The 72089-nt window shown below is 42.8% G+C and overlaps 1 protein-coding gene and 1 pseudogene across 2 annotated transcripts; one reads left to right on the top strand and one right to left on the bottom strand.

The window, feature by feature from the left end:
* Nucleotides 1-20546: 20546 nt before the first annotated feature.
* Nucleotides 20547-40240, bottom strand: LOC310780647 (U3 small nucleolar ribonucleoprotein MPP10-like; annotated as a pseudogene). The gene is made up of 11 exons: nt 40199-40240; nt 36285-36355; nt 28974-29652; nt 27488-27654; nt 26068-26251; nt 25762-25903; nt 25555-25668; nt 24997-25068; nt 24370-24519; nt 22807-22964; nt 20547-20661 (listed from the first exon to the last, which is right to left on the bottom strand). The product of its transcript is annotated as a U3 small nucleolar ribonucleoprotein MPP10-like (transcript).
* A 2780-nt stretch (nt 40241-43020) lies between these two features.
* On the top strand, nt 43021-66735 carry sowahb (sosondowah ankyrin repeat domain family member B). The gene is made up of 10 exons (XM_083642165.1): nt 43021-43290; nt 46620-46733; nt 53406-54311; nt 54614-54817; nt 55404-56357; nt 56513-56648; nt 57580-57747; nt 62018-62382; nt 64238-64425; nt 65568-66735. The coding sequence occupies exons 1-10, from the start codon at nt 43051-43053 to the stop codon at nt 65983-65985; spliced, it is 3693 nt and encodes a 1230-aa protein (XP_083498291.1). The 5' UTR covers nt 43021-43050; the 3' UTR covers nt 65986-66735.
* The last annotated feature ends 5354 nt before the right edge of the window (nt 66736-72089 follow it).

The following is a 72089-nucleotide window of genomic DNA, read 5'->3' as shown; positions in this document are numbered from 1 at the left end:
TTACTCTGTCTACTGACTGTCAATGCAATGCTGGCGGCTGCATACCAGTTTAGTGGTCTTACGCTCTTACCTTCTCTTCTGTTATGTATATTTCCATCAGTCTTTTGTGTTGCTGCCTTCGCCTCCGGTGAAATAAAATTGGGGGAGCTCAGGGAGCTCTGTAGCTGAGTGCAGGCTGCAGCGCTCCGCTAGGCCGCAGCGGGTGTTTGGTGAAGCTGCAGTCTTGCCTGGTGAGAGGCCGCGGGGTAGAGGCTTCACTCTGTTGCGCCTCTCCCGTCCCCGCACAGCGCAGCGCATGCCTGTGAGTTTGACTAACTACAAAGTGATATCCATTCTCTTGGCCGATTGTCACATTTGCCCATGTACACTGTAGGTCATTTAGAGGCACCAGTATTTCATAAACAGTTTAAAAGTTATGTGGATGGATTTAATTGTAACGTTATGTTATAGCCTACTTCGGCTATAAGCGAAGGACAGATATGCGGTCGCTATGACGACCAGCTGTGGGCGGCGGTGGGTGGGGGCAGATGATCCGTGGTGGAAGCAATTCAAGTGAGACCTCAAACAACCTCAAACAACATTGTCAGGCCTCAAGAAAGCACAAGCAACACTCTCAGGCATGAAGCAACCACAAACAACACTGTCAGACCTCAAGAAACCACAAGCAACCCTCTCAGGAAAACCCAGTCAGTGGACCACCTGACAGAAGAACAGAATGAGAAGGAGATCGACTGGAGCAATGATGAGATAATTGGACAATGGTGTGTCTTTGTTGGGATATGGTTTGCACTTTATACATTGGACCAAAATAAACAAAGGCGTGAGGAATGTGATGTAATTTCAGTATTTTGAATAAAACAATTGGCGGTAACGCTTTAGAATACAGCCCGCAAATAAGCATGTAGTTAGAGTATAACAACGGGGTTTAGGGCTGTAGTTATAGTCTAACTACGGGGTTTAAGGAGTGAATTATAAGATCTGTACTTATAGTCTAACTACGGGGTTTAAGGAGTGTAGTTATAGTATAACAACTGGGTTTAAGGAGTGTAGTTATGGTATAACAACAGGGTTTAAGGAGTCTAGTTAGAGTATAACAACGGGGTTTAAGGAGTGAAAAAATACTTTAACTAGAGGGTAACAAGATCTGTACTTATAGTCTAACTACGGGGTCGCGGGCTGTATTATGAAGCAGGGGACAAATGTTTGTACTTATAGGCTAATTACGGGGTACCACACTATACTTACAGGGTAACTACGGGGTTTAAGGAGTGTAGTTAGAGTATAACAACGGGGTTTAAGGAGTGTAGTTAGAGTATAACAACAGGGTTTAAGGAGTGTAGTTAGAGTATAACAACAGGGTTTAAGGAGTGTAGTTAGAGTATAACAACGGGGTTTAAGGAGTGTAGTTAGAGTATAACAACGGGGTTTAAGGAGTCTAGTTAGAGTATAACAATGGGGTTTAAGGAGTGTAGTTAGAGTATAACAACGGGGTTTAAGGAGTGAAAAAATACTTTAACTAGAGGGTAACAAGATCTGTACTTATAGTCTAACTACGGGGTCGCGGGCTGTATTATGAAGCAGGGGACAAATGTTTGTACTTATAGGCTAATTACGGGGTACCACACTATACTTACAGGGTAACTTCGGGGTTGGAGTGTAGTTAGAGTATAACAACAGGGTTTAAGGAGTGTAGTTAGAGTAGGCTATAACAACGGGTTTAAGGAGTGGAGTTAGAGTATAACAACGGGGTTTAAGGAGTGTAGTTAGAGTATAACAACAGGGTTTAAGGAGTCTAGTTAGAGTATAACAACGGGGTTTAAGGAGTCTAGTTAGAGTATAACAATGGGGTTTAAGGAGTCTAGTTAGAGTATAACAATGGGGTTTAAGGAGTGTAGTTAGAGTATAACAACGGGGTTTAGGGCTGTAGTTATAGTCTAACTACACTCCTTAAACCCCGTTGTTATACTCTAACAACACTCCTTAAACCCTGTTGTTATACTCTAACTAGACTCCTTAAACCCCGTTGTTATACTCTAACTACACTCCTTAAACCCCGTTGTTATACTCTAACTACACTCCTTAAACCCTGTTGTTATACTCTAACTACACTCCTTAAACCCCGTTGTTATACTCTAACTACACTCCTTAAACCCTGTTGTTATACCATAACTACACTCCTTAAACCCCGTTGTTATACTCTAACTACACTCCTTAAACCCTGTTGTTATACTCTAACTACACTCCTTAAACCCCGTTGTTATACTCTAACTACACTCCTTAAACCCCATTGTTATACTCTAACTACACTCCTTAAACCCTGTTGTTATACTCTAACTACACTCCTTAAACCCCGTTGTTATACTCTAACTACACTCCTTAAACCCTGTTGTTATACTCTAACTACACTCCTTAAACCCTGTTGTTATACTCTAACTAGACTCCTTAAACCCCGTTGTTAGACTATAACTACACTCCTTAAACCCCGTTGTTATACTCTAACTACACTCCTTAAACCCCGTTGTTATACTCTCCGTTGTTATACTCTAACTAGACTCCTTAAACCCCATTGTTATACTCTAACTAGACTCCTTAAACCCCGTTGTTATACTCTAACTACACTCCTTAAACCCCGTTGTTATACTCTAACTACACTCCTTAAACCCCGTTGTTATACTCTAACTAGACTCCTTAAACCCCGTTGTTATACTCTAACTAGACTCCTTAAACCCCGTTGTTATACTCTAACTACACTCCTTAAACCCCGTTGTTATACTCTAACTACACTCCTTAAACCCTGTTGTTATACTCTAACTACACTCCTTAAACCCCGTAGTTACCCTGTAAGTACAGTGTGGTACCCCGTAATTAGCCTATAAGTACAAACATTTGTCCCCTGCTTCATAATACAGCCCGCGACCCCGTAGTTAGACTATAAGTACAGATCTTGTTACCCTCTAGGTAAAGTATTTTTTCACTCCTTAAACCCCGTTGTTATACTCTAACTACACTCCTTAAACCCCGTTGTTATACTCTAACTAGACTCCTTAAACCCCGTTGTTATACCATAACTACACTCCTTAAACCCAGTTGTTATACTATAACTACACTCCTTAAACCCCGTAGTTAGACTATAAGTACAGATCTTATAATTCACTCCTTAAACCCCGTAGTTAGACTATAACTACAGCCCTAAACCCCGTTGTTATACTCTAACTACATGCTTATTTGCGGGCTGTATTCTAAAGCGTTACCCAATTGGCTTACATTTACATCCACAGTATCATAATTTTTCATCATCTTCTATGCTAAAAGCTCTCAATAAATCTGTCTCCAAAATATTCTGATTAGTAATGTTCAATTAAAGGTTTATGAATGTCACATAACTCCGTTACAACTCCATAAATAACCCTATTACATCCATAACTATAACAGGCAGTATAACCAATATGCTAACTGTTGTCAACCCTGTTACTGAGGTGTCAGCCCTGTTACTTGTATAATATTCTAATATAATTCAAAAAATGAAAAGACACATGCAAAATAAACACATTTTATGCGTTAAGTAAAAAGTATCAGTAATCCACTCAAATTTTTTTGGGTATTATGTTGTTTACATAACTTTTTCTTAAACAGAAGATGCTGTGAAAGTGCTAAATGTAAATGGGCATATTCATCCATGGGAAAAAAGTAAACTCCTCAATATTCTCACTTTACAAACACACTTAGTGTAACAAGGGAGACTTTATCTTTCATAATATATCAGATTTGTTCTAAATATGGATTTAAAACCTTTTCAAACAGTAATTGTTATGTCGGTAACAGGGTTGACAAAACACAGATATGCATGTTGTTTATATGTGAAGAAATAAAAAAATAAGATAGCCTGAGATTTCCTGAAAAAAACACCCAGTGGGTCGTCCCCTTACATTTTTATGAATATTGGTAGAGTAGAGATATTGGGTCATCGTTTTATGCAGATGTTGGGGCTATGGTAAATAACTCAACTATCAGTATATATATATATATATATATATATATATATATATATATATACGATACGATATACTTTATTGTCAGTTCACACTGAAATTTGTCTTGCAAGACAGCAGCAGTCCCATGCACAAACACATGACAAAGAGAACAAAACCAAAAATACAAAGATACATGACACACATACAGCACACAGAGAGCACTGGTCACTGCTCCACTGACCCTCGGCCATGTTCTTGATTAAGCCTCAGGATCGACTGATGTATAAAGGACTTTCTTAGTCTGACCTTCTTGAAAGTTGGAATTAAGTATCTCCTGCCAGAGGGCAGGAGTTCATATTCTTCATGTAACACATGATTAGTGGTTGAGGCAATATTTCTAGCTAACCTCAATACACTGTTGACATATGTAGACTCATATAGACTATGGAGTGGTTTACCTACAATTTTTGAACAAATATTCATCTGTCTAAGTAGTTGTGATTTTAAGGTAACAGACAGGCATCCATACCAGGAATGTCATCATTGAGTGATGCTCCACAACAATAACAACACAAAGCCACAAACCTTTGGTACAACTGTTGCTCAAAGATGGTTTAATAATCAAACTGCATCCATATTTAAGTCAGTAAGGCCACACCTTATAGTATAACACTGTGTTTATCTCTATGGGATATAGATGGTATAGGGGACCACATGCATGCACTGTTTTTATATTTGAATGTTTTTTCAATATAGATAAAAGAGCCAGAGTATCACATTTTTAATTATTATTTTTGCTGAACTGAAAACTGATCTGATCTGTGACTCAATAGCGTGATACAATCTGAACTGTGAGTTTTGTGATCTGTTGCAGCCCTAATTCAAAGTGACTTTACTTATTTTACTAATATATATATATATATATATATATATATATATATATATATATATATATATATATGTGTGTGTATATATATTTCAACTACGAGAGACAAGAGACGAGTTGGTAAGATTTAACAAGTGGCTTTATTAAACAAATTCAACAAATGGCATTACATGGCAGTTACTTTGGCGTATGACTCCATTGTAAAATGATGCCCCTCTTGAGGTGGGAGGGGGCATCTGATTAGCTAGGATAGAGAGAATCCTTCCCCCCCCCCCGTGGGGAATTCTTCAGGAGTCAAGACTTGTTGGTGGTGGAATGGGGAGGTGGGTGGGGAGAAACAAGAGCTCAGTGTGGACAAACAGCCAAGATGCAAGCTGCTGCTATGATTCGGCCAAGGGAGGAAGGTGAGCTAAATGTAGCTACTAGAATGAAACTGGCGACGACTGACGTCATAACGGACGTCATACATCTTGACTGACGTCATGGGCTGAAACGTCATAGATCTTAACTGACTAACATGACTGACGACACGGGCTGATCAGATATGATTATGGAGGTTGGTCTACGTGGGTTAAAATTCAGTCTGCGACTACACGTGTATATATATACTGTATGTATATATATATATATATATATACACACACACACAAACACAGCATATATATATACAGTATATACAGTATATATATACAGTATATATATATATATATATATATATATATATATATATATTGAATAAGAAACCAAAAAAACACTAGACTAAAAGTCCAGCGGACCACACAAACTCCTCAGACTTAGACCGACTTTTCAACGTGGCATTTATTTGCAACAACAGATCACAGGTACAACGCGTTTCGCAGATGCTTCATCAGGTTCATTCATGAAAATGAGTGATCACACACACCTTTGTAGTGGGCCGTGTGATAGAACGGCCCGCCTCTGAACGCATAACTCAATCAGTCAATCAGTTCTAAAAGGAACAGGACAGAGTCTTGAACGGTGCACAATCTCTACCAGCATTAAAGGCATTTAGATTACAAATACATCATATTTTATACATACACATTTCTGTAAAAAACAGATTAAGACACACTAATAATAAAGGTTGAAGACTAATGCTTCGAAAATGTCTTAGATATAGGCTATAAATTCACACAATGATAAGAGACAAGAGGTCTAAAGTGAAGAGAACACATCCAGACCAGGGAGTAATCTCCTAGATTAGAGGGCAGTCAAAATACAATACAATATGTGTTATGCCATAAAGTAGGCTATAGGCTAATAGAAAAGTAAAAAGAATTTCGGTATATATGTGTGGACCAATAAATCTATACATATATATTTAAAGAGATATATATGTGGACCATCAAATATATATATGCATATAGAAAAATAGATAAATACACCACCCACGTTATAAGAAGGAATTTAGTTCTAAGCTCTCATTCAAACCATGAGGCTCCATTGAGTTCAACGTGAAAATCCAATAGGACTCTCTCTGTAACAAGAGTTTTTTAATGTCTCCCCCTCTAGGTGGGAGGGAGACTTTCTCAATGCCAACAAATTTAAGGGTGGCTGCTGAGCCATGGTCTCGATCGCTATAGTGCCTTGCTATGGCATAATCCATATTGCCATTCCTGGTATTTGTAATCTAAATGCCTTTAATGCTGGTAGAGATTGTGCACCGTTCAAGACTCTGTCCTGTTCCTTTTAGAACTGATTGACTGATTGAGTTATGCGTTCAGAGGCGGGCCGTTCTATCACACGGCCCACTACAAAGGTGTGTGTGATCACTCATTTTCATGAATGAACCTGATGAAGCATCTGCGAAACGCGTTGTACCTGTGATCTGTTGTTGCAAATAAATGCCACGTTGAAAAGTCGGTCTAAGTCTGAGGAGTTTGTGCGGTCCGCTGGACTTTTAGTCTAGTGTTTTTTTTGTTTCTTATTCAGTGTAATCGTTCTTGCTGTGACCAGCACCTCCCGCTTTGGATGTGCACAAGTGCTCTACTATCGATATATATATATATATATATATATATACTGTATACATACATACACCAGTCCCTCCCGGAGTTTTTTTCTGATTATTGCGATCATAAATGCTTGATTTTGGGGCGCTTTTCTCACAATTTGCAACATTTTATGTGATTTTTTTGCGGTAAAATTGCAGGAACTGGCAAAAATTGCGGAGTTGCCGAAAAAAGTTGTGATTTTATTTTTTTATTAAAATTTTTATTTTCCTCCCTTCATTGTTTCTCTTCTCCTTTCTTCCTCATCCTCAATAATGCTATTATCACTTTGCCTTTTCTCATACTTTTTGCTTAGTGCTTCATATTTTTCCTCTTATCCTTATTTCCTCTTCATGCCTTCCCTGTCCTCCTCATCCCTTGTTAAATATTAAAACTACTAGACCCTAAGCTAAATATGCCATCTGTGTGTGTGTGGGTCTCAAATGCTTTGCGCTAGAAAAAACTGGCTGTCCAGTGACGATTTCCGTTTGTGTTCCTCCACGACGTTTGCCCTCCTCATCTCAATGCGATGACGTGTTACGTTACGTCCCATAGGCTACTCTCGTCACTTCCTATTGTTGTCCCTCGTTCCCGCGTGATTTCTAACCCCACATAGGATAAGCAATAACCACGCCCTGTGGCGCCGGGATTGGCCAGGAGCATTGAAGCTTGGGACTAAAGCACCTGGGGGTTTTCATCTTTTAAAATAAAGATGTTTAAAAAACTATTGCTTGTTACATTTTCAGTGCTGTACCTTTTCTCTGGGTAAGAATTGAGCTTGAAATTAACGATACATTATATGAGCTATGAACGTGAACACAACACAGTTTATATTATTGCATGTTTTTGTAGATTGTGTACATTGTGTAGATTACAATTATTATGCTTATTATTATTATTACTATGCTAAGGAAGGTAGGTGACCATAATTCATTTCAATGTCCGCTCTCAATATCGCTGTCTTCCTGGTTCCACACTGTTTCTGTCTATGGGATTTTTGAATGGGTTTTTGGCGATATGCTTCAAATAATGTCTGTGGGCAACGCAAGTTTAATCAAACGCGAACCAAGGTTCAGCGGGATAATCTTCACACATGAGGACCACTTTCATGAGTTTTGTAGCGTAAATGCGAGCCCTAGAAGTAAAATGCTCGAGCTAAGCTAATCCTGAACTACACACTGTCGCATAGGCTTCACGTCACGTCAGCAGTCAACCTGGACTGTTGTTGGATGTGTGCACTGATTACCTCGGGCTGAACGGGGCTGAACCAGGTGAGGGAAAGAGAATTTCCGTGTTCGCCCTTTGAAGTGGTGACGTTATTGACGTATATATCCACATCGACTCAGCAGTGTAGTCTCATTTAGCCGTTTGCTAGCTAGCCGCCCGTTTAACGGCATGTAAAAGCTTCAAAACTCATAAAAGTGGTCTTCATGTGTGAAGATGATGTTACTAAACACTGGTTCGCGTTTGATTAAGCCAGCGTTGCCCAGAGAGATTATTAGAAGCATCGCGCCAAAAACCCATTCAAAACTCCCATAGGCGAAAACTGGATGGAACCAGGGGCGTTAGCATCGATGATTTCCGGACTCGTTACTGCGGCTCTCTATTCAGTTGGTTCATGAAATCGCTGGGCTGCGTGCCCTCCAGTGTTGCTCCTGGCCAATCCCGGCGCCACAGGGCGTGGTTATTGCTTATCCTATGTGGGGTTAGAAATCACGCCTCGTTCCCACAGCAACCAGGCAAGATGACAGCGCACACATATCTCAAACACAGGTAAAGATGAGGCATTTTACTAACTTTTTGCGGCGAAATCGCGGGAATTTTGAAAAATTGCAAGCCCCCGCAAATATCGCGGAGTTTGGTTGAATTTGCATTAATTATTGCGATCGCAAAATCGCAATTTCCTGGAGGGACTGATACACGCACACACATTTTTTCTGTTGTCTTATGAATCAAAATACATCTGAGATTAAAATAATATCATTACGAAGTGGAATGTGATTGTGTCCAGGCTCACTCCAGTGGGTTTATCCCTGAAGATCCAGAAGAAAGAAAGGGGGAGGTTATGGTTACTACGATAGTTCACAATACTGAGACATCAACCCTGATCAATACCAGATTGTATTTCATACTCACAGGTGATTGGACCAACGGTGAGGGGCTTGATGGTTGCAGATGTGGAAACAGATCGTCTTCTTCTTCTTCCTTCTCGAGCAAACCTGCGAGGTGGGTGGAAAGATAAAAAAAAGATCAAGAGAGACCAAAACTCAACGTTTCACAAAGTGCCACTGATTATTCAGCCCAGTCACCAGATTAAAATGTCAGCATTGTATGTTGTCAGAATCCAAATAATGCAACAAATAGACATTTCTGAACAAAAATAAGTAGCATTTCTTACTTTTACTTTAATACGTGAACTAATACTATTCCTACTCTCAAAAGACGCTGACAAATGCTATGTCGACACAAAGCCTTACTTGCCTAAACCCAACTAAAAGATGCTTTTGTCGCCTAAGCTGGTTATTTTACTTGCCTAAACCCACAACCCAATCGCCAGGTTAAAATGTCAACATTGTACGCTTATAGAATCGACGGAAATGTTCATATTTAACATTTTCTTCTAGGGTTGCAAAATTTGGGGAATATTCAAAGTTGGAAACTTTCCATGGGAATTAACAGGAAGATTCAAGATTCAAGATTATTTTAATAGGCTAGTCATAGTGAGTAATGATTTTACAGGTCAAGATTCATGTTTTTTGTTGTTCAAGTGGACATTGAGGGCAGGGATAGCGGAACGCATCTGAACTTGGGGGGGCCGGGGGGCGTGTCGGGGGGGCGTGTCCCCCCCCTCCCTCCCCCCCACACACACGTCTGTGAACCACCATCATTGATTATTATTATTATCATCATATAAAGATTTTGGTCGTTTGAAGCCAGATTCATATAGGAATATCTCATTTTAAATTAACATTAGGATTAGACGGTTGTGATGTCAGTATTCAGTCTTAACAATCATATATTTGCTCCTTTTCTCACTCACTCCTATGTCACCACCTGCTCTCACTGCAGGGTTTGAGATTCAACTTTTTTTTTATCACCAGCCAATATGGCTGCTAGATTTTAAAGTTACGAGCCAATTAATTTCAACTAGCCAAAATGTTTTTCTTGAAATAAACCAGAATATGAGGGCGACTGGGTTTTACAGCAGGGCTATTCAACTAAATTGTTCAGGGGGCCACATTGTCAGAAACCTAAGGGACCGGGGGCCGGACCGTTCCCCGAGCCAGTACACTTGACACAATGCGCCACCATATTTTTGCAGCTGCGCTGGAACTATTATTAAGTAGGGGGTGCTGTAAGGAATGGAATCTCGACAGCGCCGAAGAAAATTTTATGTTTTTTGGACTTTTATCCATATTTAGAAGAATATTTAATTTTAAATTAACATTAGGATTATACTGTTGTGATGTCATTATTCAGTATCTTCTCCTTTTCTATTATTAGTATTAGTATTAATATTAAATACTGAGTATCTCATGAAAAACTATTAATATTGCATCTTTTGTGTTTAGCTCCGTCTCACAGCAGGCCCGGCTCCAGAACCAAATTACAGAGGGGGCCTGCCCCTAGCTTGGGGGGGCCAAGGGGGGTCCGGGGGGATTCTCCCCCGGAAGAAGATTTTGTACATTTTAAAGTAAAATTCGTCAAACTGGTGCATTTGAGAGCAAAAGGAAGAGGCTAAATCTATGAGGAACTACACACATAATTTGTTGTGACTTTACAAATAGGCCTAAACAATTAATATTAACACGTTCACTGCCAATGACGTATTAATACGTCAAAAATAATCCAACCGTTCACTGCCAACGACGTATTAATACGTCAAAAAAAAATTCGTTTTTCGATTATTATTTTTTGACGGTGGGATGTGCATCTAACCCTTTTACATCTCTTATATAAGTATTGGACGTGTACAACGTGTACAACCCATTCCACCGACCCACTAAGTGGCGACAAGGAAGGAGGAAGGCAAGCAAAAAGCAGTGTGACGAAGCCATTCTCATGAAAATGGATTGGCGAAAACGCTTTCGTTTTCGCGCTGATTGCTGGCAGTGCAGGATTGCAAATTTGCATAATAGATCACGGATGGACACACTTTGAAACACGCAGCATAAATATGACCAGAATCGCAAAAGCTTGATCAAAGCTCTCAACCAAAACTCCAAGAAGCGAGCGAGTCCAACCAGACTTCCTCAAAGAGCGGCCGCTCAGACAGGCACAGCCGCACAGCAGCTGCAAAGCAGTGAGACTGGTGACAAGCTTGTGACACGGCCGCTGGCTGCAGCCAAGAGGAACGCCCACGGAGGGAGGAGTTGGAAGCAGAGGGGAGTTTCCTGCTGTTATGGAGGAAATTACTGTTCAAAACTATTGTTTAGGTCTTACTGATGCCAAAAATGAATGGTTAAAGTGACTGTTCTATCGAATTTCACAAAAAGCCGTTTATCTCTGAATAATTTTTCTGACGCTGAAACCATGCTGTATTCAACTGCTAATGCTTACATAACTACTAACTCTACAAACTAACTCTTTTAGACAGAGAAAGCACACATTCTATTAGTTGTTTTGAGATATTGTGTGTTCACAAAATCTTAGCAGAAAAGAATCCTCGGCTCTTGTAAAATGAGCCAGAATCCTCAAAAAAAAACCATGGCAGAACCTACCTACAGCATTGAAAAAAGGGCTGGCAGTCAATGTGTTAAATGTATTTACACATTGTGCACAAATTGCATTCATTGTGACAAATTTACAATAGTTAATTAATATCCAGCCAGAATCATTGCAAATGGAGGTTCAAAGTAACAGTTAGCAATAGCATTCAGTTAATCAATGCCTAATGACAGCCAGATTCCGTTTTAAACTTTAAAACAGAAAAACGGAAAAACGTTTTTAGCACACACACAAAAAAAAAAAAATTGAATGGGGGGGCCAGTTTAGGGAATGGGGGGGCCCGGCCAGGTCAGGCCCCCCTTCAATGCCGGGCCTGTCTCACAGCATTGTAACATTGTAGTGCAGCAAGAAAGGAAAACTACTGTAAACATTTGAACCACATTTCTTGTTTAGAACCTATAGCTAGCAACATCGCCATCTCCTGAAAAACATTAATATTGCACCTTTCTTGTGGCTACATCACAGCATCTACTGAAAAACATTTATAATGGATCTGACTTGTTTAGTTCACTTTAGATTCACATCACATCTGAAAAACAACCAGTCGAGTGTAATAAGTAAATGAGGTTTAATTGTAAAAAAAAAAAAAAAAACATTTGGGAACTGAAAAGTACCCGGGCCGTGGCCCGGGTGGCCCGGGCGGTTCCGCGATCCCTGATTGAGGGTGTTAATGAGGTCCAGGAAGAAAGCATTTAGACCTGAAGGGATTCAAATCGATTAAAGATCTACTCACAAATAAAGTCAGAAATATCATTTTTACATAATAATAATCATAATAACGCATGTCTGCTTAAAAAAAATATCTGTATATGACAAGGTAACAAAATCTGCAGTTCATGGGTGTCCGGGTATTGCACTGGTAGATTCCCTGCCTACCAACCAGGGTCACAGGTTTGAGCCCCTGTTTTACCTCTGGCTTAGTCGGGCATCCATACAGGCACAATTGGCTGTGTCTGCGGGTGGGAAGCCGGATGTATGTGTCCTGGTGAAAATACTGCTCAGATTTTGAAGTATTACATTATGATATTATTATCAAGGGTGGAAGTAACTAATCATATTTACTCATGTTACTATAATTGATTCGCTTTTGTGTGTACTTCTGTATACAGAAAAGTACACAAGTATAGAACAAGTATTTGTTGTAATTTAACTTTTGCTCAAGTATGTTTATACTGAAGTATTGTACTTAGCTAGATTGTAAATCACATTACAGAGTACAAATTCTGTGGCTCTTCATCAGCACAATCATAAATATGCCAAATGTACAGCCATTCACTGGGGAAAAGTCAGTCACTTTATTTTGTCATTTTAAAGGAACTCTGTACTCTCTTCTTGTCAGAATTGCATGGGAAAGATCACATGTAAATCTGTTCTCTAAAATGTAACTTTACTACATTCTTCAGTAGTACATTATACAATTACATACTTTTTACTTTGACTTACACCAGTACTTTTATTGATACTTCAGTAAAATATCAACAAAATGACAGTACACTTCTACTATAGGACATTCAAGTACTCTTTCCACCACTCATCATTTTAGTCACCATCATGGACAACAATGAGAAAAGACTACGTACATTACGTAGGGTCTGATAGCCACATCCAGGCTGGCGACAGTGTCCGTGGGATAGGCACAGGAGAAGGGGAAATTGACAGGACCAAAGGGCACATTGTTTGAATGGTAGACAAATAAATTGTTGGAGAAGATGGCATGGCTGCTGTTGGTCTGAAAGACAGAGTTTGATTGAATAATCAGTGAACTGAAGGATCCATCAAGGTCAGCTACTAGAGACTCACTGATAAGCAGCAGGGCGGCAAAGTGGTTAAAAGAAACCTGGGTTAAAGACCTTGTGTCGGAAAAGACCTGCCAGATTAGTAGTAGTTAGCTAGTAATAATGAACACTGCAGGAATAAACACTACAATAAAAAAATGTGCATGAGAATGTCATAAATATGGTTAATCTAATACATGACTGTACACACTTTTCTGTAATTCCTGTAACTTCACCGTTGCCCAACTACACAGTAAAGTGGAATATCAATCAATCAATCAATCAACTTTAATCTTATTTCAGACACAAGTGGCTCCATAAAGAGACATACAGTACAGTAGACAGTACAGGAAACATTTAGAAGTGCATAAGAAACACACATGCTCTTGCCCCAACAATGCGACGTTGAGGAGAACCGTAAAAAGGATTAAGAAATATAAATTAAAGGATATACAAACTTTGGCGCCAGTGTTTCCAGAAGCATGATGTATACCTCGTATCACTCTTAGTTATGTCAGCAAGAGCCATTATAATCTGATTGCTAGACACTGTCAGTCTGCCCATAAACTTGAACATAAAATTTCTCAAAACAGCATAAAAGGTGGGTACATTCCTAGACACAAACATTTCACTTGGAATAGAATAGATAGGCTTCCAAAATAATCAGATAAGAACAGGCAGTAGTCCATTCGTCAAATCCTCACCGTCAGTGTGTTTCCACATATGCCTGCCTTTCTCTCCACTTGGTACCATACTGTCCCGTCACGCACACTGAAGTCGGAGCAGCGGAGGTCTGCCAGGTGACCAGAATGCGCGTCCAAGTTCAACGGGGCCAGGCTAGCCAAACGCAGACCTATCTTGAGCTGGCCACGCCCACAAACAAGCTGAGCAGCCTGCAGTGGAGGGTGTGGCACTAAAGAGAGAGATGTGAGGTCAACGAAGAAGAGAGGAGAGAGGAGAGACACAAGAAAAGATGATAAGTGAGACCAACGTGAGACATATCCTCAAACCTCAACTTATACCATTTATTTTCACTGTCTTGTATCAATACATTCCCACTCTGCCAGAATAGTGGTCGTCAGAATAAATGTTTAGAAATAAAATCTCATATAGCCCTCATTCAGAGCAAGAATTGTTTTATTTGATGTCTGAGTCAAAAACAGAAATACCACACAAATTAAGAGTAATGAAAATGTAAGTATTATTATTATTATATATTATAAAATATCAAAATACAATGGTCTTCCTTTCTGTAATTCAACACAGTGTGAATCTGGACTGATTAATTAATTATCATCAAACAAAAAATATACATAATACAAACATACAATGTTCTTTCCTAGACAACACACACACACACACACACACACACACACACACACACACACACACACACACACACACACACACACACACACAAGCCTACCAGCAGCCTACCACCAGCCTACCAGCCTACTACCATTAGTAGTAGGCTACACAGCACCATGACTCCACCCCCCTCTACTCTCACCTGGCTACCACCCCCTCCCTCGGGTTTCTACAGATATGGCCACTGTAGCCTACTGTAGGCTAGGCTTGATTTCTAACCCCACATAGGATAAGCAATAACCACGCCCTGTGGCGCCGGGATTGACCAGGAGCAACACTGGAGGGCACGCAGCCCAGCGATTTCATGAACAAACTGAATAGCTCTTGAGAACGGACAGCGATTTCGAGAGCGGACATTGAAATTAATTATGGTCACCTACCTTCCTTAGCATAGTAATAATAATAATAAGTATAATAATTGTAATCTACACAATGTACACAATCTACAAAAACATGCAATAATATAAACGGTGTTGTGTTCACGTTCATAGCTCATATAATATAATGTATCATATCGTTAATTTCAAGCTCAATTCTTACCCAGAGAAAAGGTACAGCACTGAAAATGTAACAAGCAATAATTTTTTAAACATCTTTATTTTAAAAGATGAAAAACCCCAGGTGCTTTAGTCCCAAGCTTCAATGCTCCTGGCCAATCCCGGCGCCACAGGGCGTGGTTATTGCTTATCCTATGTGGGGTTAGAAATCACGCGTAGGCTAGTGTCCTCTAGAGAGAGAGTGGCGTCAGCGGAGGACCAAAATGCGAGACTCATTAGCCAATGAACAGCCAGGAATGGGTCTCGCGCTACTTTTGCATGCTATCAATCAATCAATCAATCAAACCTTTATTTAACCAGAAAATAAAAACCCATTTGAGACCGAGGTCTCTTTTTCAAGGGTGATCTGGCCAAGAAGGCAAAAGCACATTTCACGTCGTACAAAATACACAAGTACAAATACATATACAAAACTTCTGTCATTTGACCACCATCAACTCAAAATGGAGAAAATTTAAGACAAATAGAAATGATCTAAAAGACCAATGCAATAAAACAGTACAATCAAAAACATGCCTCATCAACATAAGAGACAGCTAGTAAAAAGTCGAGAGGTAAGAAGAAAGGTTAAAGAAGAAAGAGTTAAAGAAGATGAGTGCTACACCTTTCCATGCTAAAATAAAGCCGATAATGTACAATTTGATTCATTTCAAGGGATAATGTGATCTTACCTGGCTCGGACAGTTTGACAGACAGACAAAGAATTAAGAAAAAAAACTCCATCGTCGATAGGCTACAGGCAAGCAGTCATAGAAGAAGAGGCGACTGACTGGTAGGCTAACTGATTGACAAGCTCTGAAGCGAGCGAGTTTATATGGGCGGGTCAGGGTGTGTGTGTGTGTGTGTGTGAACTAAAAATTGAGCAATGTTGCATGTGATCTGCAGGAGCAAAGGGGATCCAGACACACACACACACACACACACACACACACACACACACACACACACACACACACACACACACACACACACACACACACACACACACACACACACACACACACACACACACACACACACACACACACACACACACACACTCTAGCTGAATTGACCCACTCTTGTTTGTAACCTCTGTTGAGGAACCTGCTAGATAAATCCGAGGCCTGTGCTGCATAGGTGTTGTCGTCACTGCATACCCTACAGATCCTATGAAATTGACTTATGGGCAGGCTTTTTATAAGTGGTTGGGGGTGGAAACTATCTCCTCTGAGCATAGTATTGCGGTCTGAAAAATGCTTTAATTTCCCAGTTAAAAATACAATAATTTGTATATTGAAAATACCAAAAAATACAATAAGAAAATGCAACTAAATTCCAAAACAACATGTTACCATAGAAATCTGGCTAATGTAAAATTATTTAGAGTTTACATTACAATTGACTGTTCAAACATTACAGTACTGGCTTTCTCATAGTAAATAATTCAACAATTCATAACAAAAGAGTGTGTTATGTGACATTCATCGGTAATATCTTCAGAGGGAGTGTGTTTAGAGTCCAAATGAATGGAAACAGCCTGTCAGTGAACATGGGACATTTGCCATTAATACCTTTTTTATGCATGTCAATGTTTTTTTTTTTATCAAATCTTGTCTAAAATGCTATAGGCTATTATACAAAACGGGTTATAGTCACAAATGATGACGAAAACTTCCTCGGCGTTTGGTTATAGGGTAGCATCCCTGACACACACACACACAAACACACACACACGCACGCACGCACATGCGCACACACACACACACACACACACACACACACACACGCTCGCACGCACGCACGCACGCAAATCCGTGGCCGAAAGCAAGGGCAATTACCGAGGATTTCTCACAGCCTACTGAGCCAAGGACCTATTGCACTCATTAATTCCTTATCAGAATGCCAACAGCTGCCTATAACCCTGACAGCTTAATCCTAATGGGAGCGCTTGTATTTAGCCCAATAACAGTTTGGCCTGCGGTGCAGCGGGCGCTCACACAGGAGGGGAGAGCTGTCGATCCACAGCCAAAATCTGTAGGTACATTCAATAAGGTCAAAACAATTATGATAACGATATCACCGTTTCCTTGACAACAGTGCAAATGAAAGTTGAGTGGCTCACTTCACTGGCTGTGTGGGATGTGCACCAGGCAGCGATCTCCAAGCAGGGACGAGCCAGACTGGTTTCATTCAACCATCAAAAGTGTGCCGCAGAATAAATAAACATGTACCGGTACACAACAGCGCATGTTGATTGAATCAATGTTCTCGCACACTAGTGCCAGATCAGCACATTTATTTTCCTCCAAAACCCAGACTCAGCTAATACTTGGCCAAATCCACAAGCAGGCAGGGTTTAGCCTCATGTGCACTTTGACCGGGCTGAGAGGTGTTTGACCTCTCAGCCCAATCTCATGAGTGTGTTGTGCAGCAGCAACTGGACAAACTGTGTGAGCATTACGTTGTGAAAACGATGTGGCGAAAGACAACATGGTTGATTTTGGCATTCCTTAATCGTGGCCTCCTAGATTGCTGCAGAGGTCGGGTGTTAAATTATATTTAAAAAATAACTAGAATCGGTCTTTCTTTCTCAACCGCAGCATTCTTTCACCTAATTATTTCAAATGGCTCAGTGACAGCTGGTTTAGCTGGCTGAACATCCCCGTGACCGTGGACTTTGACAGAGAATATTTACCCTCGTCTATTGATCACTAGCCTGTTAACACTTTGGGTGCCACGGCCCTTGGGCAAAAGGTTGCTGTACTGTGCCACATAGGCCGCAATGCATTTTAATATAGCCATATCATTTTTTGTGTTCCTCTTATATGGACAACCAATAGCCTCAATGAAACTTTGAACCCTTCTGTTTCATTTAAAAAAAAAAGTGTGTTTATAAACCGTTGCATTTTGGAAATACACCCCTCTGAAAAAGAGTGTTTTCGACCGAAAAGAGCATGCTGAAATTAGTTTCTGAGATAATCACATCTTTATGTTAGAAAGGCGACAGAATGAATTCTGCTTTGAGTTGAACAAAATGCTATAGCTGAAATGAAAGGTTAGAATGTCTAGTTTACCTGCGGGAAAAAGTATGTCAAAAGAATGTGTTGTTTATTTTCTACAAATATTAGTAAACAGCTTGGTCTAACATCAAAATGCTCACTTTCATGGGGTCATGCTGGATATTGAAGTCCATATTTCCACAAAGAAAGAAGATATCAACTTTTTTTTCTTTTCTGGATGAAACTACACATTCTAAGCTTTCATTTTTTGTGTAACATTATAACAATATTCAAACACAAAATTTCCTGCATTGTTTTATTTTCTTGAAAAGAACCTGCGTGCGCAGACCCTACACCTTCTTGCTGGTCTTGATTTACTGCTGGTGGGCATCAGATAGCCTATTCTAGCTTGTTTGTTCTCTATGCATCGAGCCTGCTGCTGCCTGGGTCTGTCAGTGTACTGTCAATGGTTGTATGCTGTAGTGCCCTGCGTGCCCCACCCCCCCCCCCCTCCTCCTCCTCCGTGGTGGGAGGAGTGTCTCTGCTGCGTTTGCTCTGAGTTTGATCTGCACTGAAAAGTCCGCTGCATCCCCCCGCTTTTTTACAGCGTGTCCTCGGCTCCCAGCTGAGAATAATGTAACTTTTCAGAAAGACGCTGGTGTCGCCGTGTCGGCAACTAAATCATATGGATGGACTATCGCAGCGGACACGGTAGGGGCTCAATTGTGGCAGCAGATGACTGCTGTTCACAGGCACAGCTAACGTTATGCACGCTTCATGCATATCATTGCGATTTCCGTTTCCTCATGACTTCTTCTCTCTTTTCTCCTGGCCGTTCTCTAATCTGGAGAGGACTGTCGCCACCTAAGGGTTCTGTAAAATAGGTTAGACACATTCAATAGCTCCCATATTGTAAGAGGCGATGTAAGAGGCTTAGATCGACATCCCCGCGTCAAAATATGAATTTGGAGTTATTGACGCCATTTGGCGTCGCTGGCAGCCTACGGTAAATTTCTCCTGACGCCATATGGCGTCGCTGGCACTCAATGTGACAAGCCCCACCAGCAAAGGGTGGCGTTTGCTCAACAGTCAAGCTTTCCACACGCGCCTGAGCAAACATTCTGCAACTAGTGTCTGACTCTGACATAAGACTTGATAACGCGTGTCAACAAACAGCATGTTGCGCGCAAAACGGCAATCGCATTCTAAATACAAAATTCCTAGGTGTTATTGATTGTAATCTAACCTGGAAAGATCATATTAATCTGGTATGCAGTAGATCCATGAAAACTATTGGAATACTGAGAAGGGTGCTCCCATTTATCCACCCAACTTCATATCTCACTTTATACTACAGTCTTCTTTTTCCTTATCTCAACTACTGCAATATTGTTTGGGCTGCAACCTTTTCTTCATACACTAGTAAATTACTCCTTTTTCAGAAGAGATTCCTAAGAATAATTTCTCACTCTGAGTATTGTGAACCCTCTGCTCCACTTTTCAGACAGTAGCCTACTCTTTATTGACAATTGACAAGTTAAATATTTACCAAACATGCATATTTATCTTCAAAATTCTGAACTGTAAGCAAACTCTTCCAGTGTCATTACTCAACCTCTTTAACCTCTCTTCTGACTTTCATTCATACCAAACAGACGAGACAATTTTTATTTACCATACTGCAGAACATCTAAACATCAATGTTGCATCACTTTCAGAGGTCCCCAGCTCTGGAATAACCTGTCCCTGCCACTCAAAACAATTACATCCTTGACATCCTTTAAGAAACTCCTTAAAGAGCATCTCATATTGTCCTGACCATCTATATGTTTCTCCTTTCATATTTTATTTTCTATTTAACCGTAACCTTAATTGTCAATGTAATTATTGAATTGGTTATGTAACATTGAATTATCCTGAATCCTTGTGTTTGTTTTGATTATACATCTTTCTTTCTTTTTTTCTTTTCTTTTCTTTTCTTGTTTAATTGTCTTTCCTATAAACTGTAGAAATTAATGTTTTATCATGGGAGAGGGCTTTGAATAAGCCCACTGGGCTTCCTTTCTCTCCCTGCACTGTCTTTTATTTATTTTTGTGTTCTTGCTTGCCTTTTTTTTGTATGGTGCTAATAAAATCAAATAAAATCAAAATCAAAGAAGAGTGATACAACAGAGAATCAGCACATCATCAGGCCTGATTGTCACAAACTCACATGGCATTGTTTCCGCTGCTCTTCATCCCCGACACACAGAATAATAGAGAGAGCAGTCAGTGACCTGTACCTGATGATGTTGTGTCGTCACGGTCCAGGAGAAATGCAGATCCCAGAGCCAGTGAGGAAATGAGGAGGAGGAGGACGGAGGGGGAGGAGGCGGCCATGATGCTGCAGAGAGACAGAGAGACAGAGAAGATAATTATCAGCCAGGCTCCATGATGACAAGCCCATGTGGAACACCCTCGTTCCCTTGCTCTTGCTCTGTCTCGATCTCTCTCTCTTTCCCTCCCTGAGAGGGCAGATTGTGGCTGGCATTTATTTTCAGCTGGCCTATGTGAAACCTAACACGGTACGGGACAGGGCATAATGAATGATCTTGCTATGTTGCTTGCTGATATGCTCCACAGTTGCAGGCGTGCAACATGTTGCCCAGTGGCAGTGAGCTGGTTCTGCCATGTGTGTTTTGATGGTTACCTAGGTTACTGATAGAGTCAACTATACATCTATTGGTGCCAGCGAATGACAGTACCAGTGCACAGTTATGATATCCTTCATTCTTCATTTGACAAGTCAGGACAGGGCATTTCAAGTTGTTCAGACCAAGGGTTCCTATATGGATATCAACTTTGACCCCAAGGACCTGCTGAGCCTGATGACAACATACAGAAATGCATGCTTGTCTACTCTATATACTGGTTGAGAGATGACAGCTGGGAGAGAGAAACATAATCAAAAAGTAATTAGTCTAAATGTCATTACTCTAGGGTCTAGGCCATGTTACACAACTCAAGAATATGATCATTGCTTCAGAAAATTGCATCAGAGTAACGAGGCAAATAAAATAAATCCTAAGTTGACAAAGAGTAGGTGTTGGAGTTTGTTGTGAGACTAAACTAGCAAATAAATAATTACAAAGTTATAAAGGTTACATGGTATATTTATTTCAGAGAACAAATTGAGGTAAGTCTTACCTAACAGAGTTGCTGGCTGAGTCTCCCCCAGGGGAGGGCTCCTACCAGTCTTTATACAGCAGTGGGCGTGTCATGTAACATGGGAACTCAACCTTACACCAGCTCCTGTAGTGCTCCCTACAGGGCTGGAGGCGAACTGTCTTATATTCTCACTACAGGAGCATCACCTTTCCGTACCCACATATATAAGACAATAAAAGCATAGAAAGATTTCTTGGCGATGCCTTTTGTGCCACAGACCAACAAGGTCACATTTTCTCCTGTGCCAGATGGCCCATCCAAAACTAATATAGCATTTCCCAACAATTTTAACACACAAATGTGGTGACAGGGAGCATCGCTCATCCAGACCATCCACCTCAAACCAGAATAGGATTTTTGTATATGGGCCCCGTGATACAGAAATGCAGGGGTAAACGGTTGCTGCTGGTCAATATGGTGGTGTTGGTGCACAGGTTCTACCAGTCAAGTCCAAGCTCTAAATATAGGCCAAACTCTCTGTCCGCACCCTCGGCTATTTACAGCTGTGTCTCGGCTACCTCGCTGCACAGAAACAACCTGGGCCTTCAGAGTGAAGAGTCAGACCGTTCTTCTTATTGCCAGGCTTTCATTGTAACGTCAACAGTGGTGTCTTTTGAGGGGAGGAGGACCTGCTAACAACAACCTTTAGGGACAAACCTCAACAACAAATTCTCCTTCAGGTGTTAGGGGATAAAGGCACTTTAGTTGTAATTGTTTGAAGATTGTCTTACGGTTCTATGGTCATTTTAATTTGTTAGTACACTACACACTGGAGTAGGCTACACACAGAAAAGAGAGCGTATGACAATACAATATGAACCAAATTCAAATCTTCATGCTGATCTCGACGATTTACAACACCTCTTTTTTATGATTTTATGATTTTTATTTTTTTAATTTAATTTTTTAACTCTACAGCAACCGTGCATGTCCATTACAGGGGAATGTTCAAGATCAGAGATCTTGGATATACATTGCAGATCCAAGTCACAGAAAAACGCTGGGAGGAAAAGTGAATAAAAGCATTGCATGCATCCTGCATCAATAGTGGATTGAAAACATAAGCAGCTACAGAATGTGACTGAGGAAGGAATGCTACAATGATAACATCTGCAATGTACAAATTGAAGTGTGTTATTGTAGATGAAAAAGCGGGACTCCTGTGCATCATGCCAATCCTCCACAGGCCATAAGGCCAAGGTATACAAGGATCGGTGGCTGGAGAGCTGAGAGTCAAGATAGAGTCAAGCAGCAAGCTTGTTTGACCTAACGATCATAAACCAATCTATCTCTCTGTCTCTCCAAGTTTCTTCTTGTATACATCTCAGATCGTATCTGGCCCAGGCCTTTACGGGTGATGGGCTTGTAAGGGCCATTGATGCGCCAGCGGGCGAATGTGGTCTTGGGGTCCATCTTGCGGTTGATCGTCAGGCGGATCATCTCTATGTGACCCCAGTGCAGGTAGCCCCCTCCCAGGGCCTGAGGAGCAGACAGACAGTGCAGGTAGCCCCCTCCCAGGGCCTGAGGAGCAGACAGACAGTGCAGGTAGCCCCCTCCCAGGGCCTGAGGAGCAGACAGACAGTGCAGGTAGCCCCCTCCCAGGGCCTGAGGAGCAGACAGACAGTGCAGGTAGCCCCCTCCCAGGGCCTGAGGAGCAGACAGACAGTGCAGGTAGCCCCCTCCCAGGGCCTGAGGAGCAGACAGACAGTGCAGGTAGCCCCCTCCCAGGGCCTGAGGAGCAGACAGACAGTGCAGGTAGCCCCCTCCCAGGGCCTGAGGAGCAGACAGACAGTGCAGGTAGCCCCCTCCCAGGGCCTGAGGAGCAGACAGACAGTGCAGGTAGCCCCCTCCCAGGGCCTGAGGAGCAGACAGACAGTGCAGGTAGCCCCCTCCCAGGGCCTGAGGAGCAGACAGACAGTGCAGGTAGCCCCCTCCCAGGGCCTGAGGAGCAGACAGACAGTGCAGGTAGCCCCCTCCCAGGGCCTGAGGAGCAGACAGACAGTGCAGGTAGCCCCCTCCCAGGGCCTGAGGAGCAGACAGACAGTGCAGGTAGCCCCCTCCCAGGGCCTGAGGAGCAGACAGACAGTGCAGGTAGCCCCCTCCCAGGGCCTGAGGAGCAGACAGACAGTGCAGGTAGCCCCCTCCCAGGGCCTGAGGAGCAGACAGACAGGGGAAGCACTCTGAAACGTTATTCTCTCACAAACCACTTTGTACTTTCAAGGTTATCACATTCATTTAGCAGTGTTATAAAACACAATATATATATAATATACTCACTGTATGAGGCATTAATACTTGTGTACTCCACAATAAAGATACATTTGCTCAGGAGATTTGATATTTGTATAATATATTTTGACAACAACCGTCCGGGATGCACTTTCATAGATGGGCCACTAAAAGTCTATTCCTTCCACGGGGGCAGGAAGAGGTGTGTGTGTGTGTGAGCATGTAACGCTTTCAAAATAGTCAATATTGTAGTGTCTGTCAAATAGACGACCATTCCTGACAGAAGACTGGATGCCATGTTTTAGCTATATGAAATTGGATAGCATGAAATAGGATGCTTATATTGTGCGAGTAGTCTCCCATTACAAATTAGCAGTAACTATGCTTGGAATAATAAGCATAAAGCAGTGTAGTTCCATACATTTTTTATTCTAATATTTGCATTTTTAAAATATCCTTTAGACTTCAACTAGACTTTGGATAATGTTCCACAAGTCATTATTAGTCTGGTAATATATGATTCCTGACTGCTGTATCTTAAAAACACAGCATTAACTAGATTTTTTTTAAATCATCTTCATTCAATGCCCCAGGCCAGAACAGTTGTCAAATATCAGCTCACTGGATAGCAGTGTTTACTGAAAAATGCACTCACCACAACGGCATACTGTCCAGTGGTGAAGGCGTTTGCTGCCTTTGCTCGGGCCCTGGATATCCCGCAGTTTCTTCATCTCTTTCTTGGGCTTCTTAAAGTTGGGCACCTTGTTCATGAATTTTAGCTTGGGCCTGTCTGGCAGCACCACATCTTCACAGGTTACAAAAGAAAAGAAAAAAAAGGTGAGGAGGACTATACGTTGAATCAGCCACAGTACATAAACATCAGGTACCCTCCAACTAACATCAGACCTCTGGGCACAGAGCGGTTTCACACTGTTGAAGATTCACTTGAACTTGGACTGGAAATTCATAATGCTTACATAACACTCCTCTTATCCGTGTATATATATTGGACTGCACTTGCAATGTTGTGATTTGTCTTTTATATATATTTTTTTAAACTCTGAATATTGATATGACCACTATGCTGCATACTTACACTAAGACAAATTCCTCTTGTAATCTCACATATTGTGGCAATAAGTGATTCTGATTCTGATGTGGTGGTCGGATCATCAAGGTGTTCTTGATTGATCTAAGTTTTACACAACTGAGATTTTCCAGTCAAAATCACACAACTACATCACATGTCAAAAAAGGTTCCTTGCTTAATGTGTATGATTACCACTGAAATCTGGAGGGATTTCATATGTCTTCATTCCAGCAGCCAGGATCTTCAAGTGGTTCTGCAAAACACCTGTGCAACAAACAGCAGTACACGCATTACTTACTAATGTGCTTAGTAGTATGACAGCACATGTCGACGGAAGATGGGGTGAGATGTCTGGGTTTCATTCATCAACTGAATTGAGAATGAATGGTAAATTCATAATCATATTATTACATTCCTGTAGTTGGAATTGGAATTGCACGTAGCTTTAATTGACCCCAACTGTTGTTAACGTACCAACACCAACATCAACCCAAATATTTCCCTATATATGATGATGGTGAGAATGAGGGTGTATATATAGAACCTGGTACTAGCTGGTACTACCGCTAGTTCGTTTAGTTAACTGAGCGTTGGTCCGACTCCTACAGATGCTGCTCACTCCGCCGACAGCGGATTTGATTAACGAGATCATGTTGTAACGTTATGAGCAGCAGTATAATAGTATAGTTAAGCAATATAGCATGAGAGCAAGTGTGTTGTGGCGAATATATCCCGCGCTGAGGACAAAACTTGAGGAACTCCTCACCAAAACTTGCGTTATCGTTGATATGCTGACCTGGTCTTTTATTCTCTGTTTGATGATGTCCTCAAGCTGTAGTGTGGTTTCCTCTGTGATAGCAAGAGCTAACGGAGCACAGAAAACCCTTCAGTGTATACACGACACTGGAATACTGGTATATCTCTCACAGCACACACAAACACAGTACGGCCACTCACCCGTCCTGGAGGTCTGCTCGAACTCCACATTTTCTTCAAGCATGCTGTTTTCTGGACGCGCCTGAGCAGAGACCTCTCCAGACAGCTGCCAGGGTTTCTCTCCTAGTGCCGTTTTCTCCAAATCCTGGATCTTCTCTGACATCTGGAAGTTGGAATATCAAGAAGCAAATGACTTCATAGTTCCACTGGTTTATGCAGATCCAGCAGCACCCTTATTCTGCATCTCTCAAGGTAGTCAACACTCACTCGGGCCACCAAACATGACTGTTGCATTGCGAAAAACGAGAAAAGTGTCAAACTTATTACCTTATCTTGCCGTTTTTCAAATGACGACTTGGATTCAGACTTTGCCGAGCTTGGGGTCTTCCCTCCCAAAATGTCCTCGACGTCCTCACCTTCGCTGTCGTCCTCATCGTCCCCGGAAAGGTTAAAGGTCACTTTTTTCAGAGCCTCCTTGGACTGGCTCCTCCCTTTGTCCTTAAAAATGTCCCTGGTACAGCACAGATACAAAGTTGCTGGAGTGAACATTAATTGTGCTTAACCTCCTGCAACCCAGCCACATCTCTCACACACATACATACACACACAAATAAAATACTTCATGTTATGCATTCATATATATATATATATATTTAAGCAATATATCACGAGAGCTAGTGTGTTGTGATGAATATATCACACTGATAAGCTGTTATCCCACGAGGCCGCAGGCCGAGTGGGATAACAGCTTATCAGTGTGATATATTTCACAACACACGCTGCTCGAGTGCTATATTGCTTTTATAAAAGGGTTCCAAGTATAATAATATAATAATAATAATACTATAAGTCCGACTGGCATTTTATTCTGATAGAGTCAGTTGAAACAATACTGTAAGGCGGGACCTCTAGCAAGAAGATAGACGTGCGGGTGATTTGATTGGATCGTTCTGGAGACTGAAGTCGACATTGGCCAATCCTGGCGCTTGGCTCAGAGCTTTTCCAAAGCCCGACACCAGAGCCGTATGCTGACCAAGTAACGTTACGTCTTATTTAGAAATGCGGGGTTAAGAGTGAGGGCGCGCGAGAGAGGGGTTCAGCCCGCGTCTATTCTTGTACAAATCATCGTTTTCTGCGAAGTATTAGTAAAGTTATAAGCGAAGATCGATTCACAAGGATCTGAAAGTTGTCTCCGCCATTTTGTTTTTGAGGTACTTTTAGTAAGAGAGTTGCGCCATCATGCGTCCATAATGACGACTAGTGACCCTCCATACAGCAGATCAGGAGAAAGCTGTTTGTCTCGAGCGCAGCACTGCCATTTAGTAAGAGAGTTGCCATGGTAACCAATAACCCATGGCCATGGGTTATTGAACTCGGTTACTGGAATTATACAATGGCTGTGAACCAATCAGATTGCTTGATTTGAGAGAGCCATTTTATAAATACTGTATATACCGTATATATATATATACACATCTCCAGACGTAGCGCATGGGAGGATCACGCTATTCCCCCCGGTTTCCCTCCCCCCCGAACAGGCACCCCAACAGACCAGAGGAAGCCCGCTAGTGCAGCGACCAGGACCCCACCAACTTTCCCACCCGCAGACACGGCCAATTGTGTCTGTAGGAACGTCTGATCAAGCCAGAATTGCCGTTGCCGGGAATTGAACCCGGGTTTCTGCAGTGGTAGTTGAGTTATTTTTTAATCCGCTATTCCACTTAATCATTATTTTTAAACCACTTACTCATCGTCCTCCTCCTCTTCTTCATCCTCATCAAATTCCTCTTCATTATCTTCCTGCATCCCATCCATATCGTCACCTTCATCATCTGATTGGTCATCTGCCGCCGCTGGCTCTCCATCCACAGCATCAAAGAAGTCCTTGTATTTGAGATTCCTGGAGCTTTTTTCCTGTCACAATAAACCGGAATCAACATATTTCCTATATGCTGCTGCTGTTGCTCATCAATAACACTCAATGACATATGTACAACTCAAACAATGATTATTTTACTTTTAACTCATTGAGTGCCATGGACGTCTTTCGACGTCCAATTAAATAGTGACGTAGAGTGCCATGGACGTCTTTCGACGTCCAATGCGTTTTTTGACGGTGGGACGTCGATCAAAGCCTTCCGCAGCTCCTGTACAACTATTGTAGCTATTGGAGGTCTATAACCTATTTTACAGAACCCTTAGGTGGCGACAGTGCTCTCCAGGTTAACAGAAAGGCAGAGAAAAACAGAGAATAAGTCGTTGGGGGAAACGGAAATCGCATCGCATCCGTATGCATCGATATGCATGAAGCGTTTTAACGTTAGATGTCCCTGCAGCAGTCAATCTGCTCCCACAATTGAGCTCCTCCATGTCCGCTGCAACAGCCGATTCGCATGATCAGCCATGGAGACGTTATTATTCTCAACTGGAAGCATAGGAGCCGGTGACAAACACACGCGGAAAAAGCTAGATGTCGCGCACCCTTCACAGTGCAGAGCAAACTCAGCACAGAGCCACCTCCCATACAGGAGGAGTGTGCAGTTGAGGCGAGGCGAGGCGGGGCGGGGCGGGGGGCACGCAGAGCAGCACACAACCACACAACACCCAGACAGACCCAGGCAGCAGCAGGACAGGGTTGGCAAACGCAAGCCAGAATATCCGATGCCCACCAGCAGCAAGAAGCTGCAACCAGCAGCGCACGCAGGGGCCAGCGCTGCTGGTTGCAGCTAAAAATATTATTCTGCCAAACAAAATTCCCTGGCCTTCAGTTTTATTGAAGGAAATTATTTTTGAGGTGTGACTACATCAGAAAATTAGCTTCAGAGTCAGTGTTGTGTTTGAAATGTTTAATTTCACAAAAGAGCCATTATCTCAGCTTCTAGAAAAAAACTGCTCTTTTTTGTTAAATCAAGCTATCTTCTCCAGCTGATAACTAAAGAACGGAAAATGATATCAATAAACCTGTTTTTGCTGATGATAGAAAAGAGTCTCATCGTTCTTTTTGCGTGTTCATTGTTTACATAGTAATATCACACAATATTCTGTGGGCCTCGAGAAATCACTGAAAAAAGCTCTGAAACTCTGGCACTGGGAGCGTCCGTTCTCCAAAAGTGGCTGGCACTCAATGAGTTAATAGTATGATTCCCCTTCAGTTTTCTGGTTGTCAAACAAATTTTAAGAATATTGTGAGCTAGAATACTACAAAATGATAGTGTGACACAATAGTTACTTACGGTGCTTTGTTTCTTTGGTTTTTTTGAAGAAAGTACTTCTTCTAGGTCAAAATCCTCTTCCTCATCAGACGGCAAGTCCTGAAAATAGTCTACATCCTCTCCCCCCTGATCGCCCTTCCCCTCCCGCTTGTCCATATCATCGAGAAAGGTTTCCATCTCTGACAGCTTGAAGAACCTGTCATCGACCTCAGCCCATAGTCTTGGAGCCTTTCCTTCCGACGTTTTTCTTCCGTTTCTCTTGTTTTTCCAAGGCATCCACGTCAAAATCTAAATCAGAGTCCTCATCTGAGTAATCCCCTGCCTGACCCTCAGCCATTTTCTTAGACTGCTCTTAGACTGCATGCGTGGGTTCTCTTCTTCATCGTCCACCATCTCCTCCTGATCATCATCCTCTCCTTCTTCTCCATCCTCATCTTCCACATCTTCTTCCTCCTCCTCAGCTAGTATGGTTAACACGTCATCTGACACAGCCTGACTGACTACATTCTCAAAGTGCCTCAGTACAGCAGTGTTCTGCAGTTCCAGCTCCTGCCAGATCTGCTCCTCGTCACAATCTTCCACCACCAGCTGAACCAGAGGGCTGCCTGTAGAATCCGCAGGCTCCTGGGCCTTGTGGAGGTCGTACAGCGTCTTGGTGAGGGAGGTGAGATCTGCTGCCACTCCATCTTGAAGACTGTAAAAGTGGAAACACACAATCAATATTATGAATATGAATCATATATTAATAGTAACCTCCTCCCAACAGACACGTGAGGTTCAGCTCAGGGTCAGCTGTACCATTTACCCAATGTTGAGCTGGGGTGTAATGTTGTGAACTAGCTAGTTAAGAGTAAACCTAGGTGTTCATATTGGATAGGTGAGTTGAGTCTTCTTGTTATTGTGGTCGTAATTCCTCAAAACATCTGCAAAAAGAAGATTCCACTTTTTAAACCCCAACAACATACACTGTCTGTTACCAACCCCCCTTTCCACTGCTTACCCAAGCAAGCAGGATTCGTAACTAGCTAGCTACACACCAAAGCAAGCAACACCTCTTTATTAGGGATGGGAATTGTAAGGGATTTAAATACTCGAGTACTCTCCTTCTGTTATGAAAGAGTACTCGAGTACTCCCCCCCCCCCCCCGGGGGAACGACACACACACATGAAAGATCCTAAGTTTGGCTATGTTAAGCAGTTACCATTAGCATTCGCCAAATGCCTGTGATGAGAGCAGGGGTGATCTGCTTTGTATGGGGCTGTTCACAGCAACTTCACACACATTACCAATTTTGCATGGAAAAAGCGCTGCCTGGTGCACTTTTTAGTTTTTACAGATTGACTGTGATAAGGTGATCCGGTGTTAGCCGTTAGCCTACCTCAGTAAAAGTAATTCCCAATACATGTCGGTAATCATTCCATACTGCTTCTTGATCACTGTTAAGTAAATCCACTTATTAAAAACTCTGGTGTTCTGCCAAAAAGTGATAACTGCAAACATGATAACTGCAAACAGTAATAATGTTCGCTAACGTTAACCGCAAAAACCACCAACAACATCCGAGTGATGGTCCCCGCCCGTGGTGAAACACGGAACGTTTGGCTATGGTAAACATAAAGTTACTGTCAGGGGTCCGTTAGTCAAAGTGGTCCGTCCGACTAAAAAAACATCTAACGTTAACATCTTTGCTTGCACATCTATATATAAATTGGCCATGAACGGAAAACAACTGCAATCAAATCTTGTTTATTTTACATCTGCTGAATATAGATTGCGTTATGGACGTCTGTATTGCTGGCGTTCTCTGGGTGCGATGTGTTGACATTTATTCTCTTCGCACACTCTTCCAGCACACTCCACACTTTGGTAGCCACCGTTTCCCACATGCGTATGTATGTGTTGCAGGTAAATAGGCCCCCCAAGAAACCCTACTGCTGTTAGGTTCCGGGGGAAATAATGGCGTCCACCGTGGAACAATAGGATTGTTATTTCCTAGTGCATGTTGTTCGGGGGAACAATAACAGTGGCACACCAGTCGGATACTGATGAGTACAGCAGCTAGGCTACTAGCTAGACTAGAGCAAACGTTATGTTTATGTTATATATATGTCTGTTACAATAAACGTTTTAAAGTAAGCAAGAGTCAATGCTTTAACCGTCCATTCTGTAGGGTCATTAATACAAGACGGACCAGAATGAAACACTCCGTGCTGAAGGTTGCAGGTTGGTGTGTGTGTGCAAGCTACTCGTTTTCTGTGTCGTTTTTCTCACCTCTAATGTCTATAACACAACAGAAGCGTGATTACTTTCTTTGTCATCGCTAATATTTGTTAAATCAAAGAGGGGGAGACTGAAACCCCCTTGGTTAACGTAAACATTTTCTTGTTGCGAATTTTGGTACAGCACACTCGAAAGCTAGTAGCTACACATAAATAGCTGAAACTGCTTAGTGCTCCGTTTGATCCAGTGAGAAATCAACCTATTCTCGTAGCAAGCTCTCATTTTGACGCGTTTTTGCAGTTGGGAAATTGATCTTATATTATTATAGTATATGTCAACATTAATGTAAATTTGTAATGGTTTTTTATGCATTCTTGATCCGAAATAAACCAAACCAAATACCTATCCGGTGTGCACAACATTATCAGACTAAACTCCGGCTGACACCCCAAAAACCTACAATCTGCTACAGAAAAATGTATATTGATTGTTTATTAACTGGCCCCTGGCCTTCTATCATTTCACGAAAGTGGCCCCCGGGCAAAGCAAGTTGAGTATCCCTGGGGTGTGCAGTGTTTCCCACAGGATTTTGAGTTGTTGTGGTGGGGGGCCACATACCCCCTAAGGGGGTGTGGGGGCATGCCCCCAGCAAGATTTATTTTAACATTTTAAAGTAAAATGCATGAATTTGGTGTACTTTGAGAAAGCACTTAAGAGCAAAATTAAAAGGCTAGATCTATGAAGAACATGCCATCCTTACTGTGCTGTGGGTTTACAATGACAAACTAAATTTCTCCCTATAGGTATATTCTGAATACAGGTCACTCAGTAGTAGGGTTGTCAAAAGTATCGATAGTATCGAAAAGTATCGATACTGGAACTTTGAATCGGATACAATACTCATTTGCAACAGGTATCGATAGTATCGAAAGTATCAGTACTAAAAAATTTAGATAGATACAATACTCATTTGCAACAGTTTTCATACTATCAGTGCTTTCTTTTAATGAAAAATCACTGATTTTCCCCTCCCTATCATTGGGTATCTGTTGCTTCAACAAGCTAAACGTGTTCTGATGTCTATAGAGCAGGGCTAATCTGCTGTCCAAGTTCAAAGTTTGATCAGGCCTAGATTATGGAGAAGTGTGCATCTGTCCGTCCATCTGTCTAACTTTATTTTTATGCCTCTTGATGTGCCATCATCCCCCCTTCCCGTGGTATCCAAAATGGTATTGAGTATCGATATCCTCCTGGGTATCGGTATCGAAGTAGAAATTCTAGTATCGTGACATCCCTACTCAGTAGAATACTGCTTGTTTAACACATTAAGTGCCAGCGACACCATATGGCGTCATTAGAAATTTACCGTAGGCTGCCAGCGACGCCAAATGGCGTCAATAACTCGAAATTGTTTTTTTGACGGGGGGGGGGTGTCGATCTATGCCTCTTACATTGCCTCTTACAATATGAGAGCTATTGAATGTGTCTAACCTATTTTACAGAACCCTTAGGTGGCGACAGCGCACTCCAGATGAGAGAATGTGGAGTAAAACACACAGAAGAAGTCGTTGAGGAAAAGGAAATCGCATCGCATCCGTCCGTATGCAGCTGCTTCATTGAAGCATAACGTAGCTGTGCCCCTGCAGCAGCCAATCTGCTGTCACAATTGAGCACCTCCATGTCCGCTGCAACAGCCCATTCGCATGATCAGCCGTGGAGTTCTCAACTGGAAGCTGGTGACATACACGCGGCTGTAAAAAAGCTGGATCTAGCGGACTTTTCAGTGCTGAGCACACGCAGAGCAAACGCACTCACAGCAGAGCCGAGCAGAGCAGAGAGATACTCCTCCCACAACGGGGGGGGGGAGGAGGAGGGGGGGGAGGTGGGGCACGCAGGACACTACAGCATACAACAGACCCAGGCAGCTGCAGCATTACATCAGAAAATATTAGCAATGAGTCAATGATGTGCTTGAAATGCTTCCTTTCACAAAAGGGTCATTATCTCAGCTCGTAGAAAAAAAGGGCTGTTTTTGGTCAAATCAAGCTATCTTCTCCGGCTCATAACTAAAGAACGGAAAATGGGATCAATAAACTTTTTTTTGCAGGTGATAGAAGAGAGTCTCATCGTTATTTGTGCGTGTTCAGTGTTTACATAGTAATTATTAAAGAAATTATATGACTGTTTTAAAATGCATTGCGGCCTATGTGGCACAGTACAGCACCTTTTGCCCAAGGGCCGTGGCACTCAAAGTGTTAAATACAATGGCCCATCTATACCAAAATCACTTCCAGGGGAGAACTCAAAATACAAAGTAACATTTTGTAGGCATAAACTAGTGCTGCACGATTAATCTAATTGCAATCACAATTGCGATGTCAGCACGTGCGATTGCATAACCGCAAAAGTGTGCGATTATTATTATTATTAGGGATGGGCATTTCTAGCAAAAACACTATTCGAAATTCGCTGGCCAAAGTCGACTTTGAATCGAAATTCGAAATAAAAAAAAATGTAAAAAAAAATAAAAATGTAATTTTTTTTTTTTTTTTTTTTTGTGAGTGAAATGTTGCATTGTCTCCCCTGATTCTAAGTATAGTCGAATCGCTTGGTTTGAGCAAGTATAAAATATATATACAAATATCCATACAAATCGTCCAAATATCGATACAATATCGTCAGGCAAAATATCGCGATACTATGGTGTATCGATTTTTTCCCCCACCCCTAGTACAAACGAGGTCTTGGGTCGTATCCAGTTGAAGGTCAGGCTGGAAGGAATCCAATTAGACATTCAGGCAGAGGTGCGTGTGATTATTTGAACAAGCTGCTCTGCATCCAGGATTTTTGTTGCTTGTGTGCTGTCAGCAAGCATGCAGGTGGTAGTTTAGGCTGCGGGCTGTGCATGATTCGTTTTCCTTAATGTATTTATGTGTGTGTGTGGGTGTGTGTGTGTGTGTGTGTGTGTGTGTGTGTGTCAGTACCTCCAGACGTCCAGCAGCTGTTGGTCTGTAAAGAAGCGGTTCTGCCTGAGCAACAGGAGGGGAGCCCCAGTCTGGACAAAAGTGTGTGATTATTATTATTATTAGGGATGGGCATTTCTAGCAAAAACACTATTCGAAATTCGCTGGCCAAAGTCGACTTTTAATCGAAATTCGGGGAAAAAAAATGTTTTTTTTTTTTTTTGTGAGTGAAATGTTGCATTGTCTCCCCTGATTCTAAGTATAGTCAAATCGCTTGGTTTGAGCAAGTAAAACAATTTTTATAAGGATTTTAAGCAAGGTTTATGAAAAAATGAATGGCGGATGAAATCCCATGAAGAGGGAGAGGTTGCTTATAAAAAAAAATGTACTTGCTCAAACCAAGCGATTCGACTATACTTAGAAAAAAAAAAAAACGATTTTTTTTTCAATAAACGAATTTCGACTTTCAATAATAAAAGTCGACCTTGATAATAACAACGATTATTCGAAAATTCGAAATTCGATGCCCATCCCTAATTATTATTTTCTTTTTGAGTGTGTGTGTGTGTGCGTGTGCCTCTAAACGTTACAGGCGACGCAGCAAACACACGTTTCTCTGCCATCACTCTGGGCATCAACACGTTAGCCTAGCTGCCTAGTCTCGTCTCTGTAACTATATCCTTCCAACAGCTAAGAAAGGAGCTTGTGAAGAACGAACATCCCCACAGTCAAAGCACTTCCCTGAGATATCTATATAAAAATGTTTATTGCTTTACTACCAAAAATAAAACCTCCAGTGTCTGTATAAGCTAAGGCTAACCCGTTAGCGATTAGCTAATGGTGGTTGTGTACACTTGTGTAGGCCGCGTGTTGGTTATACCCGGGAGTTAACATTATAAAACACATTTCCTGGCATATGCAGGCAGTTGGACAACCTGGTAAGTTCTGAAAATATGTGTCTATTATTGTGTTATTCCAGCTATCGTTATCGGTTGTTAAGTTATATTAATATTAAGCCGATAAATAATGAAAAACAGCCGACTAGCACAAGCGGCTAACGCTAGTGCTAGCCTGCATGTTAAAAACCATTGTGTACCGATAACGTAGCTGGAACTAATAAAACACATATTTTCTGAACTTACTTCAGTCCCCAACCAACGTTACTTCCTCGCGTACCTTTCTCAAAACAATGTCCTTTTTATTGGATATGTCTGGTAGCCAACACAGCCACCCTGACCTCCAGGGAGCGTTAGATAACAGAAGGAAGCTGTGTGTCTTGTCTATGACATAGATCTATAATATGAACAGCCTCTCCAGCCAATGACGGCTTGAGACTGGCTGCCACAGCTGTCAATCATCTATTTTTATCCCTTTTTATATGTCAAATAACTACTTAAAAACAAACTGAACAGAAAAAGTACCACTTGCACAGGCATTAGCATGATAGATAGATACTTTATTGATCCTTTGCAGGAAATTCATGTGTCACATAATGCAGCTACATTCAACATGTCAGGACAAAAACATGAGGACATTGAAACATGTAGCAAGGCACACAAAAAGTACTGTCAAGTACTAAGAAAAGAAAAAAGGTGCAGCAATAATAATGTTAATAATAATACTAAAGTGCAAAAAATTTGCATAAAGTGACTTACAGTATCTAGATAAAGAACAGGCACCGCTGGCCAACAAGATAAAAATACAATATAAGCAGCAACACCCACACACAAGCACACACACGCACACACACACACACTCAATTTTTTTCCAAAGGTGGTTTGTATCATTTTAGATAGTCATTATCATGCATTATCATGCCACCTGCTGGAACAAATCCAGCAGGTGGCAGAGCGGAGAATGCTCTCTAAACTCCACTCCATCATGAGCCACTCCATGCCCTGGAGGTGGTTCGGCTGAGCACCTTCAGTCGTAGGCTGATCCCACCCAAGTGCAGGACTGAACGTTACAGGAAGTCCTTCCTGTTAGCTGCCATCAGGTTGTTTAATCAACACATCAAATAATGTCTCTATATGCTGTGCGTATATGCACTTCCCTGCACTTTAGATATCTTTAGATATCTGTGCAATGTACCGGGGTATGTTTTTACTCTGTGTGTGTGTGTGTGTGTGTGTGTGTGTGTGTCAGTACCTCCAGCCGTCCAGCAGCTGTTGGTCTGTAAAGAAGCGGTTCTGCCTGAGCAACAGGAGGTGAGCCCCAGTCTGGACCAGGAGTACCCGGAGCCCCCACACATTAAAGAGGAACAGGAGGAACTCTGGCCCAGTCGGGAGGGAGAGCATCTTCAGGGGCTGGAGGAGGCTGATATCACCCAGTTCACATTCACTCCTGTCCCTGTGAAGAGTGAAGATGATGAAGAGAAACCTCGGTCCTCACAGCTTCATCAAAGGCAAACTGAGGAGAACAGAGAGGCAGAGCCTCTAGCCAGCAGCTCAACTGAACAGATGCAAACAGAAGCTGATGGGGAGGACTGTGGAGTATCAGAACCAGTCAGGAACTTGGCTATTGAAGTTGAAGTTGAACTTGAAGATTCAGATAATGATTTACAACCAACTAGGGATGAATCTGAGACTGAAGACAGTGTTGATGATTGGAAGGAGAGTTCTGAACCTGAGACTGAAGACAGTGTTGATGATTGGAAGGAGAGTTCTGAACCTGAGACTGAAGACAGTGATGCTTGGAAGGACATTATGCAACATCAGTCAGGTGTAGACTCACTGAAAAACAATGAAGTCGGTACAAGTCATGAGAAGTCTTCTACTGGGAAGGAACGCCGTAGTTGCTCAGTTTGTGATAAAGTTTTTCATGGCAAGGGAGATCTGCAGAGGCATATGAGAGTCCACACAGGTGAGAAGCCGTTCAGTTGTGCCAACTGCACCAAAAGGTTTAGGCAGAAAGGAAACCTGAAGACACACATGAGAGTCCACACGGGAGAGAAACCTTTCAGTTGCTCAGAGTGCGTGAAAAGTTTTAGTCAGAAAGGAAGCCTGAAGGCACACATGAGAGTTCACACAGGAGATAAAGCATTTAAATGCTCAGTCTGTGGAGATTGTGGTAAAAGATTTCAGCGCAAGGGAGATCTGCAGAGGCATATGAGAGTCCACACAGGTGAGAAGCTGTTCAGTTGTGCAGACTGCATGAAAAGTTTTAGTCAGAAAGGAGACCTGAAGGCACACATGAGAGTTCACACAGGTGAGAAACCGTTCAGTTGCTCAGACTGCGTTAAAAGTTTTAGTCAGAAAGGAAGCCTGAAGGCACACATGAAAGTCCACACAAGATACAAAGCATTTAAATGCTCAGTCTGCAGGAAATGTTTTGGTTATAAGCAAACCCTGAAGACGCACATGACAGTCCACACAGGAGACAAGCCATTCAGTTGCTTGGACTGTGCTAAAAGTTTTGCTGATAAAGGCAACTTAAAGAAACACATGAGGGTCCACACAGGAGAGAAACCATTCAGTTGCAGTTTTTGTGGGAGAAGTTTTAGTCAGAGTCAACAGGTCAAAAGCCATAAATGTAGTGGCGAGAGCAGCACCGCGGGGTCTTAAAAGTATTAAAAAAGCATTGATTTTAATATTCTCAAAAAAAGGCCTTAAAAGTATTGAATTTCGTTCACAACAAAGTCCTAAATTTGTTCGTATCGTTTCGTAGGGATAAGAGGATTTTCTTATTTTATTATTTCCGTTGGGAAAATGTCAGCTGAGCCGACTGTCTCACCGGCAAACGATGCACGTCTTCTGAGCATGTGTGTCGGGAGAAGTGTTGCCTGATTGGGCGGCCTTCCGCCAATTGGGCTGTTTTGGGTTGCATTTGCCGGGGGAAATGGGCCTGGGTGGTTTTTGAACAGCCTTTCGGCTGGAAACCATCAGCTGTATCTGGCAACATGAATCGGCGTGTGATGGCCCGTCTATTTTCAAGGCAAGCAGGTAACGCTAGTAATCTCAAACGAGCCTTTTGATAAGGCTACAGCCTACATTAGCCCCGTTGCTAATGTAATGTTAGCTTTGAGTTCAGTTTGAACAGTCTGCTAACGGACTTATCTGCACAGTTCTCGAGGGGGTCTGGCTGAAGGCCTTCTCCGCTGTCAGGCCAACACAACAACAGGTGCTCAGGTCTCTGCTTCATCATTACTAGTCTAACAGTTTTCTCTGTAGTGTTATAAACTCGCCACAATTTCATTTCCAGTCTTGTTGCCGAAGTGCCATTTATTTTCAAAATAAAAGCTCCAGGCTGGGCAAGAAAAGAAAAACTGTTGCAAAATGTTTAAGGGGACAACGTAGGCTATTTCCTGGCAGTCTTATGATTTGAGGATAGTGCTAACTGGGAGAGATGTAATATTACAACAATATAAGTTGAAGAAAAAGAGATGGGTGGGGGCTCTTAAAGGGATAGTTTGGTTTGTTTGAAGTGGGGTCCTATCAGCTAGTTCCATACACTAACTGAAATAGGTACAGTGTTCTAGACGCTGAGTGCACCGTTTATCGAGACCCGGCACTCTGCAGCAGCAGCCTCCAGACCTCTGTCTCTCTAGTACAGGGGGCCAAGAACTCAAACGTAATTTAGCCACCTAAAACAACGCCCACCTAAACAAATCAATATCAGTGTACATGCACGCTCTATTTTGACAATTTTCAGCGCTTTACTTTTCCATCAAACAGCCCTCTCATTCGGCACTATTTCCTCCCAACCGTATAACTACCGTATTCCTCCGCTAAACGCCTGCACTTGGGGGACTGCCTGAGTCACTTGGGGGGGGGGAGATTAGATTCAAGCACTAAGGATGGTTTGTGGATGGATGTTTGCTGTGTGAACGTAGGCTACGTTCACACAGCAAACATTAAGAAAGTGACTTTTTTAAAGACAACCTGGGCTACTCTCAAATGTGGAAAAACATCAGATTCAAATCTGATGTTTTGGAATGTGACTTTGGTGTGAACAGACATCTGGCCAATATGAGCGACATTCGTCACTATTCTGCGCTGGCGGGAGGAGGGAGGACCAAGCGGGCAGATTGTGATTACAAACATGGAGGCCAACTGTGAGGCAGCTAATCAGTGGAGGGACAGTGAGGTTTTAGACCTTATAAGTATTAGCAAGAAGTAGCAGCTGTTGCTCCACAGAAAGCCATCATTAAAATGTTGGCTCTCTTTCTCCTCTTCCACACTATCATCTGCTCCCGTATTCGCTGGCTTCCACTGCACAATAACTTGTAAATTAAACCGTAAACAACAGATGAAACAACATCATCAGCTACCGCCAGTCATGGGGGTAACCCTAACCCATTACAAAAGTAACATATTACATGTAATATATTACTTTTAGCAGTAACTCAGTAATATAACTTATTACTTATAGGATTTCAGTAATATTATACCAGTTACTTTGTCAAGTAACTCAAGTTACAAATTGAGTTACATTTGATTAAATCAAAGCACATATTTAAAAAAGATACAATCATTTCCTAATCAAACTGTCTGTTTTTATGCAAATAACCACTATACTATAGATGACAATAACAAAGGAAAAGAATAACATTTGAATTTTGGATTGTTTACACTGACTTCAAGGCGGTTGAAATTATTTTTCGGGATGGTTCCGGGGCAGCAATGTAATTCTGCTGCTGCTGTTGTTTTGGTAAAAGTAATGCAAAAGTAGTGTAATAAGTAATGAGTTACTCTACACAGACAGTAATATTGTAAAGTAACTTATTACTTTCACATGAAAGTAACTAGTAATATGTAGTATATTACATTTTGAAAGTAACTTGCCCAACACTGGCTACCGCCATGTTTACTTCTGTCTTCCGGGTTTACGTAGAACAGCAGTGCGCTGCGTGTGACGTTATTGTTCTTCTGCGCATGCGGGTCACTTCATGTCCGTGATCTGTTCACACTGGAGTCTGATATGGGCCACTTTTAAAAAGTCTGTGTGAACAGCCACACAAAAAATCAGATGTGAGCAACCAATCAGATTCAAGCACTAAGGTTTGCTGTGTGAATGTATACGGCGTGGTTTGTTTGATGCAATGTGGATGCAGTTGGTTTTACTTCCATGGTGACAGACAGCTTCAGGTCCAGCTGAAACGCCATTGCGAGAGTATCTTCCGTATACACCAGGCAGGTTTCAATAACAGTCTAACGTTATGTTATAAACACAATATCATGTAAATCCAGGTTACAGCGCCTGGCTGGCTGGCTCACTACACCCAGCAGCCCCAGAGCAGGGAACCAGCAGTTAGCCCCGGCCGGGTAGAGAGCCGCTTCTCAGCCGGGGAGGGAGAGCTGCCGCTGGCCAGGAGAGGGCCATGAGGCTGCTGAGGCCGCAGCATCGTGAATAGCCACATTCCTGGAATGAGAGTTATGACGGGCCAATTACATAGCCTATGCATCTAAATTAACCAAACATATTGACACTTTGTGATTTTTGCATACTTATTTGCACAAGTTTTAGCATTTCTGGTGGGCGGAGAATCGTGTGTGCCTCCATAGGCAGCTGAATGAGTATTCCATTTTCCTCCTAAATCGCAAGATGTCTCAATGCTGCCATCTAGTGAAATGTGTTTGTTCAACGTCTATTTGATACCAATGTTAGATCGATCAAATTCCGTTTTGGTGGCAAAATCCTTAAATTGTCGATCATCGATTAAACATGCCCTACTAGACAAATATTCAAACGGGTTGAATATTTAATATTTAAGGAGCCCACCCGCAGAAGAATGATAGGCCTACTCAGGCAGGTAAAATAAGGGATAAGGGCTTTAACAACAAAGATCTTGACAGTAGCCTCCAGAAAGTTAAAAATATGACTATGAATAACCGGTTAGTGCCTAAAACCTCTTCAGTTCATGATTTTATTGTTTGTGCCACAACCTTTTCTCTTGTTTCCCAGGACATAAAAACATGTATTTTAAATTGGCACATCTTGTGTAGTGACCCCCAAGTGGGCCATGTATATGTTAAGCCCCCTGTTTTTGCTCATAAACGAGCTGGGAACTTAAGGGATGTGTTAGTCAGAGCTGACTGCTACACACGCCCTTCACATTTCTTGTCTAATTTGCAGAACAGGAATTTCCCTCGTTAGGGGTTCAGGAATTGTATTTGCTATGTTTCTTTCTTTCTTCCTATTCTTCTTCTTCTTCTTTTCCTTCTGTAAAACTGTGTATATCTCAGAAACCCTAAGGCCCACAGTAACCACATTTTGCACCTATAGGCTAGAAAACAAACTCATCCACTCCTCAGAAACAAACAAATTACACTAATCTACCAAAGTTTGGCGATACAACCAACACCTCATTTCCTGTTTTGTAACCACCCATACCACTGGGCCAATCCCTGAAATGTGGCCCAATGACAGATATGACAGATATTCAAGCCCCTCCGTGGGCAATGGGCTCGAACCCCTTTTGTTTTTAGGCCTTCACTGGCCATTTTAGGGCCAGGTGGCTACCTGGAGGTCAGCAGTTGATACCAATCTACCAAATTCGGCCGATACAACCAACACCTCATTTCCTGGTTTTCAAACCATCCATACCACTGGGCCAATCCCTGAAATTTGGCCCAATGACAGATATTCAGGCCTCTTCAGGGGCGATAGGCTTGAACCCCTGGTATTGCCGCTTGCGGCTATATTTCTAATTGTGTTCACTGTAATGCTATTTTACATCCACACTCTGGATTTTTTTTTTTTAATCAAGAGTAGGATTTCCTGTCAAACTAAGGTTGTTGTTTTGAAATGCCCTTGTGGCCTTTGTTATCAATCAATCTATCCATCTATCTCTTAATAAAAGGGAGGAAGTGGGCAATCTGTTCTCTGTTTCATTTTTTGTCCCACTGATGTCATCATAGGCATTGTGACAGTGATGTCATAAGAGCAATTGTGATGTTATCAGTGATGTCATAAGAGCAATTGTGGTGTCATCAGTGATGCGAAGTTGTGACATCATCAGTGATGTCAAAAGAGCCCGCACAGCGGTCGAGCTGCAGGGCGGGCGAGGCCGGAGCAAGTGGACAATCTGTTCTCTGTTCTGTTTCAATCTGGCATGAGAATTGTTCGGGCAGAGAGTGAGTGCGTGAGACTGCAGGTGAAAGAGTGTCAGTCACCCGCCGTGAGGTGGCAACCCTGAATTGATGGATGAAAAAGAATGAAAGCACAAGAAAGACATATGGTCAATATAAATTAACACAATATAAATAAATAGAAAATAACTTGAGAGAAAACATTAAATTGAGAGCACAGTTGCACAGTTTAAAAAATGTTTTGCTGAAGATTTGAATCTATAGCTCCTTTTCTTTGTAGTGTAGAGTAGACTACACTGTAGGTATGCAGGTGAGGCAGCGGTTAAATACCTGAGGTGGGCGGAGTTTGACTTCCTGACTGAAACCAAGGAACCTATAAAAAGGAAGAGACATCACTCACGTCACAGCGTTGTTTCACCTTAAGGCTTTTATTGAAAAATGCTTCCACCAGATTATAGAAAATACATGATGTCCTTATGTGATGTAGACTGATGTTTTTTTTAATGTAAATGTGCGTCCTTGTTTTCCTTATTATTGGTCTCAAAACAGGTAGCCTAAAAAAAATAGATAGATTAGCTAACATGATAAGCATGTCTGACCTACAGTAGCCTAGGCTATGTAAGCCTATTTTAATCTGGTGGAAGCATTTTTCAATCAAAGGTGAAACAACAACACAGATATTATAGTGGCACCACTTTCTTCTGGACACTGCAGAGAGTGAGCTTCTCACTTCAATAGAGTGGTCTCTTCCTTCTTTATAGGTTCCTTGACTGAAACTCCTCCTGACACCAAACTGAACTGCCGAGCGACCTTTGAGCTCACAGCAGCCTGCCTGTGAGCCTTTGGGCCAGGCAGCTTCGGGTGGGTCGGTACCTGGACGGGGCATGGCAGCGGAGTTGAGCCAGGACGCGGTGGTGCGCTTCTTGCGGCGCAGTGGCGGCGCGGTGCGGAACACGGAGCTGTTGGCTCACTTCAGCGCGTTCCTGCGCCGGGACGACGCGCAGGAACGCGCCCGGTTCCGTGAGCTCTTCAAACGGATCGTCAACACCGTGGCCACGGTGCGACAGGAGCAGGGCGCGGCGCACGTCGTGCTCAGGAAGAGGTTCAATACTGCGCTCTGTCAGGTAAACTCACCTGGAACACGCAGTAGCTTTTAAGTCAGTGTTGGGGAAAATACTATAAAACACACACACACACACCTACACACACACACACACACACACACACACACACACACACACACACACACACACACACACACACACACACACACACACACACACACACACACACACGCCAGCTATTACCAGATTAGATTCTGTTGACTAATTCCCTAGGCCCCCCACCTTTTTCATAGGCTACTCTAAACTAAAATGATCTGAAATCTATGCTAAATCTAATCTGATTTGATCTAAATCAACTCTAATCTAATGTTACTCTCATCTGATCCTCTAATCCAGCAGTTCTCAAACTTTTTCACATCAAGGACCCCTAAACAGTACAGGTGACCCCAATTTAGTCAACATTAGGGCCACAGACCCCCATTTTGTCCCAAATCTGACAATATTTTCATTGTCAGATATGACTGTCCAGAACTCCATGACTGTTTGTATCACAGGTTTTGTCTGTACCCCTTGAAGGCTGAAATATACTTGATTGATTGATTGATTGATTGATTGATTGATTGATTGATTGATTTTATTTGACAAATAAAAACAATACAATACACCAACAAGCATAGCCTACAGTATAAAATAATGAATCAGGATATCACAATAAAGTCGCTAAATTTATTTCCATTGTGGTCCTGAGGTCTCGGCTGGGAGGCAAACAGAAAAGGGAATGACGCTACAATACACAATAATACAATACAATACTAGACATGAAAACATCAGTAAAGAACAATCTAGAATAAAACAGAGATGCAAACCAACACAAGTTCAAAAACCAGTCAAAGAAAGGTTTTGCATATTACTGTAGCTTACTCATCATTAATTTTTAGAAGGTTTTTAAAACTATTCAGAATTAGCAGATTTAATTTTGTTAGGGAGCTGTTTTGCCAGGCCAATAGCGCCCCCTCCCCTCACGCATGCATGTTAGTGATTCTCCTAAATAACGTTTAGTTTAATATTCAGACATACAAGTAAATCATTACAAAATTCATTTTTCACTGAACTGCTATGTGTGTCCCTCTTTTTTCCTTTTGTCAGTGGCCTGCCCTAACCCTGAATGTCGAGAGACAGTAGCTTAACAGTGTAACAGTTGACACCCCGACAGGTGTCAAACTGCTGTAGTTTAAGCGTGCACGTACCATTTTAACAACGGGTTTATGACAAATTACTTGGTTTGTTTTAATTTTGGGGGTGAAATTATAATCCCCAATCTTTCCAAGTACCCCCTGCAAACTGCTTAAGCACCCCTAGGGGTGCATACCCCCTGGTTGGGAATCGCTGACCTACAATACAGACAGTCATAGAATTATGGACAAAATCATATCTAACAATAAAAATATTCTCAGATTTGGGTTAGAGACAAAATCTCATCAAATGGGGGTCTGTGGCTCTAACATGTAGTAAATTAGGATAGATCCATCTATCTAGCTATCTATCTATATATATCTATCTATCTATCTATTTATGTATCTATCTATCTATCTATCTATTTATGTATCTATCTATCTATTTATGTATCTATCTATCTATCTATCTATATATCTATTTATGTATCTATCTATATATCTATCTATTTATGTATCTATCTATATCTATCTATCTATCTATCTATCTATCTATCTATCTATTTATTTATGTATCTATCTATCTATCTATTTATGTATCTATATATCTATCTATTTATGTATCTATCTATATATCTATCTGAGGTTGTGAGTTCGATCCCCGGCCGAGTCATACCAAAGACTATAAAAATGGGACCCATTTGCCTCCCTGCTTGGCACTCAGCATCAAAGGGTTGGCATTGGGGGGTTAGATCACCATATGATTCCCGAGCGCGGCACTGCTGCTGCTCACCGCTCCCCCAGGGGATGGGTCAAATGCGGAGAACAAATTTCGCACACTCAGGTGTGTGACAATCGTTGGGACTTTACTTACTTACTTTACTATTTATGTATCTATCTATCTATCTATCTATCTATCTATCTATCTATCTATCTATTTATGTATCTATATATCTATCTATTTATGTATCTATCTATATATCTATCTATTTATGTATGTATCTATCTATCTATATATCTATCTATTTATGTATCTCTATCTATCTATTTATTTATGTATCTATCTATCTATCTATTTATGTATCTATCTATCTATCTATCTATCTATATATCTATCTATTTATGTATCTATCTATATATCTATCTATCTATCTATTTATGTATCTATCTATCTATCTATCTATCTATCTATTTATGTATCTATATATCTATCTATTTATGTATCTATCTATTTATGTATCTATCTATCTATATATCTATCTATATATCTATAAATATCTATCTATCTATATATCTATCTATATATCTATCTATCTATTTATGTATCTATATATCTATCTATCTATTTATGTATCTATCTATATATCTATCTATTTATGTATCTATCTATCTATCTATCTATCTATCTATCTATCTATTTATATATCTATCTATCTATATATCTATCTATCTATTTATGTATCTATTAGGGATGCACCGATATGAAAATTTTGGCCGATGCCGATAACCGATATTAACATTGCTGTTATGGCCAATAACCGATATTTACCGATGTCGATATGATCTGTATAAAACCACATTTTTATGATCATCACATTTTGTACATACTGAAAAACACATGTTAACACTGAATTTGAAAAAGTTATGCATTTCTTTATTTGCAAAGCCTTTGGAAAAGCCAATAAATCATAGATTTACTGCATTATTTCATATCAATGTGAAGAATTTGGCTGATAATGATAACCGATATTAACATTGCAACATCTTACCGATATGACCGATATGTAAAAAAATCGGCCGATACCGATATGATTGCCGATATATCGTGCATCCCTAGTATCTATCTATCTATCTATTTATGTATCTATCTATCTATCTATCTATCTATCTATCTATCTATCTATTTATGTATCTATCTATCTATCTATATATCTATTTATGTATCTATCTATCTATCTATCTATCTATCTATCTCTATCTATATATCTATTTATTTATGTATCTATCTATATATCTATCTATCTATTTATGTATCTATCTATTTATTTATCTATCTATCTATCTATCTATCTATCTATCTATCTATCTATCTATGTATCTATCTATCTATCTATCTATCTATCTATCTATCTATCTATCTATCTATTTATGTATGTATCTATCTATCTATCTATCTATCTATCTATTTATGTATATATCTATCTATCTACTCTGCAGTCCGGAGACTCGGACTGTGCGGCCGTCCCACCCTGTGTCCCTGGTAGGAGGCGGGGCCTGTCCCCGGGGGGCGGGCCCCCTGATCCAGGCCGGCAGGCTGACCCAGAGGGGGCGGTATGTCTAATGTGACCCCAAGCACTTTTCTTTCTTCCACCTTTTCTTTTCTCACCACTTTCATTGAGCTTGGTATGACTGTAATATATTACTGTGAATCAATACATTTGGTCTTTGAGATGTTGAAGAATATTCTGTTGTTCATGACCCTGGGAGCCCATTTCTGCCAGTGTGATGAAAAGTCATTATAATGAGAAACTTTCTTAAAAAAAAAGACAAAAAAAAGACAAAAACCTAATCATTGACTTGAGAATGTTTCTCATTGTTTTGAGAATACTCAAGGGCTCATTATACTCGAGCAAGCTCCGTGGGGTGGAGCTCCGCGAGTCTCCGCAAGTCACCGTGCGGACCTCGCGCTGGGGCAGATGCTTTTATACTCAGAAGTGATCAGCCAAGTGATCAACAAACATTGTACAATGGTAATAGTGAGAACAGCCCGTGAAAAGTTGCAATGAAACGCTATTATGTGCAGTACTGAGTGCGCTTTCACTCTCAAACGACCGCACATCAGCACATGAAGGAATCACCAAACTTGTTTTTACTGAATAGCCGTTTCAGTTCTCAGCCCTGATAGCCTACTCTGTGCTGCTTTTAATCTCTCTCAAATCATGCTCTCAACACAACACATTTACTTGGTGAAATGACTAAAAACGAACAGTTGCAAATCAAAGTTTAGCCTACCACATGGGTCAAGAAATGTGGTGAAAACACAGCTCAGTGTTCAGGGCTCAGTGCCTTGAAAGCGGCCATGTTTGGAGAGAAGTCGTGCGGAGGTTGCGCTGTGAGAAAAATCTTCAGGCACGCGGTGGGCGGCCTACGGAGGTAGCGCCCAACCACGCCCAACACATTCACCTCATTTGACGCTGTCGGCCCTCGCTCCACCCCCGCGCCCTTCACGGCATGGTGAGTATAAAGCAGCCTTAAGGGTGCTTTCTCACTGTAAATGATTTATTTCGTTTCGTTCCGTTCCGTTCCGCGCCCGGGCACGATTGTCCCCCCTCCCCTCTCCCCCGCTGGTCAGCTTTCACATTACAACATTTCTTCCGCACTCGGGAACGGAACGGAGTGCACTTGCGTCATCAAATATGCCTGGAGTGTATCCTCACCCGTGTGTTGTGTTGGGCAAGTTACTTTAAATTAGTAACTTAGTTACAGTTACTAGTTACTGCTCTGAAAAGTAACTTAGTTACTTTAAGTTACTCGTTACTCTCCAGGTAACTAGTTACTAGGAAAGTAACTTTTGAGTAACTTTTTTTTAAACTCTCAATGTTACTTTTTTTTAAACTCAATTCTCTTATTAATGCACACACATTATTTTGGGGTTTCTGTAGCACAGTGTGGGAAAAGACAACTGTCGAATTTGAGCATTGTACCCATTATCACTACGACGAAAAGTATTGGAACAAGAAAACACAACATTTAGGCATTGAGCCATATTTATTGTTGCCTTCAAAACAAGCCTTCAAAAAGTAGCCAGTACACTTTTGGCAGTGTATAATTAACAACTGTATCAGTAGTCTATAATATCCTGGCTGAACAACATAAAAACACTGTGGTTACCCTTTGTAACAGCGGAGTGACAGACAGAGCAGAGCCCCAAAGCAGCTGCTCATCGCAGCTGCCTTTAATAGCAGTTCATCTCCAAAAGGCAGCAGACTTGCAGGCATTTTTTTCCCATTTCATGACCAAACAACGCAAAACACACCGTGAACACCCTCCAACGCGAGGGGAATCTGTGAGTGAGAGACGAGTGCAGATTGAAAAAGTAGCCGGATCATGTTCGCGGCGTTTGTTCCAGTGGTCCTTTTCCCAATTAATAAACAAACCTCAAATATGTATCGATGAGTGTGACAATTGAAATAATACCGAACAAATATTGTCATGCCGTAACCCAGGAACTTTGATGATAGAGAGGACCACAAAAAAATGTCCTCGCCACCAGAGGGCAAGATTTTGCTGAGGGTTGGGGGCCGAACGGTGCTGGTGTGGAAAAATTTGGGGCATTTGAAGTCAGGTTTAGAGGAATAACTAATTTTAAATGAACAGTTGTGATGTCATTATTCAGTCCTAAACACCAATATTTGATCCTTTTCTCACTCACTCCTATGTCACCACTTGCTCTCCCTGCAGGGCTTGAAATTAGCTTTTTTGGCCACAATATGGCTGCTAGAAGTTACCAGCCAATTAGAATTTCCACTAGCCAAAATGTTTTTCTTGAAATAAACCAGAATATGAGTGGGTTAATTTAAGCATATTAAGTATCAGTAAGTGGCCCCGGATTCTCAAAGCCTGTGTTGAGGGTCACACGAACAAAAATGCACTCTTGAAGCTAAATAAATCCAAAACCAACAAGTTAATTATTTACATTTTTTATTTCAATGTTGAACAGTCATTTCTTACACATGAGATTACTTTTAGCCTTTTAGTCATAAAGATTATTGAAAGATATTCCATATTCCAGACTGAAATGTTATAACAGAAGTAGAGTATTGGCCAGAATGACATGAACATTTGGACACTTATTCAGCGGGTATCTTGTATGTTGCGTTCAGGTGCACTGTACTTTTTTTTTTTTTTTTTTTTTTTGGGGCCCCTGTCAGTCAAGGGCCCTTGGAATCGTCCACACTGCCGCTACCGTACACAACACAGCTCGTGCAAAATGACCCGTTTCACTATCAGAATTTGGTCCAGTAACATTAGAAAGTATAGAAGTGCCGCACGATTACTTCCTCATCAGACCGCCGTCAGACTCCAGGCATTTTCCTCTCTACCCTCGCTGCTGTAGGTCCCCCACAGAATCGTTTTACCTGGAAGTACTCACAGTGATTAAGGGGCTCATGCGCAAATGTCAGTGCAGTTCGACTTAAAAAAAAAGTGAAGTAACGAGTAACCAGCTGTTTAAATCGCAATAACTGTAACTGCGTTACTGATTTTGACAAAGTAATTAGTTACAGCACTCGTTACCGAAAAAGTAACGTAGTTACTGTAACGCGTTTCTTAGTAACGCGTTAGTCCCAACAACACTGGTGTTGTCTATGTGGTTCGGAACGTTTGGCGTTCACATTCGCAAGTGTTTACAAGTGTGCTCGGGAACGGTACTGGGGCGCCAGTGAGAAAGCACCCTAAGATAGATAGATAGATAGACAGAGAGAAAGCGCTGTGGCTCTAAACGGGTGAAACACACAGACACATGCACAGTGCCAAAGAGAGGGGAGAGGGGGACAAGTATTGTATGCAAACCTGCACCACTTACTTTAACACCTGGGTGTGATTTTTTTCCTCATCACACTGGCAGAAATGTGTTTCCATAACAGCCAGTCTGACACCAGCTGTAACTGTTCTACAGAGCTACAGGCAGTCTGATGCTAGCTGTAACTGTTCTACAGAGCTACAGGCAGTCTGATGCTAGCTGTAACTCTGTTCTACAGAGCTACAGGCAGTCTGATGCTAGCTGTAACTGTTCTACAGAGCTACAGGCAGTCTGACGCTAGCTGTAACTGTTCTACAGAGCTACAGGCAGTCTGACGCTAGCTGTAACTGTTCTACAGAGCTACAGGCAGTATGACGCTAGCTGTAACTGTTCTACAGAGCTACAGGCAGTATGATGCTAGCTGTAACTGTGTTCTACAGAGCTACAGGCAGTATGACGCTAGCTGTAACTGTTCTACAGAGCTACAGGCAGTATGACGCTAGCTGTAACTGTTCTACAGAGCTACAGTCAGTCTGACGCTAGCTGTAACTGTTCTACAGAGCTACAGGCAGTCTGACGCTAGCTGTAACTGTTCTACAGAGCTACAGGCAGTCTGACGCTAGCTGTAACTGTTCTACAGAGCTACAGGCAGTCTGACGCTAGCTGTAACTGTTCTACAGAGCTACAGGCAGTATGACGCTAGCTGTAACTGTGTTCTACAGAGCTACAGGCAGTATGATGCTAGCTGTAACTGTGTTCTACAGAGCTACAGGCAGTATGACGCTAGCTGTAACTGTTCTACAGAGCTACAGGCAGTATGACGCTAGCTGTAACTGTTCTACAGAGCTACAGTCAGTCTGACGCTAGCTGTAACTGTTCTACAGAGCTACAGGCAGTCTGACGCTAGCTGTAACTGTTCTACAGAGCTACAGTCAGTCTGACGCTAGCTGTAACTGTTCTACAGAGCTACAGGCAGTCTGATGCTAGCTGTTACTGTTCTACACAGCTACAGGCAGTATGATGCTAGCTGTAACTGTTCTACAGAGCTACAGGCAGTCTGACGCTAGCTGTAACTGTGTTCTACAGAGCTACAGGCAGTATGACGCTAGCTGTAACTGTTCTACATAGCTACAGGCAGTCTGATGCTAGCTGTAACTGTTCTACAGAGCTACAGGCAGTCTGACGCTAGCTGTAACTGTTCTACAGAGCTACAGGCAGTCTGATGCTAGCTGTAACTGTTCTACAGAGCTACAGGCAGTCTGACGCTAGCTGTAACTGTTCTACAGAGCTACAGGCAGTCTGATGCTAGCTGTAACTGTTCTACAGAGCTACAGGCAGTATGATGCTAGCTGTAACTCTGTTCTACAGAGCTACAGGCAGTCTGATGCTAGCTGTAACTGTTCTACAGAGCTACAGTCAGTCTGACGCTAGCTGTAACTGTTCTACAGAGCTTCAGTCTGACGCTAGCTGTAACTGTTCTACAGAGCTACAGGCAGTCTGATGCTAGCTGTAACTGTTCTACAGAGCTACAGGCAGTCTGACGCTAGCTGTAACTGTGTTCTACAGAGCTACAGGCAGTCTGACGCTAGCTGTAACTCTGTTCTACAGAGCTACAGTCAGTCTGACGCTAGCTGTAACTGTGTTCTACAGAGCTACAGGCAGTCTGACGCTAGCTGTAACTCTGTTCTACAGAGCTACAGGCAGTCTGACGCTAGCTGTAACTGTGTTCTACAGAGCTACAGGCAGTCTGACGCTAGCTGTAACTCTGTTCTACAGAGCTACAGGCAGTCTGATGCTAGCTGTAACTCTGTTCTACAGAGCTACAGGCAGTCTGATGCTAGCTGTAACTCTGTTCTACAGAGCTACAGGCAGTCTGATGCTAGCTGTAACTGTTCTACAGAGCTACAGTCAGTCTGATGCTAGCTGTAACTGTTCTACAGAGCTACAGCCAGTCTGACGCTAGCTGTAACTCTGTTCTACAGAGCTACAGCCAGTCTGATGCTAGCTGTAACTCTGTTCTACAGAGCTACAGCTAGTCTGACGCTAGCTGTAACTGTGTTCTACAGAGCTACAGCCAGTCTGATGCTAGCTGTAACTCTGTTCTACAGAGCTACAGCTAGTCTGACGCTAGCTGTAACTGTGTTCTACAGAGCTACAGCCAGTCTGATGCTAGCTGTAACTCTGTTCTACAGAGCTACAGCTAGTCTGACGCTAGCTGTAACTGTGTTCTACAGAGCTACAGCCAGTCTGACGCTAGCTGTAACTGTGTTCTACAGAGCTACAGGCAGTCTGACGCTAGCTGTAACTCTGTTCTACAGAGCTACAGCCAGTCTGACGCTAGCTGTAACTCTGTTCTACAGAGCTACAGGCAGTCTGACGCTAGCTGTAACTGTGTTCTACAGAGCTACAGTCAGTCTGACGCTAGCTGTAACTGTTCTACAGAGCTACAGGCAGTCTGATGCTAGCTGTAACTCTGTTCTACAGAGCTACAGGCAGTCTGATGCTAGCTGTAACTGTTCTACAGAGCTACAGTCAGTCTGATGCTAGCTGTAACTGTTCTACAGAGCTACAGCCAGTCTGACGCTAGCTGTAACTCTGTTCTACAGAGCTACAGTCAGTCTGACGCTAGCTGTAACTGTTCTACAGAGCTACAGCCAGTCTGATGCTAGCTGTAACTCTGTTCTATAGAGCTACAGTCAGTCTGATGCTAGCTGTAACTCTGTTCTACAGAGCTACAGTCAGTCTGATGCTAGCTGTAACTCTGTTCTACAGAGCTACAGACAGTCTGACGCTAGCTGTAACTCTGTTCTACAGAGCTACAGGCAGTCTGATGCTAGCTGTAACTGTGTTCTACAGAGCTACAGGCAGTCTGACGCTAGCTGTAACTCTGTTCTACAGAGCTACAGACAGTCTGATGCTAGCTGTAACTGTTCTACAGAGCTACAGACAGTCTGATGCTAGCTGTAACTGTGTTTTACAGAGCTACAGGCAGTCTGATGCTAGCTGTAACTCTGTTCTACAGAGCTACAGGCAGTCTGATGCTAGCTGTAACTGTTCTACAGAGCTACAGACAGTCTGACGCTAGCTGTAACTGTGTTCTACAGAGCTACAGGCAGTCTGATGCTAGCTGTAACTGTGTTCTACAGAGCTACAGCTAGTCTGACGCTAGCTGTAACTCTGTTCTACAGAGCTACAGGCAGTCTGACGCTAGCTGTAACTCTGTTCTACAGAGCTACAGCTAGTCTGACGCTAGCTGTAACTGTGTTCTACAGAGCTACAGGCAGTCTGATGCTAGCTGTAACTGTGTTCTACAGAGCTACAGCTAGTCTGACGCTAGCTGTAACTCTGTTCTACAGAGCTACAGGCAGTCTGATGCTAGCTGTAACTCTGTTCTACAGAGCTACAGGCAGTCTGATGCTAGCTGTAACTCTGTTCTACAGAGCTACAGACAGTCTGACGCTAGCTGTAACTGTGTTCTACAGAGCTACAGGCAGTCCACAGCACACGCCCCGCTGCCAGGACACCTGAGCAACACCACCGAGGAAACCGTCCTCTCCTCCGCGGGGATCCTCCTTAACAACAACACCAACGTGGAGACCAGTTTGAATGTGAATGTGGAGAAACCGGTCCGAGCTTCGTCTCCATGCACCCCTGAGCGCACAGAGCAACAACAACATCAACGACCACATCCAAAACAACAACCTCATCATCATCATCATCATCATCAACAACAACAACAACAACAACAACAACAACAACATCATCAGCCACCACAGGTAACCAACACTCAGGCGTTTTCTCCACATGGTACAAAACCACCAGTTCCAGTATTTGGGCAAAACTCTGAGAAAACAGGTGGTACACTGGGACGGCCAATCAGCAGCCAGAGTGGAGAAGAGCCAATCAGCAGCCAGAGTGGAGGACAGCCAATCAGCAGCCACAGTGGAGGACAGCCAATCAGCAGCCACAGAGGAGGAGAGCCAATCAGCAGCCAGAATGGAGAAGAGCCAATCAGCAGCCACAGAGGAGGACAGCCAATCAGCAGCGACAGAGGGGGACAGCCAATCAGCAGCCAGAGTGGAGGACAGCCAATGAGCAGCCACAGAGGAGGACAGCCAATCAGCAGCCAGAGTGGAGGACAGCCAATCAGCAGCCACAGTGGAGGACAGCCAATCAGCAGCCAGAGTGGAGAAGAGCCAATCAGCCGCCACAGAGGAGGACAGCCAATCAGCAGCCAGAGGGGATTACAGCCAATCAGCAGCCAGAGTGGAGGACAGCCAATCAGCAGCCACAGTGGAGGACAGCCAATCAGCAGCCAGAGTGGAGGACAGCCAATCAGCAGCCAGAGTGGAGGACAGTCAATCAGCCACAATGGATTACAGCCAGTGGTGGGTAGAGTACTGAAAATCTATACTCAAGTAAAAGTACAATTAGTCCCATAAAGAAATGACTCAAGTAAAAGTGGAAATTATAAAAAAAAAAAAAAAAAAAAGTATCTGGTTAATTCCTCAAAGTACAAGCTACTTTCCTTTTACTTTACCCTTTTAAGGTGTGCAAAACAATGAAAAACAAAAAACAGCACTTGTTGTAATATTTTTTTTTATGAAGTGAATGTAGAGCACGTAGACTAATCATTTTTGTTACTCATGTGCGTTACTTGTAACTCGTTACTACCCACCACTGATTACAGCCAATCAGCAGCCAGAGTGGGGGACAGCCAATCAGCAGCCAGCGCGAGAGCTCCTGCCCACCTCCCCTCTCACCTGCAGCAGCTGGGCATCAGCCGCGCTCTGAAACAGGAAGTGATGTCAGTCTGCAGCAGGTGACCCGCCGCCACGCCCGGCACCGGCAGAGCTACAAGACCGCCGTCTCTTATGACGAAGACGATGATGAGGTAGAGCTGGGCGATAATGCATTATTACCGTTTGTTTATCGTCTTTCAGTGGAAACATATCGTGATAATATCGTGATTTTGGGATATCGTGACACACAATTATGCATCAAAATTGATGATAAACAAATTAGACTAAAACACACTTTTTTTTTTTTTTTTTTACACAAAATGAAGTATGGAAGTTTTTAAAGGAATATTATTTTAATATTTCTATTTTGTTTGACATCACACAATTCAAATGCATGTAAAGTGATAATCTCAAAGATTTTCATGGAAATAAATGTCGTCTATTAAGTCACTATCACCAACTGAGCACAATAGTGATTGAACCTATGGCCCACTGATGGGAACCTTTGCATTTTGTATTGCAGCATTTATTAGCTGGTGTCTGTGGTGACACTGTTTGCATCTCACCTGTAATTACCGCACATTTTGCCATAGATGCCGCCAAAGAGAACAAAACTGAAATCTTTGAGATTGTAACTTTTAACGAGATTTTGCATACGTGAGCCATATCGTGATGTAAATCAATACCGAAAAAGACCGTTGTGATTATCGTGATGTTGATTTCAACCATATCGCCCAGCCCTATGACGAGGAGGAAGAGGAGGAGGCTCCGAGGAGACGAGGTTCAACGGGAGGCGTGTGGCCCACGAGCGGCACTCTGAGCACCCCTCTGAGCGGCCCTCTGAGCACCCCTCTGAGCGCCCCTCTGAGCGGCCCTCTGGGCGGCCCTCTGAGCGGCCCTCTGAGCACCCCTCTGAGTGGCCCTCTGAGCACCCCTCTGAGTGGCACTCTGAGTGGCCCTCTGAGCGGCCCTTTGAGTGGCCCTCTGAGCACCCCTCTGAGCGCCCCTCTGAGCGGCCCTCTGAGCGGCACTCTGAGCACCCCTCTGAGTGGCCCTCTGAGCGGCCCTCTGAGCGGCCCTCTGAGCACCCCTCTGAGTGGCCCTCTGAGCGGCCCTCTGAGCACCCCTCTGAGTGGCCCTCTGAGCACCCCTCTGAGTGGCACTCTGAGTGGCCCTCTGAGCGGCATTCTGAGCGGCCCTCTGAGCGGCCCTCTGAGCACCCCTCTGAGTGGCCCTCTGAGCACCCCTCTGAGTGGCCCTCTGAGCACCCCTCTGAGTGGCACTCTGAGCACCCCTCTGAGCGGCCCTCTGAGCGGCCCTCTGAGCGGCACTCTGAGCGGCCCTCTGAGCACCCCTCTAAGCGGCACTCTGAGCGGCCCTCTGAGCGCCCCTCTGAGTCAGATGGGAAGGTCCGTCTCCCCCTCCTCCCCGTGTATCTCAGACCCCGCCCCCTCCACGCGCCTCCTCGCTGTCTCCCCGGGCGTGAGAGGCGGGAGCGGTGGGCTGGCGGGTTCTCGGCCGATGGCGGTCCCGAAGATCTACATCCGGGACTCAGAGGGGGAAATGCTGCTCCCCCGTGGCTCAGGATGGAGCTCAGGAGTGGGGCAAGAGCCAGGGACTTCTCCAGTTCTGGTCCCGGGGGAGTCTAATTCAACCCGACGCAGCCTGCCTGCGGACGCCGAGCGCTACACAGTAAGGCTGCAACTAAGGATTATTTTAACTGTCCATTAATCTGATTCACATTACAAAACCACATTTAAGATGCTGGAATGAGAGGATTTTTTTAAACCTTTTTTTCTCTTAAAAAATTAAAAAATAAAATCATGATAAATCAATTATCCAAAAAGGGGTGGAGCCTAGGAGCAGCGCTGTCCCCAGGCCGCGCCACCGCCCTCCGCCCCTCCTCCGCCTCTGATTGGCCGCGCTCCAGCTCCCCGGGAGGATCGTGGAACAGCAGCAATGAGGACCTGCAGGACAGAGAAGGTAACAGGGCTGTTGGGCTAATCTTAGAGGGATAGACCAGGGGTCTTCCCTTTCTCAGAGAAACAGAGCAGGGACGATTAAAACGATAAAAAATCATAATAATAAATTGTGTTGCATATTAAGCATGGAAGCATGGCCTATAATACAATTTTTAATCAGCGCACATCAGGATATCGGGATTGACACCTTTATTAATAGATAACATTAAAAAAGGAAGGAGCAAACATATTTTGCATTACTTCATCAGATTCGCTTTGTAAATAATTTTTGTCAAAAGTAGCTTATTATTGCCTATTAATGCTTTGAGTTAAGTCAATATTATTATTTTTTGTCAAAAATACATTTATGTTCACAAACTACTTTGACAAAAATTGGCAGACCCCCTGCAGTACCTCTGCGGACTCCCTAGGGCAGGCATGTCCAAAGTCCGGCCCGGGGACCAATTGCAGCCCGCGGATCGATTTTAAATGGCCATCTGGTTGTCTCTCAAAATATACTATATGTATTGTGGCCCTCCACACAATATTGCTTAATCAAACAAGTTCAATTAGCATTTTCTTTGTTCACCTAACAATGACAGCACTATCATACAGTTTGCAGACAAGCACCAAGTAGGAACAACACAGTCAGAACTAATGTTTTCAGATGTAAACAAAATAGATTGTATAATAATTGTATTGTTTGCCATTTATTTTATATTTTTTATAACCCATATGATTGGCCCCCCGGTATTTTCGCATGATCTAATCTGGCCCCCATTCAAAAAAGTTTAGACACCCCTGCCCTATGGGTCACAGACGCCTTGGTTGAAGACCACTGGGATAGACTCATGCGAACTACCCTCAAATCCACCGTTGATTCTAAATAAACTGGAAATGTAAATTTAGGATGGAAAAGTTTCATAATACTTGTTGTCGTTCTCCTGTCTCAGGTGAGACCAAAGTCCAGGAAATGCTCCAGCGAGCCAAAGAGAGCAAACTTCAGTCTGTGATGCTTCGTGCAGAGAGTAAGACCTCCACGCCCTGGCATCACTCCACTGGACATCTCCTTGACGACCAGGAGCCTGCCTCCTCCTCGTTGGCATGGCAACGCTCCACAGGTCTGGACCACAGATGTATTAAAAGAACTGGCTAGGGTATAGGAAACACCCACCCATTCATTTGAATGTAAGCTGCTCACCAGCATTCTGAAGGGGTTTTCTTCCTGGCTTTATTTCCCTGATGTGCAGCCCAAGATCATGTGACATGTCTTCTTCTTGCGTTCACGAGCGAGCCCAGGTCCAGAGTGATGAGAGAGAGAGAGAGAGAGAGAGAGAGAGAGAGAGAGAGAGAGAGAGAGAGAGAGAGAGAGAGAGAGAGAGAGAGAGAGAGAGAGAGAGAGAGAGAGAGAGAGAGAGAGAGAGAGAGAGAGAGAGAGAGAGAGAGAGAGAGAGAGAGAGAGAGAGAGAGAGAGAGAGAGAGAAAAGCTTCAGAAAACACCTCTTAATGGCTTCTGGAGAAAAAGGGCCCCGTTAAAAAAACTAAAAAAACAACAACTTGATAATCAAAGAACCGTATGGCGAGTTTTAGGGCCGCTTCTTTCCCCATGTAAGTAGATGGGAACATTAGTTTCTGGGCTGCATGGCGTCACCTGACTTGCAATACCGAGCTTGGACACAATGTTACATTTTCTTCACAGCCCAGAGCTGTTTATGGTGGCTTGGTCTGAACTATAGACCCATTTAGAGTGGATATCACAGGGTTAGTTGCGCACGCATCGCGGTATCCAAAACTCTGAGGAAGCAAGTGAAGCCGAAACTGAGAGATCCCGGGAATACAGGAAAAGGATGTCTTGTTCCATATAGACGCTGGACATTCCCACTAGGAATATGACGATGTCCGGCACTGCAACTTTGGCGATGTAGTTGGATCCTAGACCCATCCTGACAGTGAGTGCGGGTCAGGAAACCTCACCCCATTAAAAGAGTTATCTTATTTGTGTAAGGTAACCTGTCTGTTGCTGGCAAAGCTTTAAAATATGTGGAGGAGACATCCGGATCTTCCATATTTCTATGACAGCTGAACCGCTAGTTGTAACTTTCTGCAACCAATTCAGCTCCGTCCACAAACTACATAATCACTAGGCTCTTTCACACCGGCCTTGAAAGCCGAAAAATGCACGGAAAATAGGATTCGCGTTATGCAGACTGCAGCTGTTTGATATGCGGGCGCTCGTTCGTTCATCATACAGTAGCCTAGGCCACACTAACCTATGAAAATATTAATTTGGGCTAGGAGGAGCTGGAAATCCCTCCGCTCGCCTTTCAATCCGGGAGCGGGGGATTTCACCTGAAAGTACACAGCAGCACGGGAATGTGTCCGTGCTGCTTGGCTCTGTGTGAAAGCAATTTCTGTGGCGAGGGTGCGGGCTTTGCGGGACTCCTAAACGGCAATTTTTGCGCGATCTGTGTGTGAAAGAGCCTACTGTTTACAAACATAAAAAGGGTCTATTCACCATATTCACCACGCCCACTTTTTATCTCTTCCGCATTAACAAGCAAATTTTATTTGTTCTTCCGGTTCAGCGCTAGTTGGCGGCCAATTTCAAAACAAAACGTCACTATAATAATGAATGAAGTTTGGCAACATTCAGAATTAAGCTACACTGTGGCCAACTTCAGTTACATGTTCATAGCGTTACTGCTGCGAGGAGCCGATGGCTGTACCCGGTCGGCATTTAACGTTAGTTACAAAAGCACATCGACAGTGTTTTCTCACTGCCAGTAGGCTACAGTAGGGTTTGACAGATAGCTAGTCCAACCGATGTCAGCACAGCCAGCGCTCTCAGTCCTCGCTGCTCATTAAATATGTCCAAATAGGCGTTATTCTGATAAACTGGATATGTTACGTTCTCACCCGAAAAATATTAAAAGTTTAAAACAGTTTGGGGGTTTTTTAGCTTGAAAACAGCTTTTTGGCAAGTCTAAAAATGACTACGGTAGGCATAATCTACTTCCGTGTCTAAAACCGGAAAGACGATTACAAAATGACGTCATGCAGAAGCGTCCTTGTATGAGCAAAGAATAAGGTGAATATAATCAATGATTGTTTTTTGAACTGTGTCACTGCACAGCACATTTCTCATGTGATTCTGCTTACTGACTATGAGCTTGTTCGGGGCGGCTGTAGCTCAGGAGGTAGAGCGGGTCGTCCACTAATCGCTTTGGATAAAAGAGGTCGGTGGTTCGATTCCCGGCTCCTCCAGTCTGCATGTCGAAGTGTCCTTGGGCAAGATACTAAACCCCAAATTGCTCCTGATGGTGTGCCTGCACCCTGCGTGGTAGCCTGCCGCCATCGGAGTATGAATGGGTGAATGTACTTACTGACTGTAAAGCGCTTTGGATAAAAGCGCTATATAAATGCAGGCCATTTACCATTTGTTCAGAGAACAGAGACAGGAACTCCTCCCACTCTTCCACATACTGACTCAGAGAACCCTCTGATCATAAAAACAGAGCATTGATTGATTGATTGATAACTTTATTGAAACATTAATAGCAGGATCGTACAAGACAACACAACATAACCATATTGCTCAAAAGGAATAAAACACAATAAAGCCCGAGGGCTTATTTCCATTGTGGTCCTTGTGTGTGGGACAAGAGGAGTGAATCTGTATGCAGGTATGAGCGCGTGTGTGCGCGGGCAAAGACAACACAAACAGATAACATTTTACACTCAAACCAAACATTCTTAAACCTTAAGTGAATGGTTATTTAGATACCTAGCAAGAATGCATCATTCAATAAATAATAAGATAGAGACCAGCTCATAAACTAAAACAGGAACCTACCTAGGGTTTAAAACCTGCGACTATTCAGGGGACATAAGAAAAGGAAAATAAAAGGTTAGGATCACATTTGTGAGCCCACCAGCCATTTTTTCAAGGCAAGCTTAAAAGAGAACCTGGAGTTAAGGGTCTTAATACTCTCAGGGAGTTTGTTCCATAAAATAGCTGCTGAGCAAAGAACCCAGTGTGGTTTTTCTAATACTGCTGGTTTGGAAGCATTTCATGTATGTGGATGGAGAATGCTAGGACCATATTCTGGGACGTTTAGAACAATAAAGACACGGGTTTTGGGTGATTTAACATAGTTTGTTAGTTGGTGGATTACTCAAGCTTTCTAACAAAGTAGGCTCCATTTGATAGATTTGGTGGTTTATTCCATGAACTTCAGCCATCGTGTTTATGTTACCTTCCATTTTGTATTGGGTACTAGGGATATCCCAGTTGAGTGATGTCACACCCAAGTTCAGTGTGTTTCATTTATACAATAGGCAAACCAGCTAGGGTTAGCTCTAGCCAGTCTATCCATTGTTAGCAATAACAGTTGATAAACAATGCATTTCACGTTATTTTGCACATATAACAGTAGGAACATGTCCACAGATAGAAGTTAGATCATATGACCTATTTTAATGAGGCACAAATAAGACAGAAGTGTTAATAAACAGTATTTGCTACAGTTTTCACTACTGTTGAAGCGCAGATCTTCCATCTTGGATTTTGAACTCGGGGCTAGTTCCCGCGTTACAAACGGAATGGCTCATTATGGGTGCGTTCGTAAATAGTGGTCCGTTCCAATAAAACTGGGAGCGAAGGATTTCACGGTTGAGTGACGTCACACCCGAGTTGTCGACGTTCCATTTAAACAGTCGGGACACCAGCCAGGGTTAGCTCTAGCCAGCCTAGCCATTGTTAGCAGTAACAGTTGATGACAATGCATTTTGCGGTATTTTGCGCATACAAACTCTGCAGCAACATGTCCATACAGATAGAAGTTAGACAGTCTCACTATCAGTGGGACAAAAACAATGTACCTATGGGGGAGCCATAATTCTTGAAGCAAAATACGGAATATGTATTTGCTTTGGAAATTACAATGTCTCATCATTTCGTATGATTATTTCATAATGCGGTGAGTACACAAGTCACAGCGTGGACATAGTGAGTACACACGTCACAGCGTGGACATAGTGAGTACACACGTCACAGCGTGGACATAGTGAGTACACACGTCACAGCGTGGACATAGTGAGTACACACGTCACAGCGTGGACATAGTGAGTACACACGTCACAGCGTGGACATAGTGAGTACACACGTCACAGCGTGGACATAGGAGCGTTTTGCCACTGCCGGAATATGTATTTGGTGACTTAACGGGAGCAGGCTAGTCCGTACCACAGAGTACCAGTCATTGTGCTAAGCTAACTAGCATGTGGGCAAATACTACTTTTCTATTGTATGCAGAGAGAAGGGAAGAGCATCTATCTTCGGGATATGCCGTGTTCCTTTAAATCTTACACATTGCACCTTTAACTCCACAGGTAATCTACATGACGAAGAGGCGGAGTCCAGCGAGGGCTCCACCTCGTCCCCGGCGCCACGCCAGCGTCCGGCGGCCGCCCGGCGTCTGAGCAGCAAGCTGAGGAGCAGGATGTGCCGCAGCCTGGGGGCCGACATGGACCAGCCTCCCCCGGAGGAGGCGCGGCCCGGGGAGGGAGGCCGGCTCCGGCGCCTGCACCTCCTCTCCTCCTCCCTCGGCCGGAGCTGCCATCTGTCCTCCTCCTCGCTGTCCTCCTGCTCCACACCCCCGCGCTGCCACAGCCCCGCCCACCCAGGGGAGGGGGGGGAGGGGAGGAGGAGCGGGGGAGGTGGAACGCTGCACCACGGCTCCTATCTGCACCGACAGGTGAGCGGTGACAATCTGCTTCTCTCATGATACCATTCAACACGCGAGCTGAGCTTCACCATTCAATACAAACAAGATACCATGTGTTCAATGAAAAACTTTTCTGAGTGATGCCATTGGCTGCTAGAATGTAAACAACAATTTGAAAGTGTTATTACAAACTGACTATATCATTTGGATGGAGAGCTTGTGAAACTGTGATGGACAAGGGTCTCATTAGTTTACTAGATTACTACAGCAGAATACTATGGAGCTGATTCAGCTGAAGCTGCACCATTCATGTTCCTGACACAACATAAGGACTGACACTGTTTTATTCACCTTATGTTCAGACCTTACAGTGGACCAAATTCTTCCGGGTCCACCTAACACTTCCGGCGGTCACGGCGCAAAATAAAAGAGTTGTTTTTGGAGCGGACAGTGAAGGGGTAAAATAAATAACGTAGCCTACTACTTTGAGCCGGTACACAGCAAGCAAGCAAGTATCCACTGTTAGCCAGGTCAGATAACGTTATCGTCGACAATGACGAGCACTTTCTTGTAAAACATACCTGGACTCCAACAAAGAAAGCTTCGGATAGTTTTCTCTCCTCCGAGGCAGCGCGATAGCAGCGCGAGCCATTAACGTCAATAAAGACCCGCAGACGTTAACGTAATTCCCTGGAATGCGAGACTTAACGAGCCAGTTACATGGCGTTGCATTCTTAGACATTGTCGTTTGCTTTTATTTGGTATGTTACATACAATTGGCTAAATTATTAGTTAATTCAGAGTTAGATGATATTGGAGCAGCGCAGCCATTTTTTATTTTATTTTATTATTATTTTTAGCCGGAAGTCGTAGGACGGCCACAGAACCGGGTCAAATGGGCGTGGCTACATAAGGTGAATATTATGATGCACTGAATTTCTATACATCGTCCCATCAAAGTCAAGTATGGAGACATTTATTTATTTACCCATGTTTCACAGTGAAGTACAATGAAATGTATTTATTTAACCGTGTTTCACAGTGAAGTACAATGAAATGTATTTATTTACCCATGTTTCACAGTGAAGTACAATGAAATGTATTTATTTAACCGTGTTTCATGCTGCCTTCATATGGACTTTTCTCGGGTAAACATGACCCCATTTGAAGGCAGCATCAGACTAAAGTATGGCGACACAAAGCAAGTACAGCCCAATAAAGTAGGTCCAGTAAAGTAGGTCCAGTAAAGTAGGTCCAGTAAAGTAGGTCCAATAAAGTAGGTCCAGTAAAGTAGGGTCCAGTAAAGTAGGTCCAGTAAAGTAGGTCCAATAAAGTAGGGTCCAGTAAAGTAGGTCCAGTAAAGCAGGGTCCAGTAAAGTAGGTCCAGTAAAGTAGGGTCCAGTAAAGTAGGTCCAGTAAAGTAGGTCCAGTAAAGCAGGGTCCAGTAAAGTAGGTCCAGTAAAGCAGGGTCCAGTAAAGTAGGGTCCAGTAAAGCAGGGTTCAGTAAAGTAGGGTCCAGTAAAGCAGGGTCCAGTAAAGTAGGGTCCGGTAAAGTAGGGTCCAGTAAAGCAGGGTCCAGTAAAGTAGGGTCCAGTAAAGCAGGGTCCAGTAAAGTAGGTCCAGTAAAGTAGGGTCCAGTAAAGCAGGGTCCAGTAAAGCAGGGTCCAGTAAAGTAGGTCCAGTAAAGTAGGTCCAGTAAAGTAGGGTCCAGTAAAGCAGGGTCCAGTAAAGCAGGGTTCAGTAAAGTAGGGTCCAGTAAAGCAGGGTCCAGTAAAGTAGGGTCCAGTAAAGTAGGGTCCAGTAAAGCAGGGTCCAGTAAAGCAGGGTCCAGTAGGTCCAGTAAAGTAGGGTCCAGTACGGTCCAGTAATGTCTGTCTCCCTGCAGTCCCTGGTTCCCCTGGAGCCTCTGGAGCATGCCTGGCTGGTGAAGGGGGCGTCAGGGGCCTGGACAGACATCTACTCTCTGTTCAGAGAGGAACCAGCTCTGCTCAACAGGCGTGACTTCATCTCCGGCTTCACCGTGCTGCACTGGATCGCCAAGCACGGAGACCACCGAGTCCTCAACACCCTGTGGTACGCAGCGCAACCCCATTCTCACCAACAAACGAAGTAGCCAGTTGAGTAGCGATTGGGATGTGAGATAATCACGTATGTGATGCAGAGTATCAGTAAGTTCAGAGGTGCAGTGTACTGACTCACAGTGTGTTACAGTCAGAGGATGAGACAGTATGCTGCGTTCAGAGTCAGTGTACTGACTCGGCGGGCCAAACAATATTTAGGACGGCAGTTTTCAATCTGTTTACACTGAAAAAATTGACCAGAAAACCCTTTGATGTGAAAATTGATGTGCTCACCTACAGTATTACAATGGCTATTTCTGTATTTCTTTTCACTTTTTTTTTTCTTGTGCCAACAGGTTAAGACAGAGATAATTATCTGTGGTTCCTCTCTAAACTCTCATGTTCTCTGTGGTTCCTCTCTAAACTCTCATGTTCTCTGTGGTTCCTCTCTAAACTCTCATGTTCTCTGTGGTTCCTCTCTAAACTCTCATGTTCTCTGTGGTTTATCTCTAAACTGATGTTCTCTGTGGTTCCTCTCTAAACTCTCATGTTCTCTGTGGTTCCTCTCTAAACTCTCATGTTCTCTGTGGTTCCTCTCTAAACTCTCATGTTCTCTGTGGTTTATCTCTAAACTGATGTTCTCTGTGGTTCCTCTCTAAACTCTCATGTTCTCTGTGGTTCCTCTCTAAACTCTCATGTTCTCTGTGGTTCCTCTCTAAACTGATGTTCTCTGTGGTTCCTCTCTAAACTCTCATGTTCTCTGTGGTTCCTCTCTAAACTCTCATGTTCTCTGTGGTTCCTTTCTCAACTCTGGTGTTCTCTGTGGTTCCTCTCTAAACTCTCATGTTCTCTGTGGTTCCTCTCTAAACTCTCATGTTCTCTGTGGTTCCTCTCTAAACTCTCATGTTCTCTGTGGTTCCTCTCTAAACTGATGTTCTCTGTGGTTCCTCTCTAAACTGATGTTCTCTGTGGTTCCTCTCTAAACTCTCATGTTCTCTGTGGTTCCTCTCTAAACTCTCATGTTCTCTGTGGTTCCTTTCTCAACTCTGGTGTTCTCTGTGGTTCCTCTCTAAACTCTCATGTTCTCTGTGGTTCCTCTCTAAACTCTGGTGTTCTCTGTGGTTTTAAACTCTCTTGTTCTCTGGTATTCCTCAGGTATGGCGTGAACAAGGCCGGTCTGACTCTGGAGGTGAATGCCCGCTCAGCGTGCGGGTACACGCCCCTCCACCTGGCGGCCATCCACGGCCACAAGAAGATGATGCGTCTGCTGGTGCAGAAGTTCCAGGCGGACGTGGGCCTGCGGGACACAGCGGGGAAGAGGCCCTGGCAGCTCCTGGGACGTCCCGCTGACGCAGAGCTGCTGCAGATGCTGGGAGCTCCGCAGGGGCCTGGTGGCGATGAGGGCAGAGCCGTGGGAGGAGAGGGGAGTCGACAGCATCGTCACCATCATCATCATCGCCTCTTCTCGTCTTCCTCGGGCGACAGGGTCAAAAGGTCATCCTCCCTCGCCGCCTTCCTCAAACACAAATCACTCCGCCGTTTCCATGGAAACCAGTCTGACGACTCTGTCTGACTGACTGACTGGTTCACTGATTCGTCTCAAATTGCAAAATGAGTGAACAAGGGAACAGAATTTACTGATTAACTGTCACTGCAACTTTTGTATCACTGCAACCTCTCCCGGAGCAACTTTTATATCACTGCAACTTCTCCCAGAGCAACTTTTATTTCAGTGCAACTTCTCCCAGAGCAACTTATCACTGCAACTTCCCCCAGAGCAAATTTTATATCACTTCAACTTCTCCCAGAGCAACTTTTATTTCAGTGCAACTTCTCCCAGAGCAACGTATCACTGCAACTTCTCCCAGAGCAACTGCGAGGTTTTGATGTGACAGAAGCGTCTCCTGACCTTGAATCGTCACTTAAGAGATTTCCTCTGTTCAGCTCAAAACTCTCTTCTACATTCAGCTGAATCCAAATAATTGCCCAAAAAAGGTGCTAATTCTGCTACTGAGTGTTGACGTTCTCTGGATTTGACTGCCAAAGACAATAAAAAGAGAAGATGTTATTAGAGTGCTGGGACTGAGAGCACAGGCTATTGTTGTGGTGAAGGGTGTGGTTGGGAATCAGATGGTCACCACAGGAGGTCTAAACCAGAAGCTGCTTCCTCCTGTTGTCTTCCTGTTTGGGTCGAGGAGAAGGTCAGACCTGAACCGTGACGAGGTGAGAGTCACGTAGTACTTATTAGTAAAAAAGCAAAATAGTAAAAAAAAAAATCACACTTGAGAAATGTGTCTTTTTCATTAAAGTGTTTTCACTTTTCCACAATCAGCCTGTTTTTCTGAGCAGGAATGAGCAAATTACATCAAACAGCCATTGTTTCCTCCCCCACTGCTTGAACAATGACATAAAATGTCCATGCTCGAAATCTTATGTTAGAAATTGTATGTGCTGTAATTTGGAAGCAAAATAAAATAAAGCACAAAAAGAGTGCTGATCCACTGTACAGAGAAGCAGATTCATCAGCGGAAAGTTTTTTATTGCACATAGACACCTCTGGCGTTCGGGCAGGGTGGGAAATGTACATGAACCAGCCAAGACCAACGTTTAGACACTTTATCACATGCTAATTCACTGTTTATCACCTGTTAATTCTTTGTTTATTACATGTTAATTCACTGTTTATTACATGTTTATTCACTTTTCAAAGTGTTGGATTTTTTTTTATGTAATTTTGGAGTTGGCATCTTAACAGTCACAGACGGGCAGTTTCCATGAAAAGGTGCTGGTGATGTTTGTCAGATGAATGAAAGGAGAATCTCCTCACAGTGTTTTAATGGCTCACCTTCTGCAGCTAAAGGACAATTTGTTTACCATACTGTATATATACGGTATATATACCATACTGTATATATACTGTATATATACCATACTGTATATATAGGTCTATATTTTTTTAATGATTAAAAGTTTGGGCACTGTAAAGATGCCAAAATAAACTGAGATTGCGTCATATTGTTGGCTCACTGGCCATCTCTTATCATGAACTACAATTCCCATAATGCTTTGTTTATGTTTTTAGGATACACTACTTAAAGGAACACACCACATTTTTCATAACCAGAAATGGAGACGGTTGGTGGGTTTGGTCTGGTAGTGGACAGTAGCACGGTGTGGATGTTTATGTCTAAAGCGCTCGCACACTAAATACAGAATGATCTGCTCCTTACACAAAGATCAATACTCTGTTGACCGCATGGACCATGAACGTTCTACAGAGTCCAGGAGTGGCCGTACGGGAAAAACAATCTTTTATGTCGTGGCCACAATTGACTGTAACGTGCGATATGCATTTCGAGCTCTCGTTTTCTTTTTTCGTCACACGATACAATTTGTTCCCTCAATCTGGTTCAAATGAGCCCTCGTTTTGGTTTTGCGTACACGAGATACAATGTTTCCTCTTTACATGCGCACAACAAATTGCCAAAATGTGCCCTCGAAACAGTGATATCGTGCTCTCGATATATAATATGCACTCTTCACGAGCTTATAAAGAGTCAGTGCACATATTGATTATGTGTAAATGTGGCTGTGCTGTCCTCGGTGTGTGACATATTATAGGTGTCATTTTGGTATGGAAAGGTATGGCACTCACCGTTGGCTTCTAGCCAAACTTGAAGCATTAGTGTCTTTCAGAGGCTGTAGTGGGCTCATTTTTAAAGGTAAAGATACTGGTATCATAGCAATCTAGATAACTTAAGTAAGGCAGGGTTTCACAACTGGTGGGTCGGGACCCAAACATGGGTCGCGGGGCCGTTTTGAGTGGGTCGCAGACGCCCGTGTGTTAAAAAAAATTGGGTGCTGTGCTTTTATTTTGAAGGACATACGATGAACCAGTGCACATCCTACTATGGCGAAGGCATGGCCCTCCCTATTCTGCTTCTGACTGGCTTACCCTGGTGTTTTACCTATATCCCTAAAGCCCCAGTATGTTTTACCTATAACCCTAAAGCCCCAGTATGTTTTACCTATAACCCTAAAGCCCCAGTATGTTTTACCTATAACCCTAGAGCCCCAGTATGTTTTACCTATAACCCTAAAGCCCCAGTATGTTTTACCTATAACCCTAAAGCCCCAGTATGTTTTACCTATAACCCTAAAGCCCCAGTATGTTTTACCTATAACCCTAAAGCCCCAGTATGTTTTACCTATAACCCTAAAGCCCCAGTATGTTTTACCTATAACCCTAAAGCCCCAGTATGTTTTACCTATAACCCTAAAGCCCCAGTATGTATTTTGTTTTGGGGGAAACTGACAGTTACTGCTGCTAATAAATGCTACACTTCCCTGTTTGCACATTCAGATAGCAGCCTTATTTTGATTCTACTTTATTAACCTCTCTGCAGTGTTTAATAGGCCTAACTGATTCGCTGGGGGAATCTTCAATTATCTTGTAATCTTTCATTGGGTTTTTAACCCATGTTAACAGTGTATGAAGGCATTGTGTATTACTGCACTATTTTTTGTGAAATTAATTGCTTAATGACTAAGGAAAAATGTGGGTCATGAGGAGTAGAGAACCACTGACCTAAGGCATTGGTTCCCAAACTGTGGTCCACCAGTGCTCCGCGGAGCGCCGTCTGGTGGTCCGCCATAGCATTGATTTTTTTTTTTGCCAGACAACAGAGTTGACATATTACAGTACACACAGTATATTAGAGTACACATTAACCTTGAGGCCAGTTTTTGGAAATATCGTGATATTCCAACACGGCCTCGCCTCCCTGCTCTCTTCTACCTTTCTTTATTCTCTTGGTGTTGCTCTCTCGCTCGCTCGCTCCATTGCACTACTTTTGGCACAAGTATGGAAAACAACATTGATCAAGTAGTTTGTCTCTTTCTTATTTTCTTATTTTTAGAATAGAAGATCTCTAAAGTGTGTAAACAGCTGTACATAAGAGTATAAACATTAACTTAACACATTCACTGCCAATGACGTATTAATCCGTCAAAAAAAATCCAACGGTTGACTGCCAATGACGTATTAACACGTTCACTGCCAACGACGTATTACTCCGTCAAAAAAAATCCAACGGTTCACTGCCAATGACGTATTACTCCGTCAAAAAAATTATTATTTTTTTTTGACCGTGGGATGTGCATCTAACCCTTTTACATCTCTTATATAATTATTGGAACCACCGAACGTTTACAACCCATTCCACCGACCCACTAAGTGGCGACAGTGCTCTCCTGACTAGAGGAAGGCAAGCATTTTCATGAGAATGGCTTCCTCGAAGCCATTCTCATGAAAATGGATTGGCGAAAACGCTTTCGTTTTCGCGCTGATTGCTGGCTGTGCGGGATTGCAAATTTGCATAATAGATTACGGGTGGAACACACTTTGAAACACGCAGCATAAATATGACCAGAATCGCAAAAGCTTCATCAAAGCTCTCAACCAAAACTCCAAGAAGCGAGCGAGTCCATCCAGACTTCCTCAAAGAGCGGCCGCGCAGACAGGCACAGCAGCAGCAGCAGCAGCAGCAGCAACGAGCTTGTGACACGGCCGCTGCAGCCAAGAAGAACACACACGGAGGGAGGAGTTTGAAGGAGAGGGGTGTTTCCTGCTGTTATGGAGGAAATGACTGTTCAAAACTATTGTTTAGATGTCTGACGTCTTACTGATGCCAAAAATGAATGGTTAAAGTGGCTGTTCTATCGAATTTCACAAAAAGCCGTTTATCTCAGAATAAATTCTCAGACGCTGAAACCATGCTGTATTCAACTGCTAATGCTTACATAACTACTAACTCTACAAACTAACTATTTTAGACAGAGAAAGCACACATTCTATTAGTTCTTTTGAGATATTGTGTGTTCACAAAATCCTAACAGAAACGAATCCTCGGCTCTTGAAAGATGAGCCAGAATCCTCAAAAAAAAAACTTGGCAGAAGCTAACTACAGTATTGAAAAACGGCTGGCAGTGAATGTGTTAAAAGGTGCAAAGAGAAAAATTGTGCTTAATGGTTGTTGAGTGAAATATATACAAGTAAGGTTATAAATGAATGAAAATACAAAGTAGAAAAATGTGGACACTGTAGTTAAAAATTATATAGCCTATACAAATACAAATAAACTTGGAACTTGTGTCAACAGTGAATTTTGTTCTTATTAGAGGTATTTAAAGTTATACAGCAGGAGCAGGAGGCAGACCCGGGGCCTATCCTGCTCTGGCTTTAGGGTGGTTATGTTCCATTATCTTCCATCCTTTTCTTGTCACAACAGTTCACAAATCGTGCTGCTGTGTTTACACAGTGTGGTACTTCCCCCAGCAGATATGGAAGTTTGTTGTTGTCCGTCATGGTTTCAAAGTCTTTTTGGATGTTTGTAATCCGAGGGAAGTATGTGGCTCTGATGCCTTGGTATAGTTCTCTCTCTCTCTCCCCCTCTGTCTCTGTCTCTCTCTCCATCTCTCTCTCCCTCTCTCTCTCTCTCTCTCTCTCTCTCTGGGCAGGATGCCAGTAGAGAGGAATCTGCAGCTCCACTCCCCCCTCTCTCTCTGAAGGGGCCTGGCACAGGGAAAACCTCCTTATCTTTTACTTCTATGTCAACAGTTCCATGCCATGGGGCATGTTCAAAATGGTGGGTGAAATCTGATTGGCCATCACAGGTGCTGAGGTGCCACCCCAGAAATGCAGAGTTATGATTGGCCACTGGTCTAGGGACTTGCAGGAGACTACTGTGAAGTTGCAAAATATCCATGATTTTGGAGATTACCATGACGACGACAACAAATAAAAAAATATATAATGAACTAGTAAAAAAACACGTTCAAGTACCTTCTAATAAAATAAACAAAACATTCAAGCAATCAAAAGAGAGCCAAAGTGAAACGTCACTTCCTGCTTTCTCTCTGTACCAGCGCTGGAAAAAATATGAATGGCAGTGAATGGAGAATAACGTTACTTTTTTAATCCTGTTTGAACTATGCGGGGTGCCAACGTTAATTTTGTCAATTTAAAACATAACTTTGCATGTAAAGAAAGTGGCAGTTTGTCGTCGTAGAGAAAGTGACGTCACTTAGGCGACATTGCATGTAGTCTTTCTGATATATAACTTCTAGTGCAACAGTTTGGCGACAAACTGCGACTTTCTTGAGATGCAAAGTTATGTTTTAAATTGACAAAATTTACATTGGCACCCCGTGGCACAATTCAAACGGGATCAAAAAGTAACGTTATTCTATGTTCACCGCCATTCATATTTTTTCAGCGCTTGGTACAGGGAGAAAAGGAGGAAGTGACGTTCACTTTGCCTCTCTATATGCTGTCCTGAGTCCCAAAAAAATTAATGAGTAGTGGAGTACTTGCTTTTAAAAATACTTAAAGTGTAACTTATCCCCAAAACACTTTTTTTCAGCTTTTAACCAATATGGCTTTTGGGGAGGTATGTGAAGGATTTTGTTCAAAATCTCCACATTTGAAACCAATCTGTTACAATTTTACAAACCCCTATCATTTCAGCAGCATAAGTTCCCTCTATCCAAACCTGCTTTTTTTGTGCCCTCAAATGAATGGGAGATTTGGTACATCGTGACGTCACGGTGGTATTTGCGCGTGCCACACTCATGTGCAAAATTGTTTTTCTCCCCCATGTGATTATTACTGTAGTT

Source organism: Poromitra crassiceps, assembly GCF_964638095.1.
Source record: "Poromitra crassiceps genome assembly, chromosome: 8".
NCBI lineage: Eukaryota > Metazoa > Chordata > Actinopteri > Beryciformes > Melamphaidae > Poromitra > Poromitra crassiceps.
Note: the sequence above shows the minus strand (reverse complement) of the source record. Positions and strands in the feature narration are given on the sequence as shown.

Excerpts from the sequence above, each read along its gene's own strand:
- sowahb (XM_083642165.1), top strand. The coding sequence starts at position 43,051 with ATGGCAGCGGAGTTGAGCCAGGACGCGGTGGTGCGCTTCTTGCGGCGC. Across the intron at positions 43,291-46,619 it reads TCAATACTGCGCTCTGTCAG|TCCGGAGACTCGGACTGTGC; the intron begins GTAAACTCACCT and ends TCTACTCTGCAG. Across the intron at positions 54,312-54,613 it reads ACAATGGATTACAGCCAGTG|CCAATCAGCAGCCAGAGTGG; the intron begins GTGGGTAGAGTA and ends CACTGATTACAG.